The following is a 60,948-nucleotide window of genomic DNA, read 5'->3' as shown; positions in this document are numbered from 1 at the left end:
GATGGGACAGGCAGGATGTAGGATAAGGGAGCTTGTAGGAGAAAGGGCTGCAGCTGGGGGCTGCTTCCAGCTGTCACTCAAGGCAGAGGAAGGGAAACCTGCTCACTGGAGCTGCTGTTTGTCCTGCTTATTGAGTGACAGGACCACAGAGGACGGACACACAGACAGCATTTTCTCCCAGTATCTCTCCCATTTCTCAGGTGGGCAGAACCAAAGAGAGGGCCCGTTACAGAGGAGTTAGTGGAGGAGAGCAAATCATTGATGCCAGAGTCTGGTCTCCTCTTCTATGAGCCAGATGTGACCTGGGGCCTGGCATGGGGTGGAGATGCAGGAGTCAGTGAAGGCTCTGGAGATGTGTTCAACAGATACCTCCAGGAAACCTTCTGGGATCACAGCACCTCCCTTCCTAATGCCAGCCCTGCCCTTTGGGGCAAGCCCCTCCTCTGGGGAGGTACTCAGCAGAACTCCAAGTGTTGGTCTTTGGGGATGTTGTACTTGAGCTTGTGGGTTTCGAAGAGGTTGCTCAGCTCCTTCAGGTAATGCTGGTGCAGCCTGTCCACCTCCTCTTGGGAGGGATGTGGTATCTTCGGCACCTCGATGGGCTTCCCCACTGCAAGACACAGAGGTGAGTGGTGGCCCAGAGTAGGAATCACTGGGGTCTCTGGATCCCATGGGGCAGGACTCCGTGCCAGTGGTCACACCCACTGGAAAGTGCCTGTATTGTTTCCCTTTCAATTGTATTTTGGGTGATCTAATCTAAATATTTGGACAACTCCAAGATTCTGAAATAATAAAAACACCTCCAGCTGGCATTGCCGCCTGCCAGACAATGTCCTAGGTGCTTTACTTGTATTATCTCCTAAAATCTTCTGAACAATCCTATGGGGATTGAACCTGCTATTAGTCCATTTTAACAGGTAAGGTAGTGAGGCTCAGGGAGGTTAAGTAACTTATTGCAAGATCACATAGCCAGGAAGAATCAGTGACAGATTGTAAACCCTGAAGATGTGCTCTTAGGCTTAGGGACACGTGGATCTGGGAGTCTTAAATGCCATGAGTGGAAGTGTCTGTATATCTTAGAGGAGGTGGCCCACAGCCCAAGTGCCTCTTCCTCCTCTCCCTCCATGCCGGTCTGCAGTGCCTCCCATTCTAGGGAGTACATGGGAGGACTTATCAATCTCCTTCCTCTTGTTCTGCCTGGCTCAGAAAGCAGCTGTTCTGTCTTCTTCTCTTGGGAGTGGTTTTGGAGGCATCCGTTTTGAATTATATTCATGAAAATATTACCATACAACCCAGGAAAAGTCATGGTATAGAGGGTTGACCAAGTCTGTACTCAACTAAGAAATGATTGGGTGAGTGGAGATGAACAGACCTCTCTCTATAAGCTTTGCCATTGGAACCTAGTTGGAATTCAAGACAAAAGCAAATGAGATGATCATATAGCAGAAAAGATGGTGCTAAGTCCATGCACTAAAGTCCATGACCATTATTTACAGGGAAATCCCTCAGGCTCTCCTTTATAGCCTGCTGATTGCTACTCCTTGGAAGGAAAGTTATGACCAACCTAGATAGCATATTCAAAAGCAGAGACATTACTTTGCCAACAAAGGTCCGTCTAGTCAAGGCTATGGTTTTAAGAGATGGCAAGAGTGAATGTCGACATTCTAGGAATCAGCTAACTGAAATGGACTGGAATGGGTGAATTTAACTCAGATGACCATTACATCTACTACTGCAGGCAGGAATCCCTCAGAAGAAATGGAGTGGCCATCATGGTCAACAAAAGAGTCCGAAATGCAGTACTTGGATGCAATCTCAAAAATGACAGAATGATCTCTGTTCGTTTCCAAGGCAAACCATTCAATATCACAGTAATCCAAGTCTATGCCCCAACCAGTAATGCTGAAGAAGCTGAAGTTGAATGGTTCTATGAAGACCTACAAGACCTTTTAGAACTAACACCCAAAAAAGATGTCCTTTTCATTATAGGGGACTGGAATACAAAAGTAGGAAGTCAAGAAACACCTGGAGTAACAGGCAAATTTGGCCTTGGAATACGGAATGAAGCAGGGAAAAGACTAATAGAGTTTTGCCAAGAAAATGCACTGGTCATAACAAACACCCTCTTCCAACCACACAAGAGAAGACTCTATACATGGACATCACCAGATGGTCAACACCAAAATCAGATTGATTATATTCTTTGCAGCCAAAGATGGAGAAGCTCTATACAGTCAGCAAAAACAAGACCAGGAGCTGACTGTGGCTCAGACCATGAACTCCTTATTGCCAAATTCAGACTGAAAGTGAAGAAAGTAGGGAAAACCACTAGACCATTCAGGTATGACCTAAATCAAATCCCTTATGATTATACAGTGGAAGTGAGAAATAGATTTAAGGGCCTAGATCTGTTAGATAGAGTGCCTGATGAACTATGGACTGAGGTTCATGACATTGTACAGGAGACAGGGATCAAGACCATTCCCATAGAAAAGAAATGCAAAAAAGCAAAATGGCTGTCTGGGGAGGCCTTACAAATAGCTGTGAAAAGAAGAGAGGTGAAAAGCAAAAGAGAAAAGGAACGATATAAACATCTGAATGCAGAGTTCCAAAGAATAGCAAGAAGAGATAAGAAAGCCTTCTTCAGTGATCAATGCAAAGAAATAGAGGAAAACAACAGAATGGGAAAGGCTAGGGATCTCTTCAAGAAAATTAGAGATACCAAAGGAACATTTCATGCAAAGATGAGCTCGATAAAGGACAGAAATGGTATGGACCTAACAGAAGCAGAAGATATTAAGAAGAGATGGCAAGAATACACAGAAGAACTGTACAAAAAAGGATCTTCACGACCCAGATAATCACGATGGTGTGATCACTGACCTAGAGCCAGACATCCTGGGATGTGAAGTCAAGTGGGCCTTAGAAAGCATCACTATGAACAAAGCTAGTGGAGGTGATGTAATTCCAGTGGAGCTATTCCAAATCCTGAAAGATGATGCTGTGAAAGTGCTGCACTCAATATGGCAGCAAATTTGGAAAACTCAGCAGTGGCCACAGGACTGAAAAACGTCAGTTTTCATTCCAATCGCAAAGAAAGGCAATGCCAAAGAATGCTCAAACTACCGCACAATTGCACTCATCTCACACACTAGTAAAGTAATGCTCAAAATTCTCCAAGCCAGGCTTCTGCAATATGTGAGCCGTGAAATTCCTGATGTTCATGCTGGTTTTAGAAAAGGCAGAGGAACCAGAGATCAAATTGCCAACATCTGCTGGATCATGGAAAAAGCAAGAGAGTTCCAGAAAAACATCTATTTCTGCTTTATTGACTATGCCAAAGCCTTTGACCGTGTGGATCACAATAAACAGTGGAAAATTCTGAAAGAGATGGGAATACCGGACCACCTGATCTGCCTCTTGAGAAATTTGTACGCAGGTCAGGAAGCAACAGTTAGAACTGGACATGGAACAACAGACCGGTTCCAAATAGGAAAAGGAGTACGTCAAGGCTGTATACTGTCACCCTGTTTATTTAATTTATATGCAGAGTACATCATGAGAAACGCTGGACTGGAAGAAACACAAGCTGGAATCAAGATTGCTGGGAGAAATATCAATAACCTCAGATATGCAGATGACACCACCCTTATGGCAGAAAGTGAAGAGGAACTCAAAAGCCTCTTGATGAAAGTGAAAGTGGAGAGTGAAAAAGTTGGCTTAAAGCTCAACATTCAGAAAACGAAGATCATGGCATCTGGTCCCATCACTTCATGGGAAATAGATGGGGAAACAGTGGAAACAGTGTCAGACTTTATTTTTCTGGGCTCCAAAATCACTGCAGATGGTGACTGCAGCCATGAAATTAAAAGACACTTACTCCTTGGAAGGAAAGTTATGACCAACCTAGATAGCATATTTAAAAGCAGAGACATTACTTTGCCAACAAAGGTTCGTCTAGTCAAGGCTATGGTTTTTCCTGTGGTCATGTATGGATGTGAGAGTTGGACTGTGAAGAAGGCTGAGCGCCGAAGAATTGATGCCTTTGAACTGTGGTGTTGGAGAAGACTGTTGAGAGTCCCTTGGACTGCAAGGAGATCCAACCAGTCCATTCTGAAGGAGATCAGCCCTGGGATTTCTTTGGAAGAAATGATGCTAAAGCTGAAACTCCAGTACTTTGGCCAGCTCATGCGAAGAGTTGACTCATTGGAAAAGACTCTGATGCTGGGAGGGATTGGGGGCAGGAGCAGAAGGGGACGACAGAGGATGAGATGGCTGGATGGTATCACTGACTCGATGGATGTGAGTCTGAGTGAACTCTGGGAGTTGGTGATGGACAGGGAGGCCTGGCGTGCTGTGATTCATGGGGTCGCCAAGAGTCAGACACGACTGAGCGACTGAACTGAACTGAACTGATTGCTACTTTACACACAATTCTAACAGACCTGGAATGCCCTTCCCTTGTATTCACCTCCTCTAAAAGTCTTATGGGATTGTCTGGTCAGAATTAAATCCTCTTTCTCTGGCATCATAAAAGTCAAGTACATCCTCAGTGCTGTTACACAAGGGCGTGAGGATCTGTTTGAAGTGATTTACCTTCTCTGAGTCTCAGTTTGCCATCAATAAAATAGGGATGAGAGTCTACCTCCAAGGTTACCCGGAAAAGTGAGCTGTAAGGAGCCGTGCAGTGCTTGCCACACAATGGGTGCTTGGTAATCTGTAGTGGCTATGGTTCTTTGTACCTCAGTTACAGTTCTCATCCCAGACTGCCTTTTATCAGGGTTATTTGCCTGTGTCTCTATTTCACCCTCTAGAACATGAGCTCCACTTGGTCAAGGATGTGTCCAACCCAAGTCCATGTCCTCTTGGAGTACAGAGCCCAGGCCTCTTGCCTTGTAGCCTTCCCCCCACCTCCCTACCCTAGCCCAGGTCTAGGCTCACCCACGGTGGTGATGGGTCGGCGGTAGGGCATAAAACCAAAACTGTACTGGAAGACTCCACGGCCATAGAAGAACGGGATGGCAAGACGTGTCTTCTTGTACAGTTGATCTCTGAACCATTTCCACCAAAAGCCAGGAGAAGTCTTAGCATATAATTCATTGTCCCCAAAGGAGAAGATCGGCACCAGAACTGCTCTGGAAGGAGACAGGAGAGAGGGCGTGTGGAGGGGCAAGAAGATTCAAACTGGTCACCTAGCAGGAAGCTTGTGACAGCAGAGGACAAAGCCCTGGGCTGGAAGTAGGTGGCCTTGGGTAACTCCCAGTTGAGCTACAGCTTTGCTTTGTGTTAGTGGGCAAGTCCCAGCTCCTCTTAGGATCACCACTTCCCAGTTGCACCATGACAAGGAGATCAGAATGTTGTAGAGTCCTCCCAAACATCAAACATCTGCAAAGTTTCTGGGAAAATCTCTTCTGCCTCAGCTAGCTTGTGTTCTTCAGAGGTGCTTCAAGGTTGGATAACTGCTCTATGCTGTGCCCCAAACTCCACTGTCTCAGATCCTCTAGGTCTCAGACATAATGCCAACTTTGGGCAGTATGACCCATCACACCTAGTCCTTTTGATCAACTAGTCTCCCTTCTAGAATCTTCTCTGGGTATTTGGACATGAGACAGTAAATATCTTGCTAAGTTATCTTCTCTATGAATGGACTGAATATCTCTTGCTAAAATAGGGCCTGCATTAATCTCTGCTGTCTTCCCACCAAAACACAATCCTTGCCAATCTCCAGCTGAATCCAGAGCCCTCTCCCCAGTACCCATGCATCAGGGCGAGCCTGATGAAGCCCTTGCGGTTCCGCAGCACCAGCTTGTTGGCTCCAGGCCTGGTTTTCAGTGCCTCCCTGATGCCCCCAACAGTGATGGCCACTAGGTTGCCGCCTCCTTTCCTGCTCAGAATGTAAGCAATACTCTCCTTGTCTGATGAGACCAGCCCTGGGGAGAGAGTAACGTGGTTAGCTATGGGGTGAAGAGGGCAGGGGCCATAGCAGGGATGTGGTAGGTCCCTACTCACCCTCCCCCTACAGCTGGGAGTTCCCTGAGGACTGGGATTGAGTCATTCCCTTCTTCCCAACCCCTCACCAAGCTCATTGCTGGGAACAGAGCTGTGGGAAGTGCTTCCTTGGGTCTAGCCTCCTTCTCTACTACACATTTTCTTGGAGGAAATGCAGAATTCTTAGAAGCCCTCCCTGAAATCCCTCTTCCATGCCTGCAGCCCTCATTTTCCTGGGCTCTCCAGTTCTGGGAAGGCTTACCCCCTTGCATGATGTAATCTCTGAAGAGTGGGATCCTGAAATATATGTTTATCGTTGTCAGATGTGGGCGGATGCCAGGGAAAAGTGAGGAGAAGCCCGTGCTGTCTGTGCACATGTTGGTAAAAGCTCCGACTGACAGGAGTCCATGAGGGTGGAAGGCAGCAAGGTAGTTCCGGGAGGGGTCCAACTCAGTGGTCTTGACTAGCTGCAGGGACAGAAACCTGGTGAATTGGAGCTGTACCTCATGCCCTCGCTGGTCCACCTGCTGACTTTCTGGGCTGACCTCTTCTGTGTCTCCCCTGTGCCCAAGTGCTATCACACCCATATGTGAGTGTCCTGAGATTAGAGATGGCCTATCTAAGGATCCTTGTCCCCACTGCAGACCTGGAGCAGAGGAGATGCTCTTGGAGACTGTGGAATGAAGAGGGAGAGAATGGACCCATGAATGGACCCACCAGGGAAGGAAGGCCCCCTGCCCAAGGACTCCTGGGAGGGTGACAGGGACACAAACCCCTGTCCTATGTGAAGGGAAACCTTATCCCAGGCAGAGTCCACCCAGAAGGAAGGAGCCATTGCAGGAGGGAGTGAGCATCTCTCCAAAGACTGTGGCAGCTGGAGTTCTGTCCTGGATCAGGGCTGACCCCTGAGTCACTGTGACTCAGTGTAAGAGACCCGAGTGTGCTGGGAAGTGGAGGTGGGAAAAGGGGCACGAAGTCCCTAGTGATGCCTACAGGTGTGGGTGGGGAGGGGTCAAGGAGGTGTCCTGCCAAGTCTGCAGCACTTCCTGACACCAGGTCACAGCCTGCTCACAGCACTGCACCCCTGCTCAGGCCTTGGCCTGTGCAGACACTGCTGCTCCAGGATAATGGAATCTTCACATAGAAACCCAGCTCCTGGACTGATCTGCATGAGGTGGAGGGACCTTATCCCGGGGGAAACACTGCCTGATTCTCTACTGTTAATTCTTGAGGAAGTCTATCACCTGTGTGTAGAAAGCTCCAAGACCCAGAAACCATTTCCTAATTTTGCTTGAAATTCCACAACTAAACTCCAGTTCATAGAAATCACAGCAGGAACTGTTTAAAGTTCAGGAATCCACAAGCCTTTGGCAGGGAGTGCAGAGGCTTGTCAATGTGGGAGAGCTCCAGTAGAGCACAGACTCCCACTTATGGGCTAGCCCATGATTCCTGCAGGGCCTGCACAGTGAAAGTGTGTAGAAGAGTTGGAGGATCTCCTGGGAGGTGCTGAGGTCCAGACTGTGAGGCCACTGAGTTATCTCTGCAGGCTCCCAGCCCAAGACAGGCACATCATCCTGCCCTCTGCGGCCACTCAGTGGTACTGCCTGCTCTCTGCAGGCCTGCAGTGGGCAAGACTCCTGAATTCTGTACACATGAAATTTCTGCAAATTAAGTCCAGTGTCCCATCCATCTTAACAGTGCCTTTGAGAAACCCTCCCCTGGGGTTACCTGTTTGAGTGAAGAGCGTGAGGGATGTGGATAGACAGTCACAGAGCCCCTCAGTACCATTTTCCTGGCAGACATTCAACTGACAACGGTTTTGGTTGCAAAGCAAGCCACATGCTGTTCTTGGAGGCCCTAGGATGATCTGGTATTTCATGAAATCCTCACAACCCAATAATGAATGTGGCATAATCTCTGCTTTACATGTGAAGAAATCAAGGTTCAATGAGACTGGCTCACCCAAGATCTGGTATGTTGCAGATCTGGTATTAGAACCTATCCTGCCCAGCTCCACAGGTCACACTCTATCCATTTCTTCTCTTCTGTTTCCAGAGGAGGGCCACCTGCCTCCTCCTGGCACTTTTTTGTGTCTCTCCTGCCTTTCCCACCTTATCTGGACAGTAAATCATCCCTTCCCAGGGCTTACACCCAAAGATTTAGTCTTTTTGTGATACAGGAAAGAAGTAGAAGGCTCAGTTCACTTAGAGCAATGTCTTCCTCAATCAGGACTGACCTTTGAGTCCATGGTCAGGTGTCCACAATGACCTTAGGTCAGAGAGTCAGTCAGAGGCACTCAGAGTAGAAGGGAGCGGTATGTTTACTGGATACATGGGGAAAATGAGGAAATGATTGAGCAAGGCTCTGTCCAAGGACATAAAGCATACCGAAGTTTGGGGCAGAATAGATCCAGAGAACCAGTTCAGGGCTCTCTGCCTTGCTTCTTTACCCAAAGTTAATACACAAACTTTGAAACCAGTAAAATGACTTGTGTGACCTTGGTCATACCTTTCTTTCTCACTGGGTATTAGTCTTTTTATTTGAAGAAGTGTGGGGCTAGATGTTTTCTAAGGACATGACTTTATACTTGCAAACCCAAGCATGTCTGCTGAGCAGTTTACACCTATAAGACATATTTGTGTGCTACAATATATAGTCCACAGAGCTCCTTCAAATTCTGTTCATTCATCAGTCCTCATAGTGGCCCCACATCTCTGCAGGTGGTAAACCACCGCCAGACAGAAGCTGACTCCTCCCCAGGCCACATAGTGGTGGAAGCCCAGCACCTTCCTCCTAGCCTGGTATTCTGCTCACTGCACACAGGCGCCACACTTCCCCAGGGACACATGGGGCACTACAGGCTTAGCCACTCTCCAGCCACCCCATTACTCACCGTGATGGGGAAATAGTCCTTCATGTACTTCCACAGGACCCAGCGCTTTAGGAACTTATTGTGACTGCCCCCCTGCCGTGGCCTATTTTGGTCCAAGTACAACCAGATCACATACAGGATATTGAAGAGCCAGAATCTTGTGAACAGGAGGCCTATGAAGACCACAAGGCATAAAGGGGCTGGGGAGGGAAGCAGGAGCTGTCAGTGGTCACAGGAATGAAGGAAAAAGCTCTCCCCATATGCCCAGCACTAGCAGCACTGTCCTGTCCAGCCCTCACCCCAGGAGGAAGGAGTCAACCTTCCCTGCCTTCAAGGAGAAAGGAATGCAGCCCTTTCAGGGTCACACTGGGAACCTGAATTTGAAGATAGACCTAACTACAGACTTTTCCCCACTATACCAGGCTGCTTATTCACTCCAATCTTACCCCCTCCACCTCCCTCTCTGCCCTGTTAAGTAATTTGTATTTACCAAGGGCTCAATAAAGGCCTGATGGAGAAGCGATTAAATGAGGCTTTGGGACCACAGAGAAAAGGGAGACATTGTCTCTGCCCAGCCCTCTTTCAGTACACCCTCAGCCCATCTTTCATAGATATATCCCACAAGATCCCTCCTCTAATGAAGCTCTCCTATGGCTTTTTCATAACTTTGAGGCACAGTCCAAGCAGCTCATCCTGGCTTTCAAGCTCCCCATGACTGACTTGAGTCCCTTCCTGCTCCAGCTTCACTCACCCATATGCATCCCCATAATCCAGCCACAGTAAGCTGCTCAGTGTTCATACAACTCCCTGAGCTCTTTCTGTCTCTTAGCTTTTGCTCATGTTTCCTATGCCTGCCCTTCCCTCTCCTGCCAAAGGAGGGAGGTGGAGGCTAACACACCTGCCTGGGCAATGAGTCAGGGGTACAGCATGACTAAGGCTGGGCCCAGTGAGGAATTCCCCTCTGATCTTTGATTCTCAGTCCCTACCATGAGTTAGTCCCAGCTTCACCTCAGAGCCAGGGAGTTCTGTGGGGCTGTCATTAATCTAATGCCAATGGAACCTCATTCCCAGGGAATAATGCTCCCTCTTCAACTTATTGACTCCACTCAATCCCATGCATTCAAACTCTTAAAGAAGGTCAGTTTCCACTTCTGTTCCATCTGAAAGTAGGGTAGATTGGGCTGTCATTCCTGGTAGGCTTCCAGGAAGAGGGGACGTTTGACTCAATTTAAATAGTAGTAAAATTCATAAGCCAGACAAAGTAGGCTGAAGCTCACAGATGCTCACTTTACACAGAGCTTCTACGATGAGTCAGGTGCTGGTGGGACAACTGTGAACTGGCAGAAAATCCTGACCTTCTCAAGCTGATTTGTGGAAGTCAGCTTTTACTCTCCTACCAGCCTTTAAATCCCACCCTGTGGATCCATCTCCTAACCATCTCTCTACCTACTGCCATTCTCCCTTGACCAGGGGAGGCAATCTTTACCCTAAACATCAGACTGCAAATATTTTAGACTTTGCAGCCAAAGAGGCAACTCAGAGGAAATTATATACAGAGCTGATTTAAAATGTAAAAACCGTTCTTGGCTCATGGGCTGTGCAGTGCTAAGTCACTTTAGTTGTGTCTGACTATTTGTGACCTCCATGGACTATAGCCCGCCAGGCCTCTCTGTCCATGGGGTTTTCCAGGCAAAAACACTGGAGTGGGTTGCCAGGGGATCTTCCCTACCCAGGGATTGAACCAGCGTCTCTTAGTTCTGCATTGGCAGGTAGGTTCTTTACCACTAGCGCCACCTGGGAAGCCCAGGTGACTTCCCTGGTGGCTCAGATGGTAAAGAATCTGCCTGTGATGAGGGAGACCTAGATTTGAACCCTGGGTTGGGAAGATCCCCTGGACAAGGGAACAGCTACCTACTCCAGTATTCTAGCCTAGAGAATTCCAAATTCCATGGACTGTACAGTTTATGGGGTCACAAAGAGTCGGATATGACTGAGTGACTCTTTCACTTTCATGGGCTGTACCAATATAATAATAATGAGTGGGATGGATTTGGCCCATGGGGCATAATTTGGAGGCCCCTGATACAAATTGTTACTGCTCCCTGTCATTGATTTATACCCTACACCCTAAACACAGTAGATCCATTGGCTTCAGCCATAGGGACCTATACCACACAGATTGGACCTTGTCATTCCCATACCTAAAGCCCTCCTGGGGCTCCCTTTGTCCCCAGGATAAGGGACAAGGTACAAGCTCCTGCTCCTGGCATCAGTGGACGCAGAGCCCTTTCCTCAGCTGCCGTCCCTCTAGCTACTTGACCTCCCAGTATTCCAGACTGGGCAGGGGGTGGGTGCAGCCAGTCAGACACACTCCTGCTGGCAAAGCACCCCGAAGGCCAGCTAAGCAAATTGTCCCTCATACCAGGTGATCCCCAAGTGCTGATCTCAGCAGCCCTTTTAGGACCTGTGTCTTTCTCCCATCAATGCACCCTGTGCTCCAGAAGTGGCAGGTGTCCACGGCCTCCTGTTCCCAGCCCAGCCTGCCTTACGTAAGACAATGAAGCAGAAGATCCAGTACAGGACTGCAAAGGTCTGCAGTCTGCGCTCCAGTGGCACAAACAAAGGTGCGAACTCCACCATGCTGGCTCCTCTGGGTTCTGGAGGCTTCTCTGAGCTCTGCTGTGGACTGAGACACTTGCTCGTGTTTGCTGCTGCCAGAGATTGTCTAAGCATTTATGGGTTCTGAAGTGGGTGGGTTGCCGTTTCAAGCAATGTTTTATCTGCCAGATCTTCTTTCTGTTTGCTTGAATCTTGCTGTCACTTGGCATGTGAAGCAACAAATATAGTGCAATCTTGTCTTCTTTCCACCTTCCCAGCTATCTGGCTATGATTATTGTCTCCTTTCATTTGCCAGATCCACTGTTCCCCTCCATGAATTTGTAATTACAGTTTCCATCTAAAAATCCCTTGGCCCCACCATCTCCTCCATCTCCTGCCCTATTCCTCAGCTCACCTGCACAGCACAACTCTTGGAAGAGCTGTCATTGTCTCTTGGAAGACAATGACAGCTGTCAGCTCCACACCCTCCCCTCCCAATCTCTCCTCCCTCCTCCAGACTTCATATATCACTGTTCCATGGAACTGCCCTTGACAAGTTCACCAGTGGTCTCCACGCTGCTGAATCCAGTGGTCAATTCTCAGCTCTCATCTTGACCTCTCAGCAGCCTCAGACACAGCTGGTCCCTCCCTCCTCCTTGAAACCACTTGGTCTGTGGACACCACCCTCTCCTGGTTTCTCTCCTGCCCCTCTGACTCCCCCTGGGTCTCCACGGTGGCTCTTGCCCTTCACCAGGCTAAGTGTTTAAGGGTCTTTCTTCTCTCTCTTTCCCTGGACCCTCCCTCCTCTCTCGTAGAGACCTCATCCAGGCTCATGGCCTTGAAGTCTGTCTACAGAATGAACACTTCCAAACTGCATCTCCTGCCTGACCTTCCCTTGGGCTCCAGACTTGACTAAGTAGGTGGGTACTTGACATTCTCCCTGATAGTCTGCTCGGCACCTCCACCACAGCTTGTCTAAAACTGAACTTGACTTTCGTCTCTGTGAAAATCTCCTTAATTTTTACTCATTTCTTTACAATGTATTTTTGCTTTTTTTCCCCCTGAATTTGAAGAAAACTTACACCCCTCCCCCCCCCCCCCTGCAATACTAACCATTGTTGGTTGGGTACATTATGAATTTCTTGTCCCAATTTTGTTCATTTATATAAATTTTTATTTACACAGTAGATTAGAAATCATATTTACATTAATTCTTTGTTCTCCTAAAATCACACACCCACCCTTTATAGGGAATAATAAATGTTCACTGAAACTGTATTGCGTTATTGTTTTAAGGAGAGAGGATGGAGAAGAAGAAGCCACCAGCTAGACTGTCCTGCTGTCTACAAGGGAGCAGGACTTGGAGCAGAAGGGAGTGTGCCTGAGTCCTGCAGTGCCTTCCATCAGCAGACCCAAGAACAAGGCAAGGTTTGGGCATCTCACATCTTCACCTGTGAGGTGTGATTTTTTTTTTTTCCTCTTCCTGGTGGAGAGGGTCTTCCCTGATTGCTCAGCTGGTAAAGAATCCACCTGCAATGCAGGAGATCTGGGTTGGGAAGTTCCCCTGGAGAAGGGAAAGGCTACCCACTCCAGTATTCTGGCCTAGAGAATTCCATGGAATATAAAGAGTTGGACATGACTGAGCAACTTTCACTTTCACTTTCCTGGTGAGGACCACATGGAGCCCTGGGGTTTTTCTCTCAATTCTTACTTAGCTTGTGTTTCAAGGTGTCACTGACAATCTGGTTTTAGAAAAGGCAGAGGAACCAGAGATCAAATTGCCAACATCTGCTGGATCATTGAAAAAGCAAGAGAGTTCCAGAAAAACATCTATTTCTGCTTTATTGACTTTGTCAAAGCCTTTGACTGTGTGAATCACAACAAACTATGGAAAATTCTGAAAGAGATGGAAATACCAGACCCCCTGACCTGCCTCTTGAGAAATCTGTATGCAGGTCAAGAAGCAGTAGTTAGAACTGGATATGGAACAACAGATTGGTTCCAAATAGGAAAAGGAGTACGTCAAGGCTGTATATTGTCACCTTGCTTATTTAACTTATGTGTAGAGTACATCATGATAAACATTGGGCTGGAGGAAGCACAAGCTGGGATCAAGATTGCTGGGAGAAATTATGAATAACCTCAGATATGCAGATGACACCATTCTTATGGCAGAAAGTGAAGAGGAACTAAAGAGCCTCTTGATGAAAGTGAAAGAGAGTGAAAAAGTTGGCTTAAAACTGCAGCCATGAAATTAAAAGATGCTTGCTCCTTGGAAGAAAAGCTATGACCAACCTAGACAGCATATTAAAAAGCAGAGACATTACTTGGCCAACAAAGTCTGTCTAGTCAAGGTTATGATTTTTCCAGTAGTCATGTATGGGTGTGAGAGTTGGACTATATAGAAAGCTGAGTGCTAAAGAATTGCTGCTTTTGAACTGTGGTATTGGAGAAGACTCTTGAGAGTTCCTTGGACTGCAAGGAGATCCAACCAGTCCACCCTAAAGGAGATCAGTCCTGAGTGTTTATTGGAAGGACTGCTGTTGAAGCTGAAGCACCAATACTTTGGCCACCTGATGTGAAGAGCTGACTCATTTGAAAAAAACCCTGATGCTGGGAAAGATAGAGGGCAGGAGGAGAAGGGGACGACAGAGGATGAGATGGTTGAATGGCATCACCGACTCAATGGAGATGAGTTTGAATAAACTCCAGGAGTTGGTGGTGGACAGGGAAGCCTGGAGTGCTGCAGTCCATGGGGTTGCAAAGAGTTGGACATAACTGAATGACTGAACTGAATAACTGAACATTTAAAATTTTAATGTATTCCTATTTATCAGCCTTTTATTTAATTGACATTGCTTGATTGCTTGGTCTGACTTAGGAAATCTTTAAGTCATTTTGATAAATTGTAATTTTTCCTTGGAAACTATCAGTTTCATCAAAGGATGCAAATTCATTTTCATTGAAGTTTGTAAGCAAACCAGTTTCTTTGATTTTAATATTTCTCTCTCTCAGTTATTTCTCCACTGGTCTTTATTTTGTGTAGTGTGATTTATCTTCATTTTTACTACTTGTGGAGTTATTAATTTTTTGGTGTAACCCAGGTTTTTATTTGGTATCATAATACTTCTGTCCAAAGAAATTCCCTTAATGTTTCTTATAGTACCAGCTCACTAGGAATTAATTCTCTCAGCTTTAGTTTGTCTAAAAACACCCATAATTTTGTCTTAATTTTGAAAGTGATTTTCACTGGATAGAGAACTTTGGGTTGACAATTAATTTTCCTTTCAGCTTTTAAAAGTTGTAGTTCTTGTCTTTGTTCCTCTGTGTTTACTATATCTTTGGATCTAACTGCCTTGCATGTTCTCAGTTCATTTTTGACAGCTTTAATATAATGTGTCTAAATTAAAAAAACAAACAAACAAACCCTATTCTGTTGAGAGTCTCTGTAGTATTGGATCTATGATCTTATATCTTTCCTTATTTTTGGAAAATGTTGAGACCATGCCAAAAACACTTCATCTGCTCTGTTATCATTTTCTACTATGAAGTTTCAATTACATTAATATTATACTTATTTTACCACACATCTTGAATGTTCTGGTCCAGCTGCAGATAAGACAGGATGGGTTTGGTAAAAGAAGAGACAAATAGATCAATGGAAAAGACTAGAGAGCCCCCAAATAGGTCCACATACGTGTCATCAAATGATCTTTGATAAAGGAACAAAGGCAATTCGATGGAGAAAAGAAAAATGTTATTTATTTGCTGAGGAGTCTTTAAATCTTTTAATCTCTGCTATATCCACAATTGTCCCTCTTTATAATCCTAAAATTTTTAATGTGTGATTTCTTTTTTGCTTGTTTTTCTTTCTGGATGAATCTGTCAGAAATTTATCTCTTTTAGAGGAACAGTGTTTTTTTACTTTAACTTTCTGGCCATCTCTAATGTATAGTTGTTTTATATTTAATTACCTTGCTATTTTCTTTACTTTTTTTTAAGCCCATCTACTTTCTTTAGGTTTGCCCAAGCCTCTTCCTATTTTCTTTAGTCTAATCACTGGAGTATTTTTAATCTTTTATTATCTCAATAGATGCAGAGAAAGCCTTTGACAAAACTCAACATCCATTTATGATAAAAACCCTCCAGAAAGCATGAATAGAAGGAACGTACCTCAACATAATAAAAGCTATATATGACAAACCCACAGCAAACATTATCCTCAATGGTGAAAAATTGAAAGCATTTCCCCTAAAGTCAGGAACAAGACAAGGGTGCCCACTCTCACCACTACTATTCAACATAGTTTTGGAAGTTTTGGCCACAGCAATCAGAGCAGAAAAAGAAATAAAAGGAATCCAAATTGGAAAAGAAGAAGTAAAACTCTCACTGTTTGCAGATGACATGATCCTCTACATAGAAAACCCTAAAGACTCCACCAGAAAATTACTAGAGCTAATCAATGAATATAGTAAAGTTGCAGGATATAAAATCAACACACAGAAATCCTTTGCATTCCTATACACTATCAATGAGAAAACAGAAAGATAAATTAAGGAAACAATTCCATTCATCATTGCAATGAAAAGAATAAAATACTTAGGAGTATATCTACCTAAAAAAACAAAAGACCTATATGTAGAAAACTATAAAACACTGGTGAAAGAAATCAAAGAGGACACAAATAGATGGAGAAATATACCGTGTTCATGGATTGAAAGAATCAATATAGTGAAAATGAGTATACTACCCAAAGCAATCTATAGAGTCAATGCAATCCCTATCAAGCTATCAACAGTATTCTTCACAGAGCTAGAACAAATAATTTCACAATTTGTATGGAAATAAAAAAAACCTCGAATAGCCAAAGCAATCTTGAGAAAGAAGAATGGAACTGGAGGAATCAACCTGCCTGACTTCAGGCTCTACCTCAAAGCCACAGTCATCAAGACAGTATGGTACTGGCACAAAGACAGAAATATAGATCAATGGAACAAAATAGAAAGCCCAGAGATAAACCCATGCACCTATGGACACCTTATCTTTGACAAAGGAGGCAAGAATATACAATGGAGAAAAGACAATCTCTTTAACAAGTGGTGCTGGGAAAACTGGTCAACCACTTGTAAAAGAATGAAACTAGAACACTTTCTAACATCACACACAAAAATAAACTCAAAATGGATTAAAGATCTAAACGTAAGACCAGAAACTATAAATCTCCTAGTGGAAAACAGGCAAAACACTCTCTGACATAAACCACAACAGGATCCTCTATGATCCACCTCCCAGAATATTGGAAATAAAAGCAAAAATAAACAAATGGGACCTAATTAAAATCAAAAGCTTCTGCACAATAAAGGAAACTATAAGCAAGGTGAAAAGACAATCTTCAAAATGGGAGAAATAATAGCAAACAAAGCCACAGACAAAGAATTAATCTCAAAAATATACAAGCAACTCCTGCAGCTTAATTCCAGAAAAATAAACGACCCAATCAAAAAGTGGGCCAAAGAACTAAACAGACATTTCTCCAAAGAAGACACACAGATGGCTAACAAACATATGAAAAGATGCTCAACATCACTCATTATCAGAGAAATGCAAATCAAAACCACAATGAGGTACCATTTCACACCAGTCAGAACAGCTGCTATCCAAAAGTCTACAAGCAATAAATGCTGGAGAGGGTGTGGAGAAAAGGGAAGCCTCTTACACTGTTGGTGGGAATGCAAACTAGTACAGCCACTATGGAGAACAGTGTGGAGATTCCTTAAAAAACTGGAAATAGAACTGCCATATGACCCAGCAATCCCACTGCTGGGCATACACACAGAGGAAACCAGAATTGAAAGAGACACGTGTACCCCAATGTTCATCGCAGCACTGTTTATAATAGCCAGGACATGAAAGCAACCTAGATGTCCATCAGCAGATGAATAGATAAGACAGCTGTGGTACATATACACAATGGAATATTACTCAGCCATTAAAAAGAATACATTTGAATCAGTTCTAATGAGGTGGATAAAACTGGAGCCTATTATACAGAGTGAAGTAAGCCAGAAAGAAAAACACCAATACAGTATACTAACACATATATATGGAATTTAGAAAGATGGTAACGTAACCCTGTATGTGAGACAGCAAAAGAGACACAGATGTATAGAACAGTCTTTTGGACTCTGTGGGAGAGGGCGAGGGTGGGATGATATGGGAGAATGGCATTGAAACATGTAAATTATCATCTGTGAAACGAATTGCCAGTCCAGGTTCAATGCATGATACAGGGTGCTCGGGGCTGGTGCACTGGGATGACCCAGAGGGATGGGACAGGAAGGGAGGTGGTTGGGGGGTTTAGGATGGGGAACACATGTACACCATGGTGGATTCATGTCAATGTATGGCAAAACCAATACAATATTGTAAAGTAAAAACAAACAAACAAACAAAATTTAAAGTATATATTTCAGTGATAAATTTCCCCATGAGTCTTGTTTTCAGCTGCAGCCCAAAACTTTGATGTGTAATGTTCTAATTTTTTTTAGTGATGTAATACTTTCTAGTATCCTTTAAAATTTATCTTTAAATCAAATAATTAATTTAGAAGTACTCATTTATTTAATTTCTAAATATGTGAAGGTTTGTGATCAGAAAAATGATTTGCATGAGTCTTTGGTACTTATTTATGTTAGTTTACTGGCCTAGTATATAGTTGGTTTTTACAGTTTTTTCTGTGTGATACAACATGTATCCTCTAGTTGTTAGATTCAGGGTCCATTAAATGAAGCTTATTAATCATTTAAGTCTTCTACATTTCTAACAATATTTTATATGTTTATTTAACCAGTTACTACAAAGTGTTTTTTTTTAATCTCTGTGATAATGTTAATGAATTTGTGCATTTTTTCTTAAAATTTTACCTAATTTTGTTTTCAATATTTTTAAGCTATATTGTTAGATCAAAAATATGTCATATATTTCAGGTGAATTATTTTTATATGATGACCACTCATTTTTATCCCCAGTAATTCTTTTTGTTTTAAGATCAATGTAGTCAGATATTAATATAATAGTCACAGAGTCCTTTTAGTTAATATTGACCTACTACACCTTTTCTATAATTTCTCCCATATTTATGTGTCATTATCTTTAAATATGTCTCCTGCACGTGATGTGTACCTACATTTAATTTTATTTAAGTGTTTTTCTGCCTCTGACATTCTCTTTTATCAAGAAAATTTTTATCATTTGCATTTATCCAATTGCTAACATATTTGGAAATATTATTACCACCTTACATTCTATTTATTATTTGCCATTTTTTCTTTGTTTGTTTTGTGCCTTTTCTAACCTTAGTAAAGCTGTCTGATCCCTTTTCTTTCTTTCAATGTGTATCTTTAGTTAATATAAATGTTCAGGTTAATATGTTAATCAATACATCTACTCTCCTCACAAACAACTAAGGACTTTAGAATACTTTAACTCTGATCACTCCCTCCCATCTTACATGTATCTTAGTTCCACACTGTTTTCATGTACCTCAAATTAGTTCAAGCATGACCAGATCCATGTGCTCAGATAACTAAAAAACTCAACAGAGACCCCACAGCAGTGGTTCAGACAAAAGAAAAATGTATTTCTTTCTCACACTACAGTGCAGAAGCAGGCAGGTGGTCCAAGGTTGCTGAGAGAGCTCAGTTCTAGGAGGTCACCCAAGACAGGTTTTGTCTATCTTGTTCTCTGTCCTCCCAGACCTGGGGCTAAACCCTGATACTAGAGCATTCTTATCCACCATTGTACAGTCTCCTTAACCTCCAGATGGAAATGTAAGTCTACCACATTCACATTCTATGCAAGGGGAGGAGAAAGAGAAACGTGTACTTAAACAACTTCTTTAAGGAAGTGGCCTGAAATTGCATACAATTGCTCTTCGCTGCAGGGAAGATGGAAAATGTTGTTTCTGGTTGGACAACTAAGAGCCCAACTAAAACGTGGTGGCTTCTGTTCCCAAAAGGCAGAAAGAGAGAGAAGGTTCCGGGAATCAACTGCAGTCTTCCACAGACATCACTGGAATCCTGCATCCTCTTCTGATTTTCTCTGAGTTTGTTCCAACCTTAAGCATGTGGCCTCCCCCAGTGATGGCAAAGATGGTCACTAACAACAGTAGCCTCAAGGTCTCTCACGTAACAGTTCAGTAAAACAGAGACTGACTCTTTACCTGTAGTTCCAGCTAAAGTCTAGGATTTCCTCCAATTGATCCAATGTGGATCTCATGTCTATCTCTAAACTAGTAATAAGGAATGTTTATATAATGGATACAGAGTTCACTTTTATAAGATGAAAAGAATTCTGGAGATGGTTGGTAGTGAGGGCTGCAATTATGTAAATGTACTTAATGCCACTGAACTGTACACTTCAAAATGGTTTAGATAGTAAATTTTAGGTTACTTACATTTTACAATAATTTGAAAGGTTGGAAAGAAATTTGACAAGATAAGTTACATTTTAGGCCATGAAAAACAACACAGAGTTAAACCTGTGTCATTTCTATTCTCTTCAGAAAGAGTATAGGAAACACGGTTGGGCTGTGTCCTACAGCGAATTCTGTCAAATACTCACACACACACACCATCCTCACCCTATTAGTCCACCTGTCCTGAGGACCTGCTAGGCTCCAGCCCTGGTCTGGAGCTCCTGGGAAATCTGTTTGTTTGTTTTTTTTCCTGAAGTCAAGGCAACATTAGAGGTGGGGCTAGTTGGACAGAAAGAAGGGAAACCCTTTTAACTCTTCCTCCACCAGATGGTGTATCCTTTGGGCAAAGTCCTCTGGTTTTACAAGGTTAAGGTGGTTGTGTCAAGTCAACAAGAACACATTGACAAGTCAGTTACACAATACTGTTATGGTCCATAACATGAACAAAAATAGTTACCAGTCCCCAAAACTGACTGTGGGCAGGACTGCCCAAGGCTCTGTGATTACCCCCTGTCATCACAAGCCTGAGGTCGGTCCTCGGGCATCTCCAGGACACAGGGGAAATGCAGCTGCTGAGGAAATGAACTGCTGGTTCCTTTGTTATGAGAGAGTGTCACATGCATAGGTGGGTTTGCAGCTTGAACCCTGTGCTCTGAATGGCATATTCACTGTGCTCCATTGCTGGCTTCACAGATGGGGACACTGAGGCCCTCAGAGTGTCAGCTGACTCTCTGAAGTTATTCAGCCAGACGATGGCACAGGTGCCTCTGGGATCAAGAGTCCTGTATTCTGGAATGGAGGCTTTTCTACTGTACAAGGTCTCCTCTGAGGAAGGAAGGACTAGATTTTGTTCATTTCACCTCAAGTGCCTCCCAGTTTTGCCCCCCTGAAGCCCAGAATGGGGTTCAGAGTCAGGGTGAAGGGAATCTGGTGGAGCAACCAGTGTCCTCTCAATTCATCCTCATGTTTCAGGACCCCAGGTGTCCCCCAGCAGCTCTGGATGGACAGCAGCAGGGTGAGGGCACTGATATCTGGGAGCTGAAGCTGCAGGTGAGTGGAGCTTTGGAGTGAGATTGCAGGGTACAGCATCAGGGGAGCCCCAGGGAGCAGGATGTCACAGTCTGACAGGACTAAGGGTCTTAACTTTCCTCTACCATCTCAACTCCCACTTTGCAGATGCACAGATCCATGCGCTCAACTCTGTGCAATCAAATACATGATCCAGGAACATACTTGTGTGAGTGTTTATGGAGGTTGGGCAACTGGTGCACACAGACTTGCTAACACAGACTCATGCTGGGGTGTGTTCAGAATATTACAAGAGCCTCAGTGAAGAAACTTATCCTTGTAAAGAAACATACCCATAGAATTTCACAATCTGTTCCACATGCATATTGCTGAGCTCACGCCTAAAGTATGGCCATCTTGTTTCTTCCTGACCCTCAAGGGAGGGGGAAGTAGGGGCTGGGCCAGGGTCCAGAGCCAGGCTGCTAGCAGCTTTCACAGAAGAGTGACTTTTAGCTTGAATGGCCCAGATCATGCAGTCCAGTGCTCAGTTGCTCAGTTGTGGCTGACTTTTTCCGATCCCGTGGACTATAGCCCACCCAGGCTCCACTGTCCATGAAACTTTCCAGGCAAGAATACTAGAGTGGGTTGCCATTTCCTCCTCCAGGTATCTTCCTGACCCAGGGATCAAACTCAAGTCTCTTGCATCTCCTGCATTCACAGGCAGGTTCTTTACCACTGTGCCACCTGGGAAGACTAACACAATCCAGACCCTAGGCTTATACCTGTCTGGAGTCACTCTGGATGATTTTTAAAAGTGTTGGGAGCTCAGCTGCTACCTCCTTCCCTGTCCCTGTCCCCAAGGTTCCACTCTTACCTTTGACCCAAGCTTAGTCCATTGAGAGTCAGGGGCATATCGACCTCATTCTACAAATGAGGCTCTGCATACAGGGTAGGGGTGAAACAAGGCTCCTGATATGCACCCTCATCCCTGACATGTAACCCATGTCTTCCCCAAGTGTCAGGGGCCAGCAGAAACGTGGCCAGTGGGAAGCAAGGCCATCAGTTCATAATCAAAGTGACTCTGGCTCCAAGAGCCTCCTTGGCTGATGGAAGTCATAGATATTTAAAAAGATTGGACAAGTGCACTGCTGAAAGAAATCAGGGGACTGTGGAAGCCCAGAGGAGAGACCTGATGGACTTCAGGGGGTGGGATCAGGGAAAGCTTTCTGGAGGAGGTGGTGTCTGAAAGCACTCCTGAAAGACCAAGTGAAATGGGATTGGGTGAAAGGGCTTTCTGGCAGAGGGAACAGTCTCTGCAAAATGCTGGCACTAAGGGAAGTATGATGCCCTAGGGAACTGGAGAAAGCTCAGCAAGGCTGAAGGAGAGTAGGTAGTAGTTGGTGAGGAAGGCAGAGCTCACGATGCAAAGGGCGGTAAGCAGGCCAAGGGACCAGAGACATCCTAAGAACCCAGAGAATCCACTGGGCAGTTTTTATCAGGGGACTGATGGTGTCAGACCTGCACTGGGAGATCCTTATGGCTCCAAGTGCAGGGTGGATCTGGAAATGGCTTGAAACTAATTTGAGTGGAATGTAGGGCAGCTGATCAGTGGGGCTGGCCAAGGAAGGATTTTACATAGATACTCATATAATAAGAAAGGAAGAAATGTTCTCTAAATTATAATACATAGTATTCAAAGTAATTTAATGCAGTTTTCTTTCTTTCTTTTTTATTTGTACTAGAGGTCTACTATTGAGAAGGGCAGAAATTTCAAAGGATGGCATTCACCTAACTGGGGTTCAGTCAGTGTTCCCTACAATCAAGTGATGGCAAATGTTCACCTGCACAAGTCATTCTTAGCTCACGGGTTGTTCAACAACTGATCATAGTTTGCTCACTCTGGTCTAGACCAGGGGGACTGGGCGGAAGCAAGTGAGAAACTAGGAGGGTCTCCAGTCCCACCACAATGGACCTCCTCCACCCTGTCATCCTTTAAGAGATGTCACCACATCCAGGGGAATCAGTGAAAATTACCCTTGCTGCCAGCAGGGACTGAGATCCCTTAGCAACAGGAAGATCCCACAAATGTGAAGATCTGTAACCATAATATCTCAGGGTAACAGGGACCTAAGAGGTCCCTGCCCAGCATTCTCCCGGAGCAGGACTAACATACATGACTTTCTTAGGAAAGCAAAATATTCCAGATATGGAAAGTAACCTGTGAGATCATGTTGCAAGCGCTGGTATTTGAATACAAATCTCAGGATTCACAGCTGGGGATCCTTTCCCTATACAACCCTATCCTTGCCACGATCTCTGGCTAATATTGGGAGCCGGAGCACATGGGAAAAAGATGCTCTTCAGGCTCCTGATTTCCCCAGCTGGTGGTCCAAATTTACATATATTTCATACCTAACTTTTCCTGATGAGGAATCTGAGGCTTCAAGAGAATGAACAAACTTGCTTGCCATCTATTAGGAGTAAAAATGGAGTCGTCTCAAAAGATATCCATGTCATAATCCCTAGCCTTGTGAATATTACCTTAACTGAAGAGAAAATGCATCTTAGCATATGTGATTAAACTAAGGATCCTTAGATAAGTAGATTATCCTGGAGTATCTGGATGGGCTCTAAATCAATCACATGTATCAGTATAAGAAAGACACAGACAGAGATTTGACTAGATCACTCCCTTATGGTTCAGTGGTAAAGAATCTGCCTGCCAATGCAGGAGTAGCAAGTTTGATCCCTGGGTTGGGAAGATCCTCTGGAGAAGGAAACGGCAACCCACTCTAGTATTCTTGCCTGGAGAATCCCATGGACAGAGTAGCCTGGCAGGCTACAGTCTTAGTCAGTTCAGTTCAGTTGCTCAGTTATGTCTGACTCTTTGTGACCCCATGGACTTCAGCACACCAAGTTTCCCTGTTCAATACCAACTCCCAGAGCTTGCTCAAACTCATGTCCATTGAGTCAGTGATGCCATCCAACCATCTCATCCTCTGTCGTCCCCATCTCCTTCACCCTTCAATCTTTCCCAGCATCCCAGGAAAAGTTAGGTATGAAATATATGTATTCAGGACTGATTTCCTTTAGGATGGAATGGTTGGATCTCCTTGCTGTCCAAGGGACTCTCAAGAGTCTTCTCCAACACCACAGTTCAAAAGCATCAATTCTTTGGTGCTCAGCTTTCTTTATAGTCCAATCCTCACATCCATACACGACTACTGGAAAAACCATAGCTTTGACCAGATGGACCTTTGTTGGCAAAGTAATGTCTCTGCTTTTTAGTATACTATCTAGGTTGGTCATAGCTTTTCTTCCAAGGAGCAAGCGTCTTTTAAAAAATTTCATGGCTGTAATCACCATCTACAGTGATTTTGGAGCCTCCAAAAATGAAGTATCTAACTGTTTCCACCGTTTCCCCATTTATTTGCCATGAAGTGATGGGACTGGATGCCATGACCTTTTGAATGTTGAGTTTTAAGCCAGCTTTTTCACTCTCCTCTTTCAATTTCATCAAGAGGCTCTTTAATTCTTCTGCACTTTCTGCCATAAGGGTGGTGTCAGCTGCATATCTGAGGTTATTGATATTTCTCCCAGCAATCTTGATTACAGTCTACAATCTATGGGGGCTACAGTCTATGGGGTCACAAAAGAGTTGGACATGACTGAACAACTAAACAAGAACTACAAATGACAACAAGGAAGGAGAAGGTAACGTGAAAATGGAAACAGAGAAAGAGATTTGAAGATGCTTCTTATCTGGCTTTGAAGATGGAGAAAGAGCCATGAGCCAAGAAACGCATGTAGCTCTGCTGCTGCTGCTGCTGCTGCTACTGCTGCTAAGTCGCTTCAGTCGTGTCCGACTCTGTAGCTCTAGAAGCTGGAAAACGCAAGGAAACAGACTCTCCCTGAGCACCTCAGGAGGGAGCATGGCCCTGCCAACCACTGGTAAAAGTGACATCGTGCAGCTGTGAAGCATCCACATGGACTTTAGTAGGTAGGAGGTTCTTAGAAAGTGGCTCAGGGAGCTGACTCTGCCCTGCTGTGGGGTCACTAAGACACATGCTCAGTCCAGCCTGAGGGATCCACTGCCCCTCCATGTGCCCCTATCCACTGCCCCATGACCTGCTCCTGCTCAAGAACCTCCCAGAGCTCCTCCCTATCTGGGTATCAATTCTTGACCCCTGGACTGGACAGTAGTTCCTCCAGACAGCAGGCCAGGCATCCTCAGGGACCCTGTCTGCCCTGCTCCCTCTCTATCTCAATAGAACTTTGCTGAACAAAGGCCTAAACCTCAGCCTCCTGTTCCCTAACCTCACCTTGACCCTGACCCTCACCAGGAAGTCTCACCCATATGTGCTCTGCCCTCTCCTCTCTGCCTTTGCTCCCTTAGCAGCTCCCATGATCACACCTCTGCCTCCTCCTGATCTCTAGCAAAGCCCAGTCCTCCTGAGAGGGTGAGGTTGGTTCAGGCCATGTGGCTGGTGGTAGAACTGTGCTTCTGACCTTTGTCCCACTTGTCACCATCAAGCAGGGTCACCAGGCTTGGCCCCAGCACACCCTTTGTGCCTTGTGAGAAATGATGTCTGAGAATTTCTTCCAGGTCAAAGGGTGGCCTGATTTCTGAGGGGACTCTAGTTCTTCCCAACCCTGAGGGCCTCTGAGTACCTCTACCACATCTGACATCTCTTGTGCTCCTCGGGCTGTGTGAGTCTGCCTGTGTGTTGGTGGGAGATCTTCTCACAAGGGCAAAGCCTCTTGGGCAAGCTGGGGACACTGAGGGGGTGTCAGGGAGTAGTTGCTGTATAGTATTGGACTCTTGCTCTCAGCTCCTGGATTGTTGTATCCATGGGGAGGCCGACTGCTTACCAAACAGCCCAGCATCAGTGCTGAACACATGAACGCACACTCTGTCCACACAGAGTCCAGTGTGGCTGTTCCTGCTCAGGTACCTCTCCAGGCAGCCCTCCTCTGAGATCAGTCTCCCTGCTCCCTCCTTGTGTGACTGAGGTCATCAAATAGAACCTCCAACATTACTGTGTACAAGGGGGAAAATCCTTCTGTCTAGCCTCCCTGGCTTCCCACATCCCATTCCCCATCCAAATGCCCTAAGTCTGATGGTCACCTTCTACTGCATCCCAGCCAGGCCTGGACTCACAGTCATGATTCCCACCTCTGACCTATGCTCACACCTTTGCCCCACCTGGGGCATCTCAGCCTGTGTCCTCCTGGCAGACAGACTCCTGCAACACCCACAGCATGGGGGTTGCCTAATCCAGTCTCTGAGGGCTCGTGGGCTATCACTTGCTATCCTGCAAGACGCCCACAGTGACTTAATCTGCAAATACCAAAGTCTCATACGGAGGGTGGGGTGGACTTAGAGCCAGGCATCAAACAGATAGGATACAGAGGCTTAACTGATAGTGATTCAGGTTAGTTAGCTCATAGAAGGCAGTGTGGCTTCTTTTTGTGCCTTTTCCCTCTGTTTCTATGTCTCTTTCTCTCTCTCTCTTCCTCGTGATTCATTTACTCTGGGAGAAGCAGTGTCATAGACAGTTGGCAGCCCCATGGAAAAACCCACATGTGATGCATAGATGCCTCCTGCCAGTGGCCACAGGAGCAAGCCTGGGAGTGGATCCTCCAGCCCCACTCAAGGCTCTGAGAACGTAGCCCCTGCAACAGCTTGGCTGCCTCCTTATGAGACAACTGTGCTCAGGCCCACAGCCTAGCAACTCAACACTGACCTTCAGAAACTGTGAGACAGTAAATGTTGGTTGTGTAAAAGCAGCTTAGTTTTGGAACATTAGATCTAAACCAACAGAGAACCAGTTTAATCACCTGAGAGTCTAGTACTGGTCTCTCTCTCACCCCTCCCCAGGTCTGGCCTGTAAGGCCCGAGAGGAGGTGCCATGTGAATCATTTATGCAACTTCCCACAGTCACTGGGGATATTGAGGTGCCTAGGTCCTGTGTCGGGGCTGGGTGGGCACTGGGGGCAATAAGGATATGGTCTGGCCTCAGAGTCCAGTCCCCTGGCAACATAGTATCCACTCACCCACTAGTGGCCCTGGGCTTTTCACCACAAATCAGCTCACAAGATGGGTAACTAACTGGGATTGCGGGCGGTGGGGTGGGAGAGCTGGATTTGAAGGTGGGTGGAGTGTACTGGGGTCTGACAATGGAGGTGTCCTTTATTTGACCAAATGGAGGAAACAGAGGGTCCAGGGAAAGGGTCCTAAGACACAACCTGTGTGAGCAGCCTGTGTTCTGTAAGACTGAGTGTGCAGGGCAGGCAAGAGTGGGCTGAAGGGGAGAGGATCCGGGAGGTGAAACTGGGCAGGTTTGTAGGACAGGTTTGAAAGGGCCTTGAAGTTTAGGCATATCCTGACACAGAGATCATTTACAGGCTGGGTTTTATTTGAGGAGAAGCCTCAGGTGCTGGGTGCAGGCTAGCTAGAGGGAAGCCCTGGAGGCAGGAGCAGTACTGGAACCTCCCCTCCCCGCCAGTGAGAACCCAGGGTGCTGAGTCAACAGCAAAGGAAGAGAAAGTCTTGTGAACCCAGTGGAAACCACTATCTCATCCATACGACGGGAGTTGAAGGCCAAGGGAGGAGGAGGAGCAGGAGGAGGAGGATGGAGACCTGGATGAGATGGTGGAGGCTGGGGATGGTGGGAAAAGAAGCTCGGGCTTGGATGGACACCTTCTGTCTTCCGTTGACACATGTAGACCTACTCTCCATGTGTGTCCACCCTGCTTTCTGTAGAGAGATCACTCCATAGACTGTATCCCAAGGGCCTGGGTACCCTCTAGCTTCCACATGGGTTCAGGCAATCGGGAGACTTGGCAGGTGACGGAGGAAGGAGAGTGAGGTGGGAAGGCTCTATCCCTACAGAGTCAGGGTGCTCCTGTGCTCCTCCACCAACCTGGCACCTGCATTTCAGTTTCAGGCCCTCCAGTTTCAGGCCACTGCTGCCTCCTCTTGTCCTTGTAGGTTTCGGGGCGGTAGTAGCCCTTTACCTCTGCCACAGCCCTGGATAACTGCAGGATCTTGTGGGCTTTCCCACCCCCTGCATGCTCCTCAGAGAACTCTTCCTTAGTTAAAATTGCCTTAGAGAGATTTCATTATTAAGTGTTAACGTCAGTCCCACAGTCATCTCTGACTCTTTGTGATTCCAAAGACAATCCTGGGACCCGACAGGCTCCACTGTCCACGGAATTCTCCAGGCAGGAATACTGGAGTGGGTAGCCATTGTCTTCTCCAGGAAATCTCCCTGGCCCAGGAATTGAACCCAGGTCTCCCGCATTGCAGGCATATTCTTTACTACTGAGCCACCAGGGAAGCCCCAAATCGCCTTACATTATCCTAACTGCAACATGGCAACTGGTCCCTGCTGGGATCCAGGCTGATACAAGTTCCAGAAGCAATGGAGAGCCCTTGGAGAGCCAATGGAGAGACCCCAAGCAAGATGGGGATGGGCACCGATGGGGAATGGAGCTGAGACCCTCAGGGTAAAGTAGGGCTTTGTCATGGTCACACTCAGGGAGGGCCAGGTGATGTGGGAGAAGGGGGCCTGGCAAGTTTCCACGTACACTTATTGGTAAACTGTTTTCAAAGAGGGGCCCAAGTGTCGCTACCTGTGTCCCACCATTTTGAGCATGACTTGCTGTTCCTGCCACAGAGGAGAAGCCTATTCCTCTCCCTTTGAATCTAGACCAGCCTCAGGACTTGCTTTGACAGACACAAGCAAAATTGTGCAAGTCATGCCTAGAGGATAGTAGATGTTGCAGCCTTGCTGTCATCGTTTGGAAACCAGCCACCATGAATGTGAAAAGTCAGATCAGTAGAGAAAGAGGGGCCCTATGCCCACCCAAGGAGAGGTCAGTCGGTCTGACCCCCAGCTGCCGCCAACTTCAGCCACACCACCACTGAACTCAGCTGCAGGAGAGCCTGGGTTAAGACTAAGAACCACCCAGCCACCCACAGAGATGTGGACACAACAAATCCTTGCTGCTTTCAGCCACTAATGTCTGCAGTGGTTCAATACAAGCAGTAGAAAGCTGTAGCTTTCTACTGCCAGGTACTTGCCTGCCAGGTACTTCTCTCCTGGCAAATCCTGCCCTTTCTTCACGGCACACCCACCTGCCACTTCCTCCCTCTTCCCCTGGTGGAAACAATCACTCCCTCTCTCAACCCCCCTGCTCTTGATTCCTGCTTCGCTTGGGACCCTATAGCACCCACTTCATAGTGTCAAAACAGGCCATCATGAGATGCTGGGCACGTTTATGACCTGACTCCTGGTTACACTCTCCTCCCCGCCAACCGTTTCTCACAGTATGTGAAATGGCAAATTATCTCATTATATGTGTTCCACTCCCAAGACTCAAGCTTCATGTTGTCATGCTTGTTTCTCTGATAGCAAAACTAAGGTTTGTGGGGGATGAGACTTGCCCAGAGTCACTGAAAAGGGTTGGGCTAAGCTTGGACCCAAATTGACATTCTTGAAGTGCCCCTCATTTACAGTTATTGCTGTGATTAGCTTATGGAGGGAGAAGACTTATTTTCCCACTCCAAGTGTGGGGGTTCACAGTTCTGGTCCTATGCTATCATCCTGTCCCACCCTACATCCTGTCCCTCACTAATGACCCGTGTCCCAGACCTAGGAACCCAGAATTCTCCTCATCAGGGTTTGGCCTCACCTTCTCTTCTTGCAGATGCATAAGATCATTCACTCCTCATGTGTGGCCTTCCTTCTCTGGCTGGTCTGCCTTGTTTCTTTACATAATACAACCTTTGTCTCCCACAGAATAGGCCAGAGGTGGCAAGTTGGAGTTGACTGCTTAGGAAGAAAGAGGCAGCATGCCATTCTCTGGCCCATCTGAGCCACCATCTGGGAAGGGGGCACAGGACAGCAGGGCTAGGCGCCAGGCTGGGGATCAAAGGTGAGCTTTTGACCAGCCCTCCTGGTTGGGGCTTCCCTGGTGGCTCAGAGGTTAAAGCATCTGCCTGCAATGTGGGAGACCTGGGTTCAATCCCTGGGTCAAGAAGATCCCCTGGAGAAGGAAATGGCAACCCACTCCAGTATTCTTGCCTGGAGAATCCCATGGATGGAGGAGCCTGGTGGGCTGCAGTCCATGGGGTCGCAAAGAGTCGGACACGACTGAGCGACTTCACTTTTTCACTTCCTTTCTTTCTTTTCTTTCCTGGTTGGAGGTAGAAGGATTGAGAAAAAGATTAAATGGAATCTTTCAATTGTTTTTTGTGTTGTTTTGTTTTGCCACACTGAGTGGCTTGAGGGATGTTAGTTCCCCTACCAGGGGTTGAACCTGGGCCCTGACAGTGAAAGCACAGAGTCCTAACCATGGAACTCCTAGGGAATTCCCAGCATCTTTCAATTGTTGAATTGAAATTTATGGAGCCCCGATTCCATGCCACTGTTAGGGCTGAATGAGTAGGAACTGCCATTGAAGTTCTCAGCTAATGTGACCTCAGAACTGAGGTCAAAGTTCATCTTAGTCACTCAGGGAAACTAAGAGTCAGAAGGAGGATGAAGATGTTAGGGCACAGTCATTTAGCCAGTGACAGAGCCCAGTTCTGTTTCCCCAACTTCTGGATCTCCCTCTGGCTGCCAGCCCGGGGCTCAGAGGACTCAGAAACTCAAAGGTGCCAGGATGAGTTAGGGGATTGTGACCTCCTCCTCCTCTCCAGCTCAGGGAGGAAGGAGATGGGACAGGCAGGATGCAGGATGAGGGAACTTGTAGGAGAAAGGGCTGCAGCTGGTGGCTGCTTCCAGCTGTCACTCAAAGCAGAGGAAGATAAACCTGCTACCTGGAGCTGCTGTTTGTCCTGCTCATTGAGCAACAGGACCACAGAGGACAGAGACACAGACATCATTCTCTCCCAGTATCTATCCAATTTCTCAGGTGGGCAGAACCAAGGAGAGGGCCTATTACAGAGGAGTCAGTGCAGGAGAGTAAATCCCTCATGCCAGTCTGGTTTCCTCTGCCATGCAGCCAACTGTGACCCAGGGCCTGGCATGGGGTGGAGATGCAGGAGTCAGTGAAGGCTCTGGAGATGTGTTCAACAGACACCTCCAGGAAGACTTCTGGGATCACAACACCTTCCCTCCATCCTCCCCAGTCCAGCCCTGCCCTTTGGGGCAGCGTCTCTGCTCAGCAGAACTCCAAGTGTTGGTCTCTTGGGACGTTGTACTTGAGCTTGTGGGCTTCGAAGAGGTTTTCCAGCTCCTTCATGTAGTGCTGGTACAGCCTGTCCACCTCCTCCTTGGAGGGATGCGGTATCTTCTGCACCTCGATGGGCTTCCCCACGGCAAGACACAGACGTGGGTGAAGCACTGGAGTCCCAGTATCCCATGGGCCAGGACCCCATGCCGGTGGTCACACCTGCTGGAAGGTGCCTGTACTGCCTCCCTTCCAGTTGTATTTTGGGTGACCTAGTCTAGATATTAAGGCAACTCCAAGCTCTGATGATCAAATGCCACAGGCTGCATGACCTCCTGCTAGGCAATGTATTAGATACTTTAATGCATGATTTCTTTTTATCCTCCTAGCAATCCCACAGGGATAGAACTTGCTTTATTCCTGTTTGACAGCTGAGGTGTTAAACTCACCTCAGGGAGCTTAAGTAACTTGTTTAATGTCTCATAGCTAGGCAGAATCATTGTCAGGTTGTGAGCCGTGCAAATGTGCTCTTACTCTCAGGGACATGTGGACATGGGAGTCTCAGATGCCATCACTGGACATGCCCAAATGTCTGGGAGGAGGTGGCCCACACCCCAAGCACCCTACTTCCCTCTCTCCAGCTATGCTAGAGGGCAGTGCCCCCCATTCTAAGGAGGAAATAGGAGGCCTTATCAACTTCCTTCCTCTGGTTCTATCTGGCTCAGAAAGCAGCTGTCATGTCTTCTTCTCTTCAGAGCCATCTGGAGGCAGCAGCCCTATAACATTCCTGAAAATACTACCCCCAAATCCAGGGAAACTCTTGACTTCCTGGACTCAACTAAAGGTAACTGGGTGAATGGAGATAAACAGACCTCTTATTATAAGCTTTGCCATTGGAAGATAGTTGGAATCCAAGAGGAGAGCAAATGAGATGACCAAATAACTGAAAAGATGGTGTTAAATCCACGCACTAAAGTCCATGCCCATTATTTATAGGAAATTTCTTCAGGCTCTCCTTTGTAGCCTGATGATTGCTACTATACAGAGTTCTAACAGACCTAAAGTGCACTTCCCTTATATCCGTCTTCTGCAATAAGCCTTATGGGATTGTCTTCTCAGAAATAAAAACTCCTTCCTCTGACATAGTAAAAGTCTAGTAGATCCTGACTCAAATCTCAGTTGTGTTACTCAAATGCAGGGTCATCTTTTGGAAATGATTTACCTTCTATAGGTCTCCTTTTGCAATCAATAAAATGAGGATGATAGTTTTTGCTTCCAAGGTTGTCGGAGCAACTGAGCAGCTGCATATAAGTAGCCAGCGCAGAGCCTGGCACAGTAGGTGCTCAGTTATCAGTAATGGCAACTGGTCTTTATGCCCCTGTTACTCTTCTCATCTCAGATGCCTTGCATCTGGGTTACTTGCTAGTATGTCCATTTCCCAGTATAGAACCTGAATTCCAGGAGGACAAGGATGTGTCTGGCCCATTTCCATTCCCCTTCAGCCCAAGCCCAAGTCTTTTGCCCTGTAACCCAACCCCTCCCAGCCTGGGTTCTTGGCTTACCCACAGTGTTGATGGGCCGGCAGCAGGGAATAAGACAAAAACTGTAAAACACCACGGCCAGAAAAGTGCAGAATGGAAGCTCCCACGATCTTCAGAATTTGTTCCTGGAACCAGTGCAACCAGGAGCCAAGAAAGTTCTCAATCTGGTCAAACATGTCATTCTCTCCAAAGGAGAAGATCGGCACCAGAGCTGCCCTAGAAGGAGACAAGAGAGAGGGCATGTGGAGGGGCAAGAAGGCACAAGCTGGTCACTAGCTTCCTGCAGGGACATAGTGAGTGGGAGCTGGAGCACAGGACAGAGCACTGGACCAAAAGTAGGAGGCCTCGGGTGTCTCTCAGACCTGCCACAGCCTTGCTTTATGACTCAAGCAGTTACTGCCTCCTCTTGGGGCCATCACCTCCCCATTACACCGTGGCAGGAAGATCAGAATGCTGCAGAGAGTCCTCTCTGATTTAAAACATCTGCAAACTTTCTTGAAAATTCTCTTCTGCCCCAGCTAGCTTATATTCTTAAAGAGTGCTTCAGGGTAGGAGAACAGCTTTAAGCTACTTCATAAACTCCATTCTCACAGAAGCCTTAGGTCTCAGATCTAATGCCAACTGTGGGCATTATGACCCTTCACATCTAGTCCCTTTGATCACCAAGTCTCCCTTCTAGAATCCTCTGGGTATTTGGGCACGACACAATACATCTAGGGCTCAGTGACTCAGATGGCAAAGAATGCCTGCAATGTGGGAGATGTGGGTTTGATCCCTGGGTTGGGCAGATCCCCTGGAGGAGGGCAAGGCAAACTCCAGTATTTTTGCCTGGAGAATCTCCATGGAGAGAGGAGCCTGGTGGGCTACCGTCGATAGGTTCACAAAGAATTGGACACTACTGAGTGACTAAGCATAGCACAGCACAGTACATCTATCACCAAAATAGAATCTTCACTGTGAATGGACTGAGCATCTCTTGCCAAAATAGGATTTACATTCATCTCTCAGTCTTTCCAGCAAAATACAACCTTTGTCAATCTCCAGCTGAGCTAAGAGCCCTCTCCCTGATACCCGTGCATCAGGGCGAGCATGATGAAGCCCTTGTGGTTCCGCAGCACCAGCTTGTAGGCTCCAGGCCTGGCATCCAGTGATTCCTGGATGTCTCCAACAACGATGGATAGCAGGTTACTGCCTCCTTCCCTGCTCAGAATGTGAGCAGCACTCTCCTTGTCTGCTGAGACCAGCCCTGGGGAGAGAGGATAGTGGTTAGATACAGGATAAAGGGGGCAGGGACTGTGGGGAGCAGGGGCAGTGTACCCTGGGCTCCCCTCTCCCAGCTGGGAGCTCCCTAAGGACTGGGACAGAGTCCTTTCTCTCCACACAACCCCTCACCAAGCTCATTGCTGGGCATAGAACTGTGGGAAGTGCTTCCTTATATCTAACCTCCTTTTCTAATATACATGCTCTTAGAGGAAGTTCTGATTGTTGGCAGCCCTTCCTAAAAACCCCCCTCATGTCTCCAGCTCTCATATACCTGGGCAATCCAACGGTCGGAAGACTTACCCCCTAACATGATGTAATCCCTGATGAAGGGGACCTGGAAAAACACGTTCAGTGTCATAAGATGTGGGTGGATACCAGGGAAGATCGAGGAGAAGCCTGTGCCCTCAGTGCACAGGTTGGTAACAGTTCCAATGCCCATGACCCCGTGGGGGCGGTAGGCAGCGAGGTAGTCCGGGAGGGTCCAGCTCGGCAGTCTTGACCAGCTGCAGGGATGGGCCTGGTGAGCCGGGCTGCACCTTGGGCCCTCCCCGTCTCTGTTCTGACTTTCTGTGCTGACCTCTTCTGTGTCTCCCCCGTGCCCAGTGCTATCACACCCCCCTGTGAGTGTCCTGAGATTAGAGATGGCCTACCTGAGGATCCTTGTCCCCACTGCAGGCCTGGAGCAGAGGAGATGCTCTGCAAGACCGTGAAATGAAGAGGGAGAGACAGCGGACTCATGAATGGATGAAGCCAATACAGCCCAACAGGGAAGGAAGGCCTCCTGCCCAAGGCAGAGGTAAGACTCCTGGGATGGTGATGGGATCTCTTCACAAGCCCCTGTCCTATGTGAAGAGAGACCTTGTCCCAGGCAGAGCCCACCCAGAATAAAGGAGCCATCACAGGAGAGAGTGAGCATCTCTCCAAGGACTGTGGCAGCTGGGGTTCTGTCCCAGATGGAGGGCTGGACCCCTGAGTCGCTGTGACTCAGTGTAAGAGACCCCAGGGTGCTGAAGGTAGGGGCTGGGAGGAGGGGCATGAAGTCCCTAGTGATGCCCACAGGTGTGGGTGGGGAGGGTCAGGGCGTGTCATGCCAAGTCTGCAGCACTTCCTGACACCAGTTCACAGGCTGCCCGCAGCACTGCACCCCTGCTCAGGCCTTGGCCTGTGTAGACACTGCTGCTCCAGGACAATGAAGTCTTCACAGAGAAACCCAGCTCCTGGATTTATCATCAGCACGAGGTGGAGGCAACTTGTCCTAGGGGAAACATTGCCTGATTCTCCACTGTTAGGTCTTTAGGAAGGCCATACGGTGTACTTAGAAAGATCCAGTACTCTAAAATAGTTTTCTAAATTTGCTTATAATTCTAAATTGCTTATAATATATAATAATCATAAGCAATTAAAATATATAAAATTATAATATATAAATATAATAAATATTTAATAATCATAATTTTACAATATTATAATTTTACAATATAATTATAAATATAAGCAATTAAAATATAGTATTTATAAGCAATATTATAATTGCTTATAATATAAATTTGCTTATAATTCTAAATTAAATTCTAAATTTCTAAAATTGCTTATAATTCTACCAATAGACTTTAGGTCATTAAATCAGTAAGAATTGAAGGAAGTTCATTCCAGTACTCTCACCTGGAAAATCCCATGGACAGAGGAGCCTGGTAGGCTACAGTCCATGGGGTCGCAAAGAGTCGGACTCGACTGAGCGACGTCACTTTCACTTTCGCTTTCCTCATCTCCTACTCTTCTGTCTATAAAAGAAACTGGCATTCAGACCCAGATAAGATGATACTCTGCGGCACTAGCCTGCCATCTTCTAGGACGCCTAGCTTTCCAAATAAAGTTGTATTCCTTGCTTCAAAAAAAAAAAAGTGAAGAAAGTTCAGAAATACATGCATATTTGACACAGAGTGCAGAGGCTTATGAATGTGGGGGAGCACCAACAGAGAAGGGGCTCCCTACCTGGGACCACGAACATCTTGTCCTCCCCAAGATCCCTGAAGGACCTGTACTATAAATATGTGTGGACATGTGGAAGGGTCTCCTGGGAGGTGGTTAGGTCTAAAATTTGCAGGCTCCCAGCCCAGGCCAGGTGAGGCAAAGTGCATGTCATAGCTCTCTCTGCTGGCCACTTGGTGCTACTGCCCCTCCTGTGGATATGGCGATGCCCGAAGACTCCAGTGGGCAACAGTCCTGAACACTGTGCAGGTGGAATTTCTGCAAGTTCAATGTCCCACCACTGTCAATAGTTTTATGGCTGAGAAATCCCTCTGGAACCTCACAAAGGAAGGAAGGAAGGGGGTGCAAAGGACAGGCACAGAATTGCTCAGCATCGTTTTTTTTTCCCAGTCATGTACTTGACAGTAACTCCAGTTGTAAAGAGAGCCAGATGCTGTCCTGAGGTCTCCAGGATGACCTGATGTCTCACGGAATCCACACAACCCAATGATGTATGCTGTATCATCTCTACATATGAAGAAATGGAGGCTCAGAAAGGCTATTTTATTATACTCAGTAAGGTATGCAGTAGGTAGGTTGCACACATGGTATTAGAACTTTTTCTGCCCAGGCCCAAAGAATACACTCCAAATATTTCTTCTCTCCTGTGTGCAGAGGACAGCTGCCTGCCCTTTCCTGGCACTGTTTCCCTTCTGCCTTCCCTGCCCTATTTGGTCAATGAGGCATCCTTTCCTCGCTGATTACAAACTGAGTTTATCCTCTCTGTGATAAAGGAAAGAGCAGAATGGAGTTGGTCAGATCAATACATTTTATTCCATCAGGACTGATCTTTGGGTCCATGGTCAGGACTTCACAATGGCCATGAGGAGCCCCGAGTCAGAGAATCAGAGGCACTCAGAGTAGGAGGGAGCAGACTGCTTAGAGGATACATGGAGAAACTGAGATCAGAACAGGAAAGGCTTTCTAAGAACGCATACCATACCCAGATGCAACAGGATAGAACCTGAGAACCAGTTTAGGGCTCTCTGTTTTGCTTTTCTACCCAGAAAGGCATTAATTGTAAAACTAGTAAAAGAACTTCCTGTGTGACCTTGGTCACACCTTCCTCTCTCCTGGGTGCTTGTCTCCTTATATGATGAACTGTAAGGCCAGAAGATCTCTAAGGACATGACTTCATTACCTGCACCCTCAAGCATGGCTGCTGAGAGGTGCAGGTAAGTTACCTATGTGTGTCACACTAGATGGCCCACAAGACTCCTTCAAATCCTATTCATTCATCAATCCTCATATCGGCCCTACATCTCTGCAGATGGAAAACCATGGGCAGACAGAGGCTGGACACTATGTGGACTTCCAGGCCACATAGTGGTGGAAACCTGATTTGTCTCTCCCAGCCCAGTACCCTACTCACTGCACACAGGATCACACTTCCCCATGGGGGGAAGTAGTGCCACGTGGGCACTACAGTCCTGGCCACTACCCAGATAGCTCCATTACTCACCGAGACAGGGAAATAGTCTTTTACGTACTTCCATAAGATCCAGGACCTGAAGGCCTGGATGTCCTGCCTCCATGCCATGGCATGTCTCTGTCCAGGTACCACCAGGTGGCATACAGGATAGTGAAGATCCAGAATCTTGTGAACAGGAGGCCTATGAAGACCACATAGCAGATAAAGGCTGGGAAGGGAAGCAGGAGCATTAGTGGGCACTAATGGCCAGGGTGAAGGATGCACTCTCCCCATATGCCCAGCACTGGCAGCACTGTCCTGTCCAGCCCTCACCCCGGGGGGAACAGGTCAGCCTCCCCAGTACTCCAAGGAGGAGAAAATGCAGTCGAGGATGTGCCACACTGGGACCCTGGATTTGACACCAGAACTAACTCCAAACTCACTTGTTCCCACTGTACCAGGCTGCCTCATTCACTCTGGTTTTCCCTTCCCTTTCCCTCCCTGTCTGTTAAGTCTTTCTTTCCCAAGTGCTCAGTAAATTCCCAGTAGCCCAGTGACTGCATAAATTGTTTCTAGCTATCATTCTTTGGGACCTCAGAGAAATGGAGACATTCTTTCTGCCCAGCCCTCCTTCTGTACACTCGCTGTCCATCTTTCTGTAGATAAATCCCACCAGATTCCTCCCTCTACTTAAACTTCTCATGACTTTGAGACACAGCCCAAGCAACTCAGCCTGACATTCAGGGTCCTCAAGAAACTTGCTCCAGCCTACCTCATGCACAGGCCCCCTAGCTTCAGCTACACTAAGCTGCTCAGTGCTCCTCCGATTGCCTGAGCTCCTTCAACCTCTTAGCTTTTGCTCATGCAGTTTCCTCTGCCTGCCATGCCTTTTCCTACTGAAGGAAGGCTGAAGAGGCCAACACCTGACTGGACTGTAGGTTGGGGGTGCAGCAGGGCTAGGACTGGGCCTGACGAGGAATTGCCATCTGATCTTTGATTCTCAGTCCCTACCACAGGCTAACCTGGTTTCATCTCAACAGTCAGGTGCTAAGATACCAGTGGAGCCTAATTTCCAGGGAATATTGCCCCTTCCAGACCCCGTTCTCTCCTCCTGACACCATGCAATCAAATTCCTTAAGAAAGTCAGCTTCCATTTCTATTCCTTTTGTTAGACGGGTAGCTGGACTCTTTCCCAGCAGGCTTCCAGGAGGAAGGCACTCTGGACTCAGTCTGAACAGTAGTAAAATACAGAATCTGGATAAAGTAAGTTGAGGCTCAAGATGTTCACTTCCCACAGAGCACCTGTGATGTGCCAGGTTCTGGTGGCACAGCCATGAACAGCACACAAAAATGCCTGCCCTCCTGGAGCGGACTGTCTCAAATCTGGAGGATGGAGAAAGGATGCCACGGGAAAGATGGTCAGGATTTGACTTCAATTTTATTTACTGAGTTGAAAGAGACACATGTACCCCAATGTTCATTGCAGCATTGTTTACAATAGCTAGGACATGGAAGTTACCTAGATGTCCATTGGAAGATGAATGAATAAGGAAGCTGTGGTACATATACACAATGGAATATTACTCAGCTATTAAAAATAACACATTTGAGTCAGTTCAACTGAGGTGGATGAAACTGGAGCCTATTATACAAAGAGAAGTAAGTCAGAAAGAGAAACACCAATACAGTATATGAATGCATATATATGGAATTTAGGAAGACGGTAACGATGACCCTATATGCAAGACAGCAAAAGAGACACAGATGCAAAGAACTTTTGAACTCTGTGGGAGAAGGTGAGGGTGGGATGATTTGAGAGAATAGCATTGAAACACAAATATTACCACATGTAAAACAGATGACCAGTGCAAGTTTGATGCATGAAGCAGGGCACTCAAAGTCGATGCTCTGGGACAATCCAGAGGGATGGGGTGGGGAGGGAGGTGGGGAGGGGGGTTCAGGATTGGGGGACACATGTGCATCCATGGCTGATTCTTGTTGATGTATGGCAAAAACCACCACAATATTGTGAAGTAATTAGCCTCCAATTAAAATAAATAAATTAATTAAAATTTTTTATTTATTTTTTCACTACAAATTTTTAATTTGAAGAAAACAATGACCCAGTTAGATTTCTGGCCTGGGGCAAAATTAAAAATCTATTTTGGTTTTTCCCACTTTCAGAAAGCCAGTTCTAGATAATCAAATCAAGTTTTTATTAGTGGCTCCCCAGAGGGTTGGATTTAGGGGACATCTTTCATTTTGGACACACATTTTGTTTGAATGTGTTACAACAGCAAATATTAGCTTTAACTAGAAAAAAATAGGGAAAAAAACCACATTTTGGTCATTTACACTTGACCAGAAAGACTTCCTTGCACTTAACCATCCCCCTTACCCCAAACCCAAACTTGGGAGTCTTTTCAGTCACTTAGGAAAGAGACTTCTTTCACCTCATACTATCAAGTGGGAAAATGTATCACCCCACTTTACCAAGCCCAGAGAGGGTATGCAAATTGGCTAAGCTCACACAGCAAGTAGGGTGGGACCTGGCATTCAGTTCTACTATTTTGGCTCCATCATGCTCCCAATATTCGTTCATTCAACAAACATTCATTGACTTAAACTCTTGTAGGATCTGGAAACACAGCTGAGAACAAGACCAACTGTTTGAATGGAACTTACCTTTCTGTGTGAGGTGTGAGAGTTACAGAGGAGAGCAAAGGAAGCAGAGTGAACAAGTAACCCACTGGAAACTATTGGTACCTGTGCCCTGAGGTCATGGTGACAGGCCCAGCTGACCTCTCTGGCCACTTCTTTGCTCCTCCCACAAGTGCATATTTTACATCCAGTGTTAACCAGCTGTCCAAAGTAAGTATGGGGTTCACTCCCCCACTGAAAGCCCTTAATCTCCTGTCAGCCTTTAAATCCTTCCCAGAAGACCCATCTCCTACTATGCCTGGAAAGAGGTTCCTTCTTTCCACCTACCCTCAGCCTCCCTAGACCAGGGGAGGCAATCATTTACCTAAAGGGACAGATTGTAAATATTTTAGACTTTGCCACTCAGCTCAAAAGGCAACTTGGAGGATATTACATAGACACAAGATCATGTAAAATGTAAAAACTATTCTTAGCTCATGGGCTGTGCAAATGCAAAAATAACCAGTCACCTGGGTTTGGTTCATGGGGCATAATTTGGTGACCCCTCATGTAGACTGTGGCTACTCTCCACCATCATCAGTCTACCCCCTAAATCGTCAACAGAGTAGAAACCCCAAATGCAGCCACAGGGACCTGTACCCAAAGACTGAACCTTGTCCCTCCCATACCTAAAGCCCTCCTGGAGGTCCTCTTTGTCCCCAGGATAAGGGACAAGGTACAAGCTCCTGACGTTGGTGGGCTCACATCAACTTCCCTCCCTCTAGCTCCAGGTCCAGGGCTACTTGACCTCCCTGCGCTGTTCCTGATACTCCCAGGTCCCGGGCTGAGCTGGGGGTGGGCACAGCTAGTCGGAAACACTCCTGCTCACAAAGCTCCCCCAAGGCCAGGTGAGAAAGATGTTCCTCATCCCCATGATCCCCAGGTGTCAGTCTACCTGGTTCTGGACCCACAATGCCTTTCATCCAGGAGCCAAGGGATTTATCCCCTGCCCTAGGATAACCCTCCTCCCCATGCTCCACACCTCCTCCCACACTCTCAGGACTTTCTCCTCCCTCTGCCTCCTTCCCTTTCTTCCTTTGGAAGCAGAGGGGCCCAGACTTGCAGTTTTGGATATGTAGGCACTCAGCTTCTCTGCTCATCTGTGTAATGAGGGCAATCAGGGATATTTAAAATGTCTAATGATCCTTAGGGGCTTCCCTGATATCTCAATGGATCCACCTGCAATGTAGGAGACACAGGACACCAGGATTTGATTCTTGGATTGGCAAGATCCTCCAGAGGAGGAAATGGCAACCCACCCTAGTATTCTTGCCTGAAAAATCCCATGGACGGAGGAGCCTGGAGGCTTATGGTCCGAAAGCTTCACAAAGAGTCAGACATGACTGAGTGACTAAGCTCAATGACTCTTAAGACAGAGACACAAGTCAGTCATCAGGGATGTGGGGAGCAGGAAACTGGGGGGCTTTACTTGGGATGAAAATTTTAGCTGCTAAAGTTGGGGGAGGTTCTAAGGGACCACCTGGTATATGTGTGTGGTGTGTGTGTTGGGTTTGTGGTGACTGTGTGTGTGTAAGTTTGTGTGTGAATGTGTGAAATAGCTGTAGAGCATTCTGTACAGAGTATGTACATAGTTTAACACCAGGATAGAGGGCTTTCCAGGTGGCACCAGTGGTAAAGAATCTGCCTGCAATGCAGGAGCCGCAAGAGATGCAGGTTCAATCCCTGGGTCAGGAAGATCCCCTGGAAAAGGGCATGGCAACCCACTTCAGTATTCTTAACTGGAAAATCCCATGGACAGAGGAGTCTGGTGGGCTACAGTCCATGGGCTCACAAAGAGTTGGATAGGACTGAAGTGACTTAGCACAGCAGTGGCATCTGTGTACAGGCTGAATGCCAGCACTTACAGGGGGAGCAGTTTCTACCCAGTCTGGTGCCAGCAGGGGAGATGAAGAGTCTCACACACTGCCAGTCACTTTCCCTTCCCAGTCCTCAATCCCAGGCCCTCCTCAAAAATGGTCCCTTCAGCAGAGCTGAACTTGGCATGTTTGTGGCCTTCCTGTCATAATGGATATGTTCACTGTGGGAATAGGTCAGGTACTAGATCCCACATACCCTCTGGGCTCCCTACCCAGGGCCAGGCCAGGGCTGAGCTGAGAAGAGTGAGCACATTTCTGCCTTTCATCCACAGCCCCTCCCTGATAAGGTCAGCATCCTTGGGCCCATTCTGCAGATGATGAGACAGAGGCACGGGGAGGCTTGGCATGGGTCCTCCAGGATCCCACAGGCAGTCAGTTGCCCAGCCAGAGTCTGACCCACGTGTGCTTCTCACTCGCCCATTCCGTATGGGCCCCTGCCTCACTCCCCCTCCTGTTCATCCCTATTCCCCTCTCTTTTCCCACCCACCAGAGTCAGTCTCCTCTTCTCTGGATGAAAAGCAAGAACTCAATCCTGTCTGAGCAGTCTGAGCAGCTCAAATGTCCCAGAATCACTGATTCCTTCCTCACAGCACAAAGCATCTTGAGGTGGGTCCCTGTCCTGGTATTCAGGTGGAACCCACAGCCCAGGAAGGCTAAGAACCCTGCCCAAAGTCACAGGTGAGGGCTTCTACCCCCCAGACCCAACAGATTCCCACCCCCTGCAGAGGCCTCCAGGAGGGCCAGTAGGCTCAGCAGTCCCCTCAGGACCTACATCTTTGTCCCATCAATACACTGTGTGTACCTGGAATGACAGAAACCCACAGTCTCCCGTCCCCCAACCCAGTCCCCTTACTCAGGGCAATGATGCCGAAGACATACTGCAGGACTGCAAAGATCTGCAGTCTGCGCTCCCATGGCAAAAACAAGGGCACAACCCCCACCATTCTGGCTCCTCTGTTGGCTCCTGAGGCTTCTCTGAGCTCTGCTGTGGTTGGAGACACCTGCTGGCTTTTGTTTCTGCGGGAGGTTGTCTAAGCGTTTGTGGGGGCTGGGGAGGGTGAGTGCCCAATCCAGCCCAGCCCCAGTGCCTCCCTGTGCATGCTTGGCAAGGACCTCTTTCCTAGGAGAATTCTTTGAACCCATTACCCTAGACCCAGGTAGAGATGGAGGGGAAAAAAATGCATTTGCTTCCGTAGGCAATGCTTTATCTGCCAGATCATTTTTTGTCAAATCTTGCCCATTTCTTGGCAGGTGAACCACCAAGTATAGTGCAGTCCTGTCCTCTTCATACCCTCCCAGCAATAAACAATTGTCTTCTTTCTCTTGCCAGATCACTGTTCCCCTCCACAAATATGCAGTAACAGCTTCCATCATAAATCTCTTGGACGCACCATCTCCTCCATCTCGTGCCCTATTCCTCGGCTCACCTGCATAGCACAACTCATGGAATAACTGTCTGCATTCCACACCCTCCCCTCCCATTCTCTCCTCCCTCCTCCAGCCTTCAGACATCACTGTTCTATGGAACTGCCCTTGACAAGTTCACCAGTGGTCTCCACACTGCTGAATCCAGTGGTCAATTCTCAGCTCTCATCTTGACCTCTCAGCAGCCTCAGACACAGTTGGTCCCTCCCTCCTCCTTGAAACCACTTGATCTGTGGACACCACACTCTCCTGGTTTCCCTCTTGCCCCTCTGGCTGCCCCTGGATATCCACAGTTGTTCTTATCCTTCACCAGGCTAAGTGTTTGAGGGCCCTCCCGCCCCTCTCAGCCATTGGAACCTCCTTCCTTTCCAGCAGAGACCTTATCCAGACTCATGGCCTTGGAGTCTGTCTACAGGACAAACACTTCCAAACTGTATCTCCAGCCTGACTTCCCTCTGGGCTCCAGACTTGACTATGTAGTTGGGTACTTGATATCCTCCCTGGTAATCTTCTCAGCACCTCCATCATAGCCTGAATAAAACTGAACTTGACCTTCCCTCTCCTGCCCAGACCAGCTTTTCCTCTGCTCTTTGTCATCTCAGGAAAGGGGACTCAATGACCTGGTTCCTCAGACCAAAACCTTAGAGTCACTCTGGACTATTTCTTTCCATTTCCATTCCCCTCTTCAGCCTGTTCTCCTAAATCTCTCCTTTAAAATGTACACTTTGAGTTGAAATATATCAAACATACAGGAAAAGGCACAAACCCTAAGTGCAGGAGTGATGCATTGTCCCAGAGTGAACACACTGGTGTGATCTCCACTCTGACTGACAAATAACACCTTGTCCATCACTCCTCTCCTCCCCAGACTTCACACAGCCTTGTCTCTGCTTTGAGCTTTATAATAAGTGAGTCTTACACAATATGCCTTTTGGAACTGACTCTTTTGGGGCTGGTGCACTGGGACGACCCAGAGGGATGGTACGGGGAGGGAGGAGGGAGGAGGGTTCAGGATGGGGAACACGTGTATACCTGTGGCGGATTCATGTTGATATATGGCAAAACCAATACAATATTGTAAAGTTAAAAAAGAAAATAAACTTTAAAAAAAAGATTATATTTTGAGAGTCATCCAAATTGTGTGTATTTGTGGTACGCTTGTTCTCATTGACACACAGGACTTCACTGTGTGAATAAGCTACAATTCTTGTATTTTACTACTGAAGATTTTTGGTGTGTTTCTGTTTCTGGCTATTGCAAATTGTGCAGCTGAGGGCTTTCTTTTCTATTTTTCTTTTTCAAATTTATTTGAGAAATAATTGACATACATTACCATAGAAACATAAGGTATCCAGTATTATGGTGTGACTTACAAATGTTGTGACGTGACTACCACAATAGATTTCATTACTATCCATCATCTTACATAGTACAATAAAAACAAAAGAAAAGAATTCTCCTTGTGATTAGAGCTCTTAGGGTCTACTGACTTCCCAACTCTCCTATGTATCACGCAGTGATAGTGGCATTCTGTTCATGATTTTGATTCACATTTCCATACATTTCTGTTGAATGAGTCCCCAGGAATAGGACAGCCATATCTCTTTTTATAAAACCACACATTTCCCAAAGTGACTGTACAAATTTACACCCACAAGCCTCACACGAGAGTTCCAATTGCCCCACATCCTCCTCAACACTTCAGCCATCGTAGTGAGTATGTGGGGACACTTCATTGTGCTTACTGTGGTTTTCTAGCCTGAGAGGTGGAGCACATTTTAATTTGTTTATTGACCATTTGAATAACATTTTATGACAAGTTCCTGCTCTAGTCTTTTGCTGATTTATATATCTCTTGCGTGGGAAAGCTGCTTTCCACCCCTACAGCCAGCCTCTTCGATTGACTCTAATGCCAGTGTTCTCACCAGTTTCTGTCTGTGTGCCCTTTCTCCATCCCACAGTCTCAACAGCCGGAGGGACTGCTAGGTCAAAGCATATGTAACTGCAGGAGCTGGGGAGGGGTAGTGCCAGGCTTTTCCCAAACAGCAGCACCAGTTTACACTCTCACCAGAAACGTATATGAGATCCCTTGGATGCATATCCTCTCTGGCCCTTGGTGTGGACAGACTTCTAATTATTTATTAGCGTGTAGACTGATATTGAGTCGGGATCTTGATTTGCATTTCCTCATCATAAACGTTGAACATGTCTTTATTCGGAGGCATTTCTTCTCAGTGTAAACTCCTTAATTTTTGCTAGTTCCCTATAGTGTTGTTTGTCTGTACATACTGTGAATCTCTTTTTCAATATCTTGCTTTGTTTTAAGGTGTCACTGCAGGACAAACCATTTTAAATTTTAATATACTCATATTTGTCAGCTTTTTAAACATAGACATTGCTTACTTTGATATAGAAAATCAAGTAATGCTGAAAATGTGCACAATTGCACTCATCTCACACACTAGCAAAGTAATGCTCAAAATTCTCCAAGCGAGGCTTCAACGGAACTTGAACTGAGAAATTCCAGATGTTCAAGCTGGATTTAGAATAGGCAGAGGAACCAGAGATCAAATTGCCAAGATCCATTGGATCATGAAAAAAGCAAGAGAATGCCAGAAAAACATCTACATTTGCTTCATTGACTATGCTAAAGGCTTTGACAGTGTGGATCACAACAAACTGTGGAAAATTCTTGAAGAGTTGGGAATACCATACCTGCCTCCTGAGAAATCTGTATTCAGGTCAAGAAGCAACAGTTAGAATGGGACACGGAACAACAACTAGTTCCAAATTGGGAAAGGAGTACGTCAAGGCTGTATATTGTCACCCTGCTTATTTAACTTATATACAGAATACATCATAGAAAATGCCAGACTGGATGAAGCACAAGATGGAATCAAGATTGCTGGGAGAAATATCAACAACCTCAGATATGTAGATGATACCATCCTTATGGCAGGAAGTGAAGAGGAACTAAAGAGTCTCTTGATGAAAGAGGAGAGTGAAAAAGCTGGCTTAAACTCAACATTCCAAAAATTTAAATCATGGCATCCGGTCCCACCACTTCATGGCAAATAGATGGGAAAACAAGGGAAACAGTAGCAGACTTTATTTTCTTGGGCTCCAAAATCACTGCAGATGGTGACTTCAGCCATGAAATTAAAAGAGGCTTGCTTCTTGGAAGAAGAGCTACAGCAAACCTAAACAGCATATTAAAAAGCAGAAACATTACTTTGGTGACAAAGGTCTATCTAGTCAAGGTTATGGTTTTTCCAGTGGTCATGTATGGGTGTGAGAGTTGGGCCATAAAGAAAGCTGAGGGCCAAAGAATTGCTGCTTTTGAACTGTGGTGGTGGAGAAGACTCTTGAGAGTCCCTTAGACTGCAAGAAGATCCAACTAATCAATCCTAAAGGAAATCAGTCCATTGGAAAGACTGATGCTGAAACTGAAGCTCCAATTTTTTGGCCACTTAATGTGAAGAACCAATTCATTGAAAAGACCCTGATGCTAGGAAAGATTGAAGGTAAGAGGAGAAGGGGAGAACAGAGGATGAGATGGTTGGATGGCATCACTGACTCAACGGACATGAGTTTGAGCAAGCTCCACAAGTTGGTGATGGACAGGGAAGCATGGCTTGCTGCAATCTTTGGGGTTGCAAGGAGTCGGACACAACAGAGCAACTAAACCAAACCTACCTAAAAGACATTGAGAATTCTTTTCTAAGTTCTTTTCTTTAAGCCCACAGTAATATCTTGGTGTTTCAATCCAGGTAAGTTCCCATACTGAGCCCCTATACTAAGTTTTTTCATGCTTTATTTCCCTTTTAAATGAAAACAAAGAATATGGCATTAAAAGATGTGTGAAAAAGAAACTCCAAAACGCTTTTTTCTCAGAAAAAACAACTTCTCCATTGAGAATTTAATACTGCTTTTCATACATAAATATTTAATCATCTGGATGTTTATGTAATTATATAGTATGCGTTAGTTTTCCCTTCTCCTTTCACGTTAGGGACCTTTCTACACAGTCCTATTTGTTAAATACCTCTCCCGTCCCCAGTGATATACTGTGCCACCTTTGCTGTACAAAAGAATCCAGCACTACCTGGGCTAGGTCAGGGCTTTTATTCTCTTTCATTGGTCAATTTATGTATCTATGCCAATGTCACACCCCCTTAATTATTTAGTTCTAATATGTGGGAGGGCAAGTTTCCTGGTTTTTCTATCTTAGACATGTCCAAGATAAGAGGCTTCCCTGGGATCTAGTGACTAAGGCTCTTTGCTTCCAAAGCAGGTGGCCGCCTGGGTTCCATCCCTGGTCAGGGAACTAGATCCCACACGCCACAAGTAGGAGTTCACTCGAGGCACCTAAAGCTCTCATGCCCCAGTGAAGACTGACGATCCCGTAAGTCCACAGCTAGGACTCAGTGCCGCCAAATAAGTAAATAAATATTTAAAAAGGAAAAAAAACATTTCCAAGGTTTAATTAGCAATTTATTTTTCCAAGTGTGTTTTAGGGTCATCTTTTAAAATTCTAGTAATTCTTCTTGGAATGTTACATTCAAAGACTGTTGAATTCAGAGATCATTTTGAGGAAATGTGTATGTGAATAAAAGAGAAAGAATAGATGAGTTAGATTTCCAGGACTTAAAATCTAGCAAAAGTGTAACAAAGAAGCCCAAAAGAAAACACAAGGAGGAAAATATTAAAGATAAAAAATCAGATATTAATGAGACAGAGATTTTAAAAAAGAATAAATCTAATTAATGAATTAAATTTTGGTTTCTAAACATTTTAAATAAGTAATATAATCAAGAAGAAAAAAGGACATCCCAGGTGGTTCAGTGGTTAGGAGTATGCACACCAATGCAGGGGGATAGGGGTTCAATTCTTGGTCCAGGAGGATTCCATGTGCCGAAGGGCAACTAAGCCAGTCTTCCACAACCACTGAGCCCACATGTGAGCCTTAGAGCCGTGCTCCGCAACAAGAGAAGCCACGACAAGGAGAAGCCTGTGCGCTTAGAGCCCGCACATAGCAATGAGGACCCAGTCCAGCCATTAACAAATTTAAAAATTATTTAAAAAAAAATAAAGGGACAAATCACATGTATACAAAATAAGAAAGATAATGGAGATATAACTGAAACAGAGAAACTTTAAAATTCCAGAAAACTACTTGGCAAACTTCCATTTAAATAAATTTTCATACTTAGATGAAATTCATAGGTTGAAGGGAAATTCAATTTACCAAACGGATCCAGTTAAGGTTAGATAGGTAAAACAGAACAATGTGCATAGAAGAAACAGAAGAATTTCCCCACAAAACAGCACCAGGCCAGGACGGTTTCATGTAATAATTTCACCAAATCTGTTAAGACCCACTGCTCCATGAATTGTTTGAAAGTTTATAAAATGAAGAAAAACTTCCAATTTCTTCTTCCTATAGCAAGTAGCACGTTGATATTTAAACTCAATTTTTCAGAAAGAAGCACAAAAAAAGAAGCAATTAAGCAATTACTGAATTGCTGAGTATTAAGACAAAATATATTAATAAATATTAAAATGTTCTGTTAGAAAATATTAAAAAACAAACTTCACACTATCAAATACTATGAAAATATTGGTTTAGGGAAAACATCACCATAGTACATCAGATAAATAGACTTAAGATGAAAATCATGATTATTTCCATAGATGCTAAAAAGCTCTTGACCAAAATTACTGTAGAGTGAAATTGATTAATGGCTTCTTCGTATGATAAAATATATATACTTCATTCCTAAAGCTAAAAATCTACTTTAATGGGGAAACTCTTGGGGCATTTCCACTAAGAGCAACAGTAAACCGAAGAAGCCCTGTGCTATTCAACATGTACTGGACACATTAGGGAAAGCATTAAGAAAAGAGAAATCAGTAAGAGATCCCAGATGGGGAAGAAAAGGAGTCAATCAACCCCTTGCAGTTGATATGATCGTGTACTTGGAAAGGTCTAAAAGTATTATTGTTGGGTTTTTTTTTTGTTGTTTGTTTTTATCATTTCTGGAGTTGTTCATTGCTTGGTGTAAACCCAGGTTTTTATTTGGTATCATAATCCTTCTGCTTGAAGAAATTTCCTTAAAGCTCTTTATAGCACAAGCCCATTAGGAATTAATTCTCTTGGCTTTTGTTTGCCTGAAAATATCTGATTTTTGCCTTATATTTTGAAAGAGATTTTCACAGGGTAGATAAATTTTGGTTGACAATTATTTTTCCTTTCAGCTCTTCAAAGATATAGTTCTTATCTTTGTTTCTCTGTATTAAATGCACCTTTTGATCTGACTGCCTTGCAGACTCTATTGGTTTTTAGCAGCTTTACTATAATGTATCTAGGTTTAAAAAAAAAAAAATCCCATTGAGAATCTCTATGTTCCTGGGTCTATGGTCTCATATGTTTAATTATTTTAGAAAATGTTCAGATCAGATCAGTTGCTCAGTTGTGTCCGACTCTTTGCGACCCCATGAATCGCAGCACGCCAGGCCTCCCTGTCCATCACCAACTCCAGGAGTTCAGACTCACGTCCATCGAGTCAGTGATGCCATCCAGCCATCTCATCATGCCTAAACATTTCTTCTGCTCTGTTATCTCTGTTTCTAGATTTCAGTTACATTAATATTAGATTGTTACTTTACCATAAGTCTTGAATACTCTGGTATGACTAAAAATAAGACAGGATGGTATTGTTGAAAGAAGGGACAAATAGATCAATGCAACAGAATAGAGAACCCCCAAAGCCCCCATACAGATCATCGACTGATCTTTGGCAAAGGAAGAAAAGGAACACACTGGAGAAAAGATAGTCTTTCCAGCAAATGGTGCTGGATCAACTGGATATTTACATACCAAAAAAATAAAAAGTTCATGAATCCAGACAGACTTCATACCCTTCACAAAATTTAACTGAAAATAGATCATAGACTAAAGTTAAAATGCAAAAACCTGCAACTCCTAGATAAAGCAGGAGAAAATCTAGGAGAACCTGAGAATGGCAATGGCTCTTTGCATACAAAATCACAGGCACAATCGTGAAAAAGAGATAAGGTGAACTTAATTAAACTCTTCAGCTCTTCAAAACACACTGTCAAACGAATGAGAGGACAAGCCACAAACTGGGAGAAAATATTTGCAAAAGGCAAATATGTTAAATGACTGTTACCCAAAATGTGCAAAGAACTTTGAACACTCAACAGTAAGAAAAGCAACAATCTGATTAAAAAAATAGGCAAGGGCGGCGGCGGCGGCGGAGACCGCGCGGGACTCTGAGTCTGGGCTGGCGCGCCCAGGGCGCGGGGGCGCCGCCGCGCTGGGCCCCGGGCGCGTGGCTGCGGCTCGGCCCGGCGGCGCCGCTCACCTGAGGCGGGGCGTGGGGGCGCGACGCGGGCAGTGCTGTCAGGGCCGCGGCTCCCGGCCGCGCTCGGCGGGACCAGCCAGGCAGTGATTTGCGGCGCCGCTTCGCCTTCGGCCTTCGCCCGGAGAGCCTAGCGGGGCCGGGATCCCGCCCTCCAACTCACCACCCCTCTCCGGCTCCCGCCCCGCCTCCCAGCCTCGGCGTCGCGTCCCGCAGGCCTCGCCGCCCAGCCCGCGCCGGGCAACCGCCCTCGCCCGGAGCCCTCCCTCGCCCCGGCCCGCGTCCCCCCGGCGGCGCTGCCCCGGGAAGCGGCTCCCCATCCTCTTCCTCCGCGTCCTCTGTCCCCCGCGTTCCCCCGCCGCGGCCGCTTGTTGCACCGCCCGCGGCCTGCGGGAGCCGCTTTCCCCGGCCCGGCCCCGGCTTCGCGCGAAGCGGCCGCAACCCCTGCCTCTCGCCCCCGGGGCCCGCAGCAAGCCCTGGCCCGGCCCGGCCCGCGAGACCCCGGCCTGACCCCGCCGCCCGCACAAAATGTCGGCCCGGACGCCACTGCCGACGGTGAACGAGCGGGACACGGAGAACCATACATCTGTGGATGGATATACTGAACCCTATATCCAGCCAACCAAATCAAGTAGCAGACAGAACATCCCTCGGTGTAGAAACTCCATTACGTCAGCAACAGACGAACAGCCTCACACTGGAAATTACCGTTTACAAAAGACAATAGGGAAGGGAAATTTTGCCAAAGTGAATTTGGCAAGGCATGTTCTAACCGGTAGAGAGGTTGCTGTGAAAATAATAGACAAAACTCAGCTAAATCCTACCAGTCTACAAAAGTTGTTTCGAGAAGTACGAATAATGAAGATATTGAATCACCCTAACATAGTAAAATTGTTTGAAGTTATTGAAACAGGAAGACTATTTAGTCATGGAATACGCGAGTGGGGGTGAAGGATTTGATTACTTAGTTGCCCATGGAAGAATGAAAGAAAAAGAGGCCCGTGCAAAATTTAGGCAGATTGTATCTGCTGTACAGTATTGTCATCAAAAGTGTATTGTTCACCGTGATCTTAAGTAATGAATTTACAGTCGGGAACAAGTTGGACACATTTTGTGGAAGCCCACCTTATGCCGCTCCTGAGCTTTTCCAAGGGAAGAAGTACGACGGGCCTGAAGTGGATGTGTGGAGCCTCGGCGTCATTCTCTACACGTTAGTCAGTGGCTCCTTGCCTTTTGACGGCCAGAATTTAAAGGAACTGCGGGAGCAGGTCTTACCAGGGAAGTACCGTATTCCCTTCTATATGTCCACAGACTGTGAAAACCTTTTGAAGAAATTATTAGTGCTGAATCCAATTAAGAGGGCAGCTTAGAACAAATAATGAAAGATCGGTGGATGAATGTTGGTCATGAAGAAGAAGAACTAAAGCCACATGCTGAGCCTGAACCAGATTTCAGTGACACAAAAAGAATAGATATCATGATCACCATGGGTTTTGTACGAGATGAGATAAATGATGCCTTAATAAATCAGAAATATGATGAAGTCATGGCTACTTATATTCTTCTAGGTAGAAAACCACCTGAATTTGACGGGGGTGAATCGTTATCCAGTGGAAACTTGTGTCAGAGGTCCCGGCCCAGCAGTGACTTAAACAACAGCACCCTGAAGTCCCCTGCTCACCTGAAGGTCCAGCGGAGCATCTCGGCAAACCAGAGGCAACGACGCTTTAGTGATCATGCTGGTCCATCCATTCCTCCTGCTGTATCATATACCAAAAGGCCTCAGGCTAACAGCGTGGAAAGTGAACAGAAAGAGGGTTGGGACAAAGATGTGGCTCATAAACTTGGCAGCACAACAGTTGGATCAAAAAGTGAAATGACTGCAAGCCCTCTTGTAGGGCCAGAAAGAAAAAAGTCTTCAACTATTCCAAGTAACAATGTGTATCCTGGAGGTAGCATGGCAAGAAGGAATACGTATGTCTGTGAAAGAACCACAGATCGACACACAGCGTTGCAAAACGGAAAAGACAGCAGCCTGACAGAGATGTCCGCGAGCAGCATGTCCTCTGCAGGCTCCGCCGTGGCCTCCGCTGTGCCCTCAGCACGACCCCGCCACCAGAAGTCCATGTCCGCTTCCGGCCATCCTATTAAAGTCACACTGCCAACCATTAAAGACAGCTCTGAAGCTTACAGGCCTGGCACAAGCCAGCGCGTGCCCGCTGCGTCGCCATCTGCTCACAGTATTAGCGCCTCGACGCCCGACCGCACCTGCTTCCCCTGCGGCAGCTCCAGCCGCAGCACCTTCCACGGGGAGCAGCTGCGCGAGCGCCGCAGCGCCGCCTACAACCGGCCACCCGCCTCCCCGTCCCACGAGACTGGGGCCTTCGCGCACGCCAGGAGGGGCACGTCCACTGGTATAATAAGCAAAATAACATCCAAATTCATCCGCAGGGATCCAAGTGAAGGCGAAGCCAGTGGCAGAGCCGATACCTCAAGAAGTACAACAGGGGAACCAAAAGAGAAAAGGAGGAGGGTAAAGATTCCAAGCCACATTCTCTGCGGTTCACGTGGAGCATGAAGACCACTAACTAGTTCAATGGACCCCAAAGACATGATGAGAGAAATCCGCAAAGTGTTAGATGCAAATAACTGTGATTATGAACAGAAAGAGAGGTTTTTGCTTTTCTGCGTCCATGGTGATGCCAGGCAGGATAGCCTCGTGCAGTGGGAGATGGAAGTCTGCAAGTTGCCACGACTGTCCCTCAACGGGGTCCGCTTCAAGCGAATATCCGGGACGTCTATTGCCTTTAAAAACATTGCATCTAATATAGCAAATGAGCTTAAGCTGTAAAGACACTCGAATTTACAGGATCAGGGAAGATACACCCCTATATGAGGTACAGTTTTTGAATGTACTGGTGATGCCTAATGTGATTGGCCTGTGAATCTCCCCATGTAGAATTTGCCCTTATTGCAATAAGGTTATACATAGTTATGAGCTATAAAATTAAAGTCAGTATAAACTATAATAAATATCTGTAGCTAAAAAAGTAGGTTCACATGTACAAGTAAGTATATTGTGTATTTCTGTTCATCTTCTGTTTATAGAGTTGTATAATAAAACAGATGATTGCTTAAAAAAAAAAAAAAAAAAAACAGGCAAAAGACCTAAGCAGACACTTCCCAGGAGACGATGTATAGATGGCAAATCAGCATATGGAAAGATGCTCCACATCATATCTCATTAGGGAAATGCAAATTCAAACAATGGCATACCATTGCATACCTAGTTGACTGGAGCTGGAGGATGCACTTCTAATTTGGGTCACTCATATGGCTGATAGTAGGAGGCCTCAGTTCCTCATTATTTGTAACTGAGTTTGCCTGAGTATCCTCCAGGATGTTGACATCACCAAATGCAGGTGAGGTTCATGTGAAGCAACAGGGACTCCCATTGGCTGCTGGTGTCAATGCAAAATGGTACAGTCAACTGTGGAAGACAATTGGCAGTTTAAGAAATGAAACCTACTCATCGTATAGTGCAGTAATCATGCTCTTTTATATTGGTTCAAATGAGTTGAAAACATATGTGCATTCTAAAACTTGCACATAAAGTTATAGCAGTTTCATTTATACTTGCTAAGTATGGAGGCAGGCAATGTTGATATCATTCAGTAGGTGAATGGACAAATAAACTGTGGCATATCCAAACAATGAATTATTATTTACTGTTAAAATGTAGCCATGAAAAACATGGAAGAAGCTTAAATGTATATTAGTAAGTGAAAGAAGCCAATCTGAAATGGTTATGTAATATATGATGCCCATTGTATGATATTCTGGAAAAGACAAAACCGTGGAGACAGTAAAAAGATCAGTGGTTGTCAGGGGTTAATGGGGAGGGACAGGTGAATCCACAGAGCCCAGAGGATTCTTAAGGCAGTGAAATTATCCTGTGGGATACTATGCTGGTGGATACATGTTATTATACATTTGTCAAAACCCACAGAGAGTAAAACAGGAAGAGTGAACCCTAATGTAGACTGTTTTGAGTGACAGTGTGTCAATGTAGGCTCATTGATCATAATAAATGAATTGCTCTGGTGCCAGATGTTGGTAGCTGGGGAGGCTGTATGGATGTGGAGAATGGCATATATGAGAACTCTGTACTTTAGGCTCAATTTTTCTGTGAATCTATAACTGCTCTAAAAATTTGAAAATCCATACACACATTGAGTGTGTTTAAAATGAAAATTACCCTTAACTTAGCATTTCAAATAATAATGCTGCTGCTGCTGCTAAGTCGCTTTAGTCGTGTCCAACTCTGTGCGACCCCATAGCCGGCAGCCCAGCAGGCTTCCCCGTCCCTGGGATTCTCCAGGCAAGAACACTGGAGTGGGTTGCCATTTCCTTCTCCAATGCATGAAAGTGAAAAGTGAAAGTGAAGTTGCTCTGTCGTGTCCGACTCTAGCAACCCCATGGCCTGCAGCCTACCAATCTAGATTTTCTAGGCAAAAGTACTGGAATCTAGTACTGTCTGAATCTAGTTCTTGGGTGCAGGATCTTTAATTTTTAAAATCTTCTACATTCCTAGCAACATTTATGCGTATGTTTTACCAGTTACTTAGATGTGTTTTAAAAAAAAATCTCTCTCTGATGATGATGATAATGATGATGATGGATTTTGTGCACTTTTCTGATTCTGCAATGTTTTGCTCCATTCATTTTGAAGTTATATTATGAGATGCAAACTATTATCTATATTTCTGGTAAATTGTTTCATTTATTTTTATATAGTGACCATTTTTTATCCTCAGTAATGCCTTTTGTTTTAAAGTCAGTTCTGTCTGATATTAACATAGTGATAGGACCTTCCTTTTTTTTTTTTTTTTTAATTTAATTTTATTTTATTTTTTAACTTTACAATATTGTGTTGGTTTTGCTATATGTCAACATGCATCCACCAGAGGTATACACGTGTTCCCCATCCTCAACCCTCCTCCCTCCCTGTACCATCCCTTTGGGTCATCCCAGTGTACCAGCCCCAGGCATCCAGTATCGTGTTAGCATTTGCCCGCTACACAGTTTCCATCACTTTATTACATGCTTATGTGCATTGTGTTTAAATATGTCTTCTACAAACAATGTATAGCTGTATTTTATTTTAGTTGTTATTTTTCTACCTCTGACATACTCTATCTTTTAACTGGAAAGTTTAGATAATTTACATTTGAAGCGTGAATTGAAAGTGTTAGTTGCTCAGTCGTATCTGACTCTTTGCAACCCCATGGACTGTAGCCCACAAAGCTCCTCTGTCCATCGGATTTCCCAGGCAAAAATACTGGAGTGGGTTGCCATTTCCTTCTCCAGGGGATCTTCCTGACCCAAGGATCGAACCCAGGTCTCCTGCATTGCAGGAAGATTCTTCACCATCTGAACCATTGACCCCATCACTGACATATTTGCAATATTCTTACCATCTTATACTCTATTTCCTCTTTGCCATGTTTTTTATCTATGCATTTTCTCCCTCTTTTCTGGCATTAATAAAACTGTCAATATTCCCATTTCTTTGTTCAGTGAGTGTTTTAAGTTAATATACTTTTTAGATTGCTAAGTTGATGAATATGTCTATTCTTCTCACAAACAACAAAGGACTTTGGAATACTTTAACTCTGATCATGTCCTCCCATGTTACCCAACTTTATTTTCCTGTATCTTAGTTCCACACTATTTCATTTACCTCAAATTAGTTCAAGCATGGCCAGAACCACTAAAAGACTAAATAAACATCCCAGAGCAGTTGTACAAACAAAAGAGAAGAGTATTTCTTTCTCACATGACAGTGCAGAAGCAGGCAAGTGCTGCGAGGCTGCTGGGAGTCGTAGGAGGTCACCCAAGGTAGGTTCCTCTATCTTGTTCTCTATCTTCCCATTTGTTGTTGTTGTTCGGTCACTAAGGTGTGTCCTTGTTGACTCTGCAACCCTGTCCACCAGGCTTCCCTGTCCTTCCCTGTCTCTCAGAGTTTGCTCAGATTCATGTCCATTGAGTCAGTGATACTGTCATCCTCTGCTGCCCTCTTCTCTTTTTGCCTTGTTTTTTCCCAGCATCAGGGTCTTTTCCAATAAATCGGCTTTTCACATCAGATGGCCAAAGTATTGGAGCTTCAGCTTCAGCATCAGTCCTTCCAATGAATATTCAAGGTTGATTTCCTTTAGGGTTGACTGGTTTGATCACCTTGCAGTCCAAGGGACTTTCAAGAGTCATCTCCAGCACCTCAATCCAAAAGCAACAATTTTTAAGCACTCAGCCTTCTTTATGGTTCAAATCTCATATCGCCACACAACTACTGGAGAAACCATAGCTTTGACTATATGGACCTTTGTCAGCAAAGTGATGTCTCTGCTTTTTAATACACTGTCTAGGTTTGTCATAGCTTTCCTTCCAAGGAGCAAGCCTGTTTTAATGTCATGGCTGCAGTCACCACGCACAGTGATTTTGGAGCTGAAGAAAATAAAATCTATCACTGTTTCCACTTTTTCCCCTTTTATTTGCTATGAAATGATGGAACAAGATGCCATGATCTTCATTTTTTGAATGTTGAGTTTTAAGCCAACTTTTTCACTTTCCTCTTTTGTCCTCATCAAAAGGCTCTTTAGTTCCTCTTCACTTTCTGCCATTAGGGTGGTATCATCTGCATATCTGAGGTTGTTGATATCTCTCCCAGCAATCTTGATTCCAGCTTGTGAGTTATTCAGTCTGGCATTTCACATGATGTACTCTGCATAGAAGTTAAATAAGTAGGGTGACAATATACAACCTTGACATACTACTTTCCCAATTTTGAACCAGTTCATAGTTCCATGTCCAGTTCCAACTGTTGCTTCTTGACCCGCATACAAGTTTTTCAGGAGATGGGTAAGGCATTCTGGTATTCCTATCTCTTGAAGAATTTTCCACAGTTTGTTGTGATCCACACAGTCAAAGTCTTTCACGTAGTCAATGAAGCAGAAGTAGATGTTTTTCTGGAATTCCCTTGCTTTTACTATGATCCAATGAATGTTGGCAGTTTGATCTCTGGTTTCTCTGCCATTTCTAAACCCAGCCTGTACATCTGGAAGTTCTCGGTTCAAGTACTGCTGAAGCCTAGTTTGAAAGATTTTGAGCATAACCTTATTCAATAGGTAAAATGTAAATGTAAAATGTAAAATTTACTCAGCATGTAAAATGAGCTCAACTGAACATTTTTTGGCATTGCCCTTCTTTCAGTTCAGTTCAGTCACTCAGTCGTGTCCAACTCTTTGCAACCCCATGAACCGCAGCACATAAGGCCTCCCTGTCCATCACAAACTCCCAGAGTCCACCCAAACCCATGTCCATAGAGTCAGTGATGCCATCCAACCATCTCATCCTCTGTTGTCCTCTTCTCCTCCTGCCCTCAATCTTTCCCAGCATCATGTGGGGCCACCCAAGATGGCCAGGTCATGGTGGAGAGGTCTGACAGAATGTGGTTCACTGGAGAAGGGAATGGCAAACCACTTCAGTATTCTTGCCTTGAGAACCCCATGAACAGTATGCCCTTCTTTAGGATTGAATCAAAACTGATCTTTCCTAGTCCTGTGGCCACTACTGAGTTTTCCAACTTTGCTGACATATTGAGTGCAACACTTTAACAGCATCATATTTTAGGATTTCCGTATAACACTAGGAAAAATAGCTACTAGCGCCCAAAGCTGATTCCATGAAGGACTGTGTAGGGCTCTGTGGTTATCTCCTGTCACCCTCACAAGCCTGAGGTTGGGCATCTCCAGTGACACAAGAGGAAATGGAACTGCTGAGGAAATGAGCAGCTGGTTCCTTCATTCTGAGAGAGTGTCACATGCATAGGTGGGTTTGAAGCTTGAATCCTGTGCTCTGAATATAATATTTACTGTGTTCCATTTCTGGCTTCACAGATGAGGATATTGAGACCTTCTAAGGATCAGCTGACTCCCTGAAGTTACTCAGCCAGATGATGACAGAGGTGCCATTGGGATGAAGAATCCCGTATTCCAGAATGGAGCCCTTTCTACCATAAGAGGCCCCCTCTGAGGAACAGAAGGTCTAGTATTGTCCCCTGGACCCCCATGTGCTCCCAGTTGCACCACCTTGAAGTCAGCATGTGGAGGGTGTTGACAGAGCAACTCTTGCCTTGCTGACTCCACTTGGAAGGATAACTCTTTTCCTGCTTTCTGTCTGTGACCGCTTCATTCTCCAAGGGGAGCTGATGGTTTAAGGAGACACCTTCAGGAACAGGGAGCCAGGAGGCTGAGAAACCTTCTTACCCAGGACTGTGGTGGTGCTTCAGAGAGGGCCTGGGGCCTTCAGTAAAGGTAGAGAGCGTTGGGGGACAATAGCGAGGAAGGTAGGACATCATAGGCCGAGAGGAGCTCCTGGAGACACCCATCCCCTTGTGGACTCATCGTGCTCTTTGTTCAGCCAGGTTGTGTAGAGGTAGTTGGGGGTCAGTGGTTTCTAACTCTAGCTCTTCGTTTTTAGTTCAAATTCCCCAGAAGCAGATCCTGGCATAGGACAGGAGTCCAGTGAGTTTGGTTTGTTGAGGAAATGCCCACGGGAGAAACTAAAACAGAAGCTGAGGCAGCAGAATGAAGAAGGGGAAGCAGATAAGCAGGGTGTGACCCATACCAGAAGCAGCTTCAGCCCATCCTGCAGGACAGCAAACATGATGTCCCAAGTGTGTTACTGCTTAGAGCAAGGAGCTGGGCTTCCCCAGTCAGTCTGGGCCGAGGGGCCCTTGGGTGAAGCAGGAGGGTGTGCTGTAAACTTGCTATGTTCACCTACTCTGCTCCTGGGACTGTGTCCTCAGTGGAGTCAGGAAGCCCAGGAGAGGTGCAGGGACAGGTGTTAGCAAGGTTGACACTAGCCCAGAATGGCGTTCAAAGTCATGGGGAAAGGAATCTGGTGGAGCACCAATAGTGTTCCCTCACCGCCCTTAAGATTCATCCTCATGTTTCAGGACCCCAGGTCTCCCCCAACAGCCCTGGATGGACAGCAGCAGGGTGAGGACACTGATCATCTGGGAGCCTGAAGCTGCAGGTGAGGTGGAGCTTTGGAGTGAGATTGCAGGCTACAGCATCAGGGGAGCCCCAGGGAGCAGGATGTCACAGTCTGGAGGGACTGAGGGGCTTGACTCTCCTGCAGCTTCTGAACTCCTGCTTTGCACGTTCATGAGACATGTACACAGCTAAGTATTCAGACCCAAAAGCCAGGAATACACTTGGGTGACGGTGTGGAGGTCAGGCACTGGTCACAAAATGTGCTAACAGAGACTCATGCTGGGGCGTGTGCAGGCAGTGATATGAACCCAAATGCACACACAGATCCTGGGACAGAAATGTATCCATAGCCTTTCACAATCCATTGTATGTGCATGGTCCTGAGCTCACATGTGAAGCATCGCCTTTCAAGTCCCTTTCATTCCTGGAAGAAGAGGTAGAGAGTTGGGAAGGGTCCAGGGCCAGGCTGATTACAGCTTTCTCAGAAAAGTGACCTTTGGCTGGAATTGCTCAGATCATGCAAAGTCTGGTGTTGCTTGTGAAGCAATGATAAAAGCATCTGGAAGCTCAGTTGCTGCCTCCTGCCCCATCTACCCCACCCATGTCCCCACAGTTCCACACCCACCTTTGATCTAGGCCTTCGTCCGTCTAGAACCGGGGTACCCCTGCCCGCAGTGCACAGATGAGGACCTGCAGTCATAAGAGGAATGAAATGGGGACCCTGAGTTGCAGCCCCTGACAGGTAGCCTGCATCCTCCCCAAGTGTCAGGAGCCAGCACAAACATGGCCAGTGGGAACCAAGGGTTTTCAGTTCAGAATCAAATTGCTCCTGGCTCTGAGGGGCTTCCAGGCTAAGAGAGGTCACAGTTATTTTTAAAAACTTGGTGAATGCTGAGTAGACAGAAGCCAAGGACTGTGGAAGCCCAGAGGAGACACATGACAGCCCGGAGCGGGTGCTATCAGGGAAGTATTTCTGAGGAGATAGAGTCTGAAAGGGCTCCTAAAAGGCCAATAGGAATGGGATTTGGGTAAAAGGGCTTTCAGGCAGAGGGAACAGTCTCTGCAAAATGCCGGCACAAAGGGAAGCACGATGGCCTAGGGAATTGGAGGAAGCTCAACAAAGCTGGAGGAGGGTAGG

The 60,948-nt window shown here is 45.8% G+C and overlaps 3 protein-coding genes across 3 annotated transcripts; 1 reads left to right on the top strand and 2 right to left on the bottom strand.

The window, feature by feature from the left end:
- Nucleotides 1-455: 455 nt before the first annotated feature.
- Nucleotides 456-11,500, bottom strand: LOC109569294 (2-acylglycerol O-acyltransferase 2-like). Its single transcript, XM_019974635.2, has 6 exons — nt 11,410-11,500; nt 8,882-9,060; nt 6,251-6,455; nt 5,756-5,930; nt 4,942-5,135; nt 456-610 (listed from the first exon to the last, which is right to left on the bottom strand). The coding sequence occupies exons 1-6, from the start codon at nt 11,498-11,500 to the stop codon at nt 456-458; spliced, it is 999 nt and encodes a 332-aa protein (XP_019830194.2).
- Nucleotides 11,501-31,115: 19,615 nt separating this feature from the next.
- On the bottom strand, nt 31,116-35,936 carry LOC109569249 (2-acylglycerol O-acyltransferase 2-like). Its single transcript, XM_070803256.1, has 7 exons — nt 35,921-35,936; nt 34,579-34,624; nt 34,229-34,431; nt 33,737-33,911; nt 32,687-32,881; nt 31,574-31,610; nt 31,116-31,262 (listed from the first exon to the last, which is right to left on the bottom strand). Exons 1-7 carry the CDS (start codon nt 35,934-35,936, stop codon nt 31,116-31,118), a joined length of 819 nt encoding a protein of 272 aa, XP_070659357.1.
- Nucleotides 35,937-51,210: 15,274 nt separating this feature from the next.
- LOC109569923 (serine/threonine-protein kinase MARK1) lies at nt 51,211-53,879 on the top strand. Its single transcript, XM_019975720.2, is given in 6 exon segments — nt 51,211-51,671; nt 51,673-51,828; nt 51,830-52,110; nt 52,113-53,233; nt 53,236-53,340; nt 53,342-53,879. Coding segments are annotated over 6 exon segments (2,316 nt in total). The 5' UTR covers nt 51,211-51,282; the 3' UTR covers nt 53,606-53,879.
- Nucleotides 53,880-60,948: the final 7,069 nt, after the last annotated feature.

The sequence above is a fragment of the Bos indicus genome, chromosome 15 (assembly GCF_029378745.1).
Source record: "Bos indicus isolate NIAB-ARS_2022 breed Sahiwal x Tharparkar chromosome 15, NIAB-ARS_B.indTharparkar_mat_pri_1.0, whole genome shotgun sequence".
Classification (NCBI taxonomy): Eukaryota; Metazoa; Chordata; class Mammalia; order Artiodactyla; family Bovidae; genus Bos; species Bos indicus.
Note: the sequence above shows the minus strand (reverse complement) of the source record. Positions and strands in the feature narration are given on the sequence as shown.

Bases quoted from the DNA above. Each gene is read 5' to 3' on its own strand.
- LOC109569294 (XM_019974635.2), bottom strand. From the start codon at position 11,500: ATGGTGGAGTTCGCACCTTTGTTTGTGCCACTGGAGCGCAGACTGCAG. The intron at 9,061-11,409 runs GTAAGGCAGGCT...TTCCCTCCCCAG, and splicing joins CTTCTGCTTCATTGTCTTAC to CCCCTTTATGCCTTGTGGTC. The intron at 6,456-8,881 runs GTGAGTAATGGG...CTGTCCCTGCAG, and splicing joins AGGACTATTTCCCCATCACG to CTAGTCAAGACCACTGAGTT.
- LOC109569249 (XM_070803256.1), bottom strand. The intron at 34,432-34,578 runs GTAGGCCATCTC...CCATCCCTGCAG, and splicing joins GTGGGGACAAGGATCCTCAG to CTGGTCAAGACTGCCGAGCT. The intron at 31,263-31,573 runs GTGAGTTTAACA...GCCGTGGGGAAG, and splicing joins AGTTACTTAAGCTCCCTGAG to CCCATCGAGGTGCAGAAGAT.